Raw genomic sequence first — 72,089 nt, 5'->3', positions numbered from 1 at the left:
AAGAGAGTCAGGTGATCCAAACAACCTCTATACACACACACACACACACACACAGCTGCCTGCCCTATCTTCTGGCCTGCGGGGATCTGTTATCATGACATCAATCAAAGGTTTATTTACCGGCGCGATCACAAAGGTAACAAACGACTTAGTGGTTTATGTCTTTACTGAACCTAAACACCATAACAACACCATAATAAATATAAATAACCTACGTATTTAAATTGCCGTAATAACCGACACCACTACAATCCTCACTTAACTGTATATAATAATAATGATAATAATAATAATAATAATAATAATAATAATAATAATAATAATAATAATGATAATAATAATAATAATAATAATAATAATAATAATAATAATAGGCCGTGGCACTACTAAGACAGACGCATTACTCTCCGGCCCCTGTCACAAACATTCCAGGGTTGGCGGAAAATCACTCCACTGCCAAACTCCCCCAGTGGTTCCTCCGTCATATTGGGTCGTTTCTTCATTACCCTACACTAATATACTGTACACACCATTTAATAAAACACACACCACTTATCACAGTTCACCCCCAAGATGACGTTTGTTCATTAGAAGAAGAAAAAAATCGATATTGTATTTTATTACTCTAATATACATCAGCTAAGAATGATAAGAGGAGTAATTCGAGAGCAGAGCGGGAGGCTGGGAGGGAGGGGGAGGAGAGGGGCTGGGAGGGAGGATGGGGTTGGGGAGATGACTAAGGAGAATAAAACATGGGGGAGAATGGGGTGGGGGTCTGGCATCACTACTGTCCCACGTGCTACTGGCGCTCATCCAATACTTCCCCCAACCCCACCTCCTCCACCCCCATCCCTCCACCACCACCACTACTACTACCCCATCACACCACTACTACTACTACCCCATCACCTCCACCACCACCGCTACTACTACCCCATCACCACCACCACTACTACTACCCCCATCACCACCACCACTACTACTACTACCCCCATCACCACCCTACTACTACTACCCCATCACCAACACCATACTACTACATCACCACCCTACCCCCATCACCACCACCAATACTATCCCCATCACCCACTACTACCCCATCACCACCACCACCACTACCCCCCATCACCACCACTACTACCCCCCATCACCACCACCACCACTATTGCCTACCCCCCCATCACCACCACCACTACTACTACCCCCATCACCACCACTACTACCACCACCACACCACCACCACTACTACTACCCCATCACCACCACCATACACCCCCCATCACCACCACCACCACTACCTACCATCCCCATCACCTCCACTACACTACTACTACCCCATCACCACCACCATCACTACTACTTACCCCCATCACCACCACCACCACCACATTACCCCCATCACCACCCACACTACTACTACCCCCATCACCACCACTACTACACACCCCATCACCACCACCACCACCACTCACTACCACCCATCACCACCCACCACTACTACACCCCCATCACCACACCACCACACACTACCACCCCATCACCACCACCACCACCACTACCACCCCATCACCACCACCACACCACTACCCCATCACCACCACCACCCCATCACCACCTCCACTACTACTACCCACTCCACCACCACTACTACCCCATCACCACCACCAACACCACTACTACTCCCATCACCACCACCACTACTACCACCCCCATCACCACCACCACCACTACTACTACCCCCCATCACCACCACCACCACTACTACTACCCCCCATCATCACCACCACCCACTACTACTACCCCATCATCACCACCACCACTTCCCTCCTACTACCCCCATCACCACCACCTACTACTACCCCCATCACCACCACCACTACTACTACCCCCATCACCACTTCCACTACTACTCCATCACCACTACTATTCTCCACCAACATCAACACACACACAAGCTAGCAAAACTCACACTTACTTCACACACACACACACACACACACACACACACACACACACACACTAAAAATAAACACACTTGTACGGTACGTGAAACTTGCCAATAAAACACACAGGTTACAAAGAAGCTATTATCGTCTTCCTTAAGCTGCCATTGGATAAAATCTCCTTATTGTTTACACACACTGTTTGCTTACCTACACTGTCTTATGTGTACTGTACAAACTGAACTACTGTGAACGTATTGTCATGTTACGTTTAGGTTAGGTTAGGTTACATTTTAAACAAGTGTCCAGAGCCTTGTCTTCACCCTTAGTAAACAAGTGTCCAGAGCCTTGTCTTCACCCTTAGTAAACAAGTGTCCAGAGCCTTGTCTTCACCCTTAGTAAACAAGTGTCCAGAGCCTTGTCTTCACCCTTAGTAAACAGAGCCTTGTCTTCACCCTTAGTAAACAAGTGTCCAGAGCCTTGTCTTCACGTTATACCCTCCTTCCATTCCCTCTCTCTCTCTCTCTCTCTCAAGTTCTCAGATTCTCCAAATGTTGCTGCGTAAGATTTTCCACCTAAAGACAGGAAGGAGATGTAAGAGCAAACATTATTAACTCACACTATTTATGAGAAGAAGACAAATGTTGGTGAGAAATGGCAACGACGAATTTAGCCTTGAGACTCTCCCTTAACCACACACACACACACACACACACACAGTAAAAATCTCTAAGAAATCCTGACCTCGGGATTTTTCTCAGAGGTCGTAAATGGTGCAACCTCAAACCTAGACACAGGAAATCCCCAGAGAAGAAGGGTAGTGTTATCCAGTCGTAATTTACCATACGGGGGTAGTGTTATTATCAACGGTAGTGGTATTATCAGGGGGGGAGGAGGGTATTGTTATATCAGGGGTGGAGGAGGGTAGTTATTATCAGGGGTGGGGGTAGGTTATTATCAGGGTGGAGGAAGATAGTAATATCAGGGGTGAGGAGGTAGTGTTAATATCAGGGGTAGTGTTATTATCAAGGGGTGGGAGGGAGGTGTATTATTATCGGGGGTGGAGGAGGTAGTGTTATTGCTCGGGGGGGTGGGGGTAAATATGCCTGGCAGGGGGTGGATTTAAGGTATGGGAGGGTGCTTATAATACCATAATATGTTCATTTGGGGCTGGTATTATTATGATCTTGGGAGGGGTAAGGAGAGAGAGGGGGAAGGAGGGGAGGGTGGGGGGAGGAAAACATAGAGAAGGGGGTAAATCTGGAACGTGTGTATTTCATGGGGAAAATAACCAACTAGGGGGTAACATAGATGGGGGTAAATCTCTGCCATTATGATCAGTTATTAAGACACCTGGATCAATGAAGGGAAACGTTGGCTGGCGATCATCACCGGAAGTAAACAGTACCGTGCGAACAAAGGTGACAGGAAACAGGAGCTAGCGACTATATTGAAGTGCAAACAGTAAGGAGAGAACAACACTGGCAGCAAATAACACACGGGAGAAAGAATCACTTCAATAAAACAAATAAAACCTGAACATCGAAAAACACACTTTAAAACCTGAACACCGAAAAACACACTTTAAATCCTGAACGCCGAAAAACACACTTTAAAACCTGAACGCCGAAAAACACTTTAAAACCTGAACGTCGACGGAATGTTACCCTGTTTTCTTTTAACTTCGAGACAAGACAGACACACAGGAATATATAAATACATAATGAGCATAAGGTACTGTTACACCACTATATTTACATACTCAACCATGATGTGTGTCAAAAGAATCCTTCACTGGGTCGTGGGGAACGATTACGGAAAAAAAAGAAAAAAAAAAGGTTCTGGATTTCCGCCCGACTTTTTTTTTCAACTTCAATTTTTCAACTTTTGGGAGGGGGGGAAGGGGAAGAGGGGGTGAGGGGAGGAGGGAGGGGAGGGATAAAGTAAACACTGACTTATATGAATATGACAAAAGTTACTCACTGTAAAAATAAAATTATTAAAAACAACAACCTTTTACTCCAGTTTAAAAAGTAACACACTGAGTTAGGGGAAACTATGAAAATAATATATACTTTTTTTTGCACACTGATACAGGAAATACCTTTTTTTCTCCTCCTGTAATATATTCATCAACGTAGGTAAAAGACTAAACTGATGCTCAAACCTAAAGATGTCACTGTTGGGTAAACGCCTGGTGGTGTTGATTGCTAGTGCTGGCGATCGATGTTTTTTTTTTTTAATGGTAGTGACCTTTTCAGCGTTCAATACGATATAGAGAGGCAAGAAGGGAAGGTTGACCGTGGGGGTAATAGCCCATGCGACGCTCACACCACCGCACTGTATCTAGGACCTGACCCACCACCACTGTCACCTTTTCCTCCTGCTGCTGCTCCTCCTGTTTTCTCACTCCTCCTACCTGCTACTTCTCTCATGTTGTTCCCTCCTGCTGCTGCTGTTCCTCTTCCTCCTCCTGCTGCTCCTCCTCCTCCTGCTGTTCCTCCTCCTCTTCCTCCTGCTGCTGCTCACTCCTCCCTCCCCTCCTCCTGCTGTTCCTCCTCCTCCTGTTCCTCTTCCTGCCTGCCCTCCACCGCCCCACCTGCTTCTCCTCCTATTGCCCGCCATTCTGAACTACGATTCACAAGACTCACACGATCACCCCCGACTGATTTAACTGTTATAACTCTTCTTAAACCTCAAAACTATACTTAAAATACTACTTATCTCGATCCCTTCACTCAGCGACTGTCAGCAGGTCAAATTAAGTTAAAGAATATCCTAAGGCAGATTCACCTAACTTAATTTTGGCCCCTTAACTGGTGGTAAGGGAAGGGCGGACGTGTCTATACTTAACGAAGGACTCGATATAAAAAAAAAAGTGGTGTTTAAGTTTCTTTTCCTAACCTAACTTAACCTAACCTAACCTAACCTAACCTACCTAAACCTAACCTAACCAAACACTCACCACGTCACTGTTCTCTCACTACAAGTTCGACAACATCATAGCAGTATATAACTTACAAAGAACCAGTTACTTGGGTTCTCATATCTCCAGCTTGGGAGGGATGGGATGAGAGGGGAGGAGAACAGCAGAAGGAGTGTGGAGGCAGGGAGGAAGGGGTGAGAGGGAGTGAGAGAGGGGGTTGGGAGGGAGGCGAGGAAAGATTTAAACCTAAGAATCTCTGAGAAACCAATTTGCAGGTCACTATTAAGGTCGTATATATATTCAACACAAGGCAGTTCCCCCCTCCCCCCCCACCCCTCCCTGTGCTGCCGGGTGGGGTGGGGGGGTTACATTCTCTCGGCTCTTGTGTAAAATATATTAGTATAGCTGGGTATTGTATTCCTAGTCTGGGTATAAAATTTAGTTAGCGATATACCTGAGTTACTGTTGCTTAATGGAGCGAGAGAAGACTCACCTGATGATACCAGTTGAGTTCCCTTTAAACCCCAGTGTGTGTCGTAGCAAGGCGATAAGAGATGCGGAAAGAACCAAAGTTAAGGAATTATCATATACGTTCTCCCCTCAAATTGTATTCCATTGCACACACACACACACACACACACACACACACACACACACACACACACACACACACTGGCATCATCATCTCAGGGGTTATTTGATTCACTTAACATATTCCTCAGTCGTCTCCCAAGTTACTTCACAGTTTCACTCAAAAAGACATTTCCATTTCCTCTGGTGGAATTGCTCTCGCCTGCCTTACTCTCCAGCTCCGGCGGTGGTCGCTTGACTCGTGACAAACATGAAACTGAATGGATTAAAATGTCAAATTATCCGATCATTTTGTCGTGTGTTAACTACCGAGTCACATAGTTACTGACAGCCATTTTCACTACCATGTTCTTATTAATGTTCAGATATAATAAAAACAAATATTCTAATTGACATATATATTTACAGCTTCATGTAGTGATTTACATATTCATTTGCATATATCATTTATTTACTCGTATGTTAATGTTCAGATATATCCAGTATGTCATATTAGCATTATTGCAATTTACATATTTCACAGACGCAGCCATTCATTTACAGACATTATAGCATTTACACGAATAAAATCATTTTCGGACTTTAGGAATAAAACAATTTACAGACATTTATCTCCAATTATCATTCACTTACACACACACACACACACACACACACACACACACACACATCCCTTTACAATCAAAATCTTTCTTTTCAATACATGGTTTGTGTCACTACTTCATCCTCCCTCTCTTAACTACCACACTATCCTCTCTCTCCCCACTCACCCTCACCCCTCAACCCTCTCCCCCTCACCCTCCACCCCTTAACCCCTCAATACTCTCCATAGTGTCAGGGAAATACCCCCCACCCCCCTCCCCCACCCATCTTTCACCTTCTCAGTGACGAATGGCTTAAAGGTGTTCCCTGTTACTCGGCCTCGTGGTGTTCCCTGTTACTCGGCCTCGTGGTGTTCCCTGTTACTCGGCCTCGTGGTGTTCCCTGTTACTCGGCCTCGTGGTGTTCCCTGTTACTTGGCCTCGTGGTGTTTCCTGTTACTTGACCTCGCGATGTTCCCTGTTACTTAGCCTCGTGGTGTTCCCTGTTACTTAGCCTCGTGGTGTTCCCTACTACGCTTGAGTTCGTGATGTTCCTGTTACCTGCCCTCGTGGTGTTCCTGTTACTTGCCCTCGTGGTACTAACCTAACCTAACCCCTGTAATCTCGTGACAGTACCAATATATCTTTTACTTATATAATCTAATGACATTATACGGTATATTGCATTATATATTAGATTAAATGTATATATTAAAGGCTATAAGGGTTTACTGATCACTGAGGTATCATTAGTGGGTTAATAGCACGTGAAGACATCAATGAAAGCAAACGGTGCCTGGCGATCACTATCCTAGGCAGTTAACTGTGACTGGCGACCACTACTGACAGTAGAGTCTATAGATCATCCGTAAGTACAAACAGTTGACAGTCGCCATAAATATAAACAAATGACTGTCGGCCATTATGTAAACAAAGACCCACTGTGCTTGGAGAACATAAGAACAAACTATGGTGGTGATAATACCTGAAGGCAAACACAGGCTGGGAACCATTAGTGGCATTAATCACAAGAAAACGACCTGAAAGCAAACACAAACTGACAACCATCAGTGGCATTAATCACAAGAAAACGACCATTACTAAAGGCAAACTCAGTATAGCTAATGAGTGTCGACCATCTTAAGAACATACGTATTTATTACCTCAAACAAGACACACAACCTCGCCCCATATTTAACTCATCCATACCTTCATCGTCTCTCTTATGTACTCACCTCCCCTCCCCCCCCCTCTCCCACATACCTCGTACCTCCCTCTCTGCTTGTGTCAACTCTGGCTTCCTTCCATCTTTTTCCCTCCCACTTCCTCTTTCCAATCTACAGGCATCTCCTTCGTTACCTGCTCTTCACCATCCTCTCTTCTCTCTCCACCACCCCCCTTCCTCTCTCCACCACCCCTTCCTCTCTCCTGCACCCTCCTCTCCACCACCTCCCTTCCCTCTCTCCACCCACCCCCTTTCCTCTCTCCTATCCCCCTTCCCTCTCTACCACCCCCCTTCCCCTCTCTCCCTGTCCTTCTCTCTCCACCATCCCCCTTCCCTCTCTCCTGTCCTCCTTCTCTCTCTCCATGTCACCCTTCCCTCTCTCCTCCCCCTTCCCTCTCTCCACCATCCCCCCTTCCTCGCTCCACCATCCCCTTCCCTCTCTCCACCATCCTCCTTTCTCCCTCTCTCCTTCCACCCTTCCCTCTCTCCCACCCATCCCCCCTTCCCCTCTCTCCCACCATCCTCCTTCTCCCTCTCTCAACCATACCCCTTCCTCTCTCCACCATCCCCCCCCTTCCCTCTCTTTCCACCCATCCCCTTCCCTCTCTCCACCATCCTCCTACTCCCTCTCTCCACCATCCCCCTTCCCTCTCTCCACCATCCTCCTTCTCCCTCTCTCAACCATACCCCTTCCCTCTCTCCACCTTTCCACTGCATTTCTCACTGTCTTTCCTCATCTTCCTCCCTCTCTCCCTCCCTCACTATAACTCTCACTACTGACGTCTCCAACAGAGTTATTTACGAGTGTCTTTACCTCAAGACTTGTGGCCAAAAAATTGTGTTGGTCCACCACAGTGAAAATGACGACAAGGAAGTGTGTGTCTTGGTTCCTCTCTGTTTTGAGTTGTGGAGGGGCGAGAATCTGATAACTTGAGAGAGAGAGAGAGCCAACGCACGTAATTCAAGACACCTGTCAATCTGAAGGACGACTAAATTAATCTATAGATATATATTAACAGCCTCACATACCCCCAAGGTAACACACACACACACACACACACGAATCCTAAACTCAATCTCACTCAAAAAAAAAAGCGTTGGAAACCCATCTCGAACTCCTTAGTAGACCTCAAACCCACAACACTCACTCCTTTCAAACCTTTACACCACAAACACAGAATAAGTCACATTAGCCCCTATGTGTCATTTCCCTTCATTTTTTTTAAAGAAGTAAATGGATCTCTTCGACGTCGAGCTGGTAATTAGGTGAGGATGAGTGATTAGTGAGTTCCCTACAATAACAACACCAGCGACTACCGTACATTTCTCTACCTTCTCTTCTGGTTTGTATATACAGGAACATGAAAGATGGCGGAGGGTCGTTATTGTTACTCCACTGTGTACTATCTCGCCCGGGCCACATGTAATCACTGTCAATACAACTATCACTAATCCTTCGGTCACGTGATTCGGGCAGATCAATTTTATTGGCCAATCAGATGGACACAGGTGATTGGTTAGTCTTTTTTTTTATTTATCTTCACTCCATTTCTTTCTCTCTTCTTCTGTTTTAGTCTTCTAACCTCCCCTTCTCCTTTTATAGTCTCCGCTCCATTCTTAATTCTTATTTCTCTCCCTTCCTCAATCTTCCCTCTTCTACCTTTCTCTACTTTCTCAAACACCCTTTCCTCCTCCTCCTCCTCCTGCACCTCTCGCCTCTTCTCTACCTTCTCTATACCACCCTTACCTCTTCTTTCCTCTTCCTCCACCACTCACTTCTTCTACACTTTCAACCACCCTTTCCCTCTCTCCTATTCCTCCTACACCACCTCTCCCCTCTTCTCTACCTTCTCCAATCAGGAACAATTAGCAACACGGTAAAAAGTTTCTCCAGGTCGGTTACAATAGAAAGCCAAAGGAACTTCCTGAATTTACGACAAGAAACTTCACTCGTAGACCGAGGGTAGTCTTTTCTTACAGAATTCAACACTATATAACGTGGATCAACAATAAATACAGAAGGATCTCTATAGTACACTGGGATTGCGTAAAGATTAGTCCCTTTTGTTTATTTCACCTGAAGATTAGCCACCCCAACGTTAACTTAACCTAACGATAATAATCTAATTTAAGCTAACATAATCTAACCTAATGGTAACGTAATGAAATATAACACAATCTAATCTAATACTAACCTATTGTAACATAACCTAAGCAAAAGCTAACGTAACATAACTTTATCTAATCCCCCCCCCTCCCTCCCTCCCAGGTAGTGTTAAGGTGTTTAATCATCAGGTAAAATAAGCTAGAGAATTCTCATGTAATCCTTTACTATATATTTAAGAGTTGGGCTTCAACGTTATCCTTAATACCTTATGACAGTGGGTTTCTGAGGCTCATGTGGAGCTTCGTATACCAAATGACTCTAAGCCTCCGAAGCCGACCTTGAGGAACTCCCTAATGGTCTGTTGCGTTCAGTCACGTGTCTTATCATTAGCTGTAAATAATATGGTTTTAGCCAAGCTCCAAAGCAAACTACTATTTCCCTTTATTATTTTGGGGGTATGTATTTTTCCTGGAGATAAGGATGTTAGATCGTCAACATGTAGCATGACTGAATCTTTGAATCTTCGAGAAATTTATTCAAATTGCCTTTATAACCTCTTGAGATGCTTTCCTCGGTGGCTCAAGAGTATCAGAAGACCTCCTCAACATCTTGTCCTATAATTCCTTACGCTAATTTAGATGTTAAACCAGTAAATCTTCATCACCTGGTCGTAAATCCTTGACTCTGGGGGGGAATTTCCAACCACGTAACCTATTTAACATCTGATACTTTGAACCATGTCTCTGATCACCCTAGAGTCGATGCTTCGGATCCTAACCTTTCAGTTCCGGATCATCAAGCATCATAAAGAAGATGGAGTTGACGGAAAATTGTCCAAATGAAGTGTATTATGAGAGAGGAAAAACTTGGGTAATTGGTGGTAGTGAGCAGAGCAGATGAAGTTAGTGAGCCCAGTTAAAACGGTTATCTTTTCGTCTATTGAGAGTAGTCGTTCGGGGAGGAGACGAATGATACCGTTCCGCTTTAGATAGGAGACAGATTAGGTTTAGATACTGCTTAAAACTCTAATAAAAATGTCGTTAAGTCGCTTAATTCTGTCAGCGTTGGATATTAAGAGAGAGAGAGAGAGAGAGAGAGAGAGAGAGAGAGAGAGAGAGAGAGAGAGAGAGTGTGTGTTTGTGTTGATCTTTCCCCTTTAATTCACAAACTGTCCAATAATCAAGAGAAGTGTCTGTCACCTTTTCTCTGTCTTCCTCCATTAGTGCCGCGTCCACACCCTTTGAGAAGATCCCCTCACAGTACTCGACCCACTACACCCACACGTCAGAGCAACCAACCCATGACGTAACTCTAAAAACACACAAGTCAAAGCAACCAACCCATGACGTAGCTCTAAAAACACACAAGTCAAAGCGACACCAGAACGTGAACACAAACTGACCCTCGACAGATGACACCCTCAGCCTGTAGATCCAGATGCTCACAGATCCGTCTAAAGTTCTCCTGAAGCGGCAATACAAGAACAGCTCTACTTCAGGTAAGGTCTCACTGCCATACCAACGCTATTTTCACCTTCAGTCTTACGTCGTAACTCAATTAAGTCAAGCAGACCTGACCTAATAATGTCCAATCACGAGGAAAGTTTATATGAACCTTCAATAATCCAGGTATTGAAATATTTATAATTTATTAAAATCTTCTTTAATTATCCCATCTAACTCATTGCTCAAGGTCCCGCGGTATGTTGTGTGGGATAGACTACAGTAGTGAGCCCAAGATAACGTTATCGAAGTCATCTGAACCACTTGCCAGCTCGTGATAACTAAAGGCGCTTCAACCCGCCACTAGGAGCAAACGTCGATAACTGATGATATCACATTAGCGTATAAAAATATATTGCATTAGTCTCAAGGGGTTATCAAAGGAACTGTCATTACCAGTAAACACCATAACACTTGACTTCCCAGAGTTTGTTTTCAAAGATATATGTTCCCGTGTTCTTAAGTACATCACACAATTCTTGTTATAGTACAATATTTTCATAATATATCTTTTATATCATTACAGTATATCACGATTTTCATATAGTTATACGACTAATATTGTCAACACATACGACAAATTGTTACAACGGAAAGGGAATCCCAAGCAGATATGGGTACAAGTTAATTATAAAGAGTCAAGTACTATGTATATCACACACACACACACACACACACTCTCTCTCTCTCTCTCTCTCTGACTAAAATCATCCTCGACCGAAAATATCAACACCGGCAATATCTAGACAGTGAAGGCCTAGCACTGACACTAAGACAGCACAAGACAACCCTCCAGACACGCTCTAAATCCACATTTGTCTCGCTGCCTAATGCTACACGACCAAGACGCCACAATTAGGCAGGTGAACTAGGAGGAGAAACTATAGGAAGGTGAACTAGCAGGAGAAACTATAGGTAGGTCAAATAGGCAGGTGAACTAGCATTATAGAAGAGAAGAGAAGAGAAGAGAAGAGAAGAGAGAGAGAGAGAGAGAGAGAGAGAGAGAGAGAGAGAGAGAGAGAGAGAGAGAGAGAGAGAGAGTGTGTGTGTGTGTGTGCGCGCGCGCTTGTCTCTCTCCTCTCTCTTTAAGACCCGTCCAAGTGTACTCAGTCAAATATCTCAGGGTAGAGACACTGAAGTGTTTGGCTTATATTTGGCACCGCGGCGACTTGTCTACTTGATCATACGCAAGACAGACAGACAGACAGACAGAGACAGATAGACAGAGAAAGCGAGTTACGTATATATAAACAACAAATGAAGGAGTACTATTCAACCTCACAAATTTTCCACAACAGTTTCAGGTTATATCAAGAGATCCATACATACACTCTCCTTCCCTCCCATCTCCCCCCACTCCTCTACCTTCCCTCCCATCTCCCCACCTCTCACCTTCCTCCCACGCCTCCACCCTCCACCTCCTCCCATCGCCCTCCACCTCCCACCCTTCCCTCCCATCTCCCCACCTCTACCTTCCCTCCCACTCCACTCCCCCACTCTTCAATGTCCCTCCTGCTCCCTCCACCCTTTCACCTTCCCTCCCATCTCCCCACTCCTCTACCTTCCTCCCATCTCCCCACCTCTACCTTCCCTCCCCATCTCCTCCACCCTCCACCTTCCCTCCAGTACCACACACTCAAAGGGCCTCTCCGTGAGCAGCAGCAGGAAGAGGCGAGGCACTGTGTCGACCCTCCAGTGGAAAGTTCTCAAGAGAGGAAACATTTACATCCCGAAAGTGGAGGAAACATGGACCTGGCCAAGCGTGTGTGTGTGTGTGTGTGAATAAGAGGCAAAAAGGAGGTGGGGAGAGGTTGGGGAGAGGTGGTATAGGGGGAGAGGGAGGTAAGGGCATAGAGGAGGAGGTAGGAGCGAGGAGAAAGAGGACGAGAAGACGGTAGGAGCAAAGGGTGAGGTGTAAAGGAAGAGGAAGGGAAATGTAAAAGAAAGAGGAGGAAGAGGATGGGGAGAATGGGAAACAAGGCATGGAAGAAAAGAGGTCCACAGAGGAAATAAAGGAAGGAATAATATAGTAGGTAGTGGATCTCTCTCTCTCTCTCTCACACACACAAACTCATCATCAGCAGCACACTTCACGTCTCAGCTAGGGCTACAAAAATAGACAGTGGGAACGTACCGTGTTGGGTCTTCATACGTGTGTCGCCTACCACACCGTTACCTCGGCCTTAAACGACACCTAACTGTAGCTTAATTGGTAGTGGTAATTACAGCAGGTTAATTGGAAGTGGTAAGTACAGTAAGCTATGTTGACCTTTAATTGGCACAGGTAGTTACAGCAGCTTAATTAGTAGTGACAAATACAACAGGTAAATTGGTAGTGATAAAAACAGTAGGGTAATTGGTAGTGATAAGAAAGATAAGCTTTAGTCGAACTTTAAATGGGATCTTAATTACAGCAGCTTAATTAGCAGTAATTAGTAAAGTCCGAGTACAACAAGCTTACCTAACACGCATGGCAGGTATGACGAGTGAGACACTACAAGGTGGATAATTAGGGTAAGACCTGGGGGATGGGGGGTTGGGGTGGTGGGGGGCTGGGTGGGGAGGGGGTGGGGAGGGAGGGGGATGAGGGAGGGTGTCAGGTAGCAGGTCTATTAAGGGTGGATCTGCATTATGTACAGGAAGCACACACACACACACACACACACACACACACACACACACACACACACAGAAACGAGCCACAAGAGAGAAAGAAAAGAAAAAAAAGAGAAGAAAATGAAAGGAATGATAGTGAAGAGAGAAAAGAGATGATAAGAAAAAGAGATAAATGATAAGAGAAGAGAGAGAAGAAACACTCGACTAACACACTAAAAGAAGGTTGAGTAAAAGAACAGATGAATATAGCCAAGAGAAAACCAAGAGACAGACAGAAAGAAACTCAATATTTCTTCCCAGTACAACACGTCTTCATCTTGCCCTGGAGAGCACCAACTGAAGGTCGAATCTAAGACAACAACAGTCAAGGAAAAATGTAACCTAATCTAACCAAACCTAACTTAACCAAACCTAACTTAACCTAGCATAACCTAACCAAACCTAACTTAACTTAACCTAGCATAACCTAACCTAACCAAACCAACCTAACCAAACCAAACCTAACTTAACCTAGCCAAAATTGTGACTTTCTTTATGTGACCTTTTTCGTGTTCCCTTGAAGGTCTAGTAGCTACCAGACATGTGATATATACTGTACCTCTCTAAACCCATCGTAAATAAATAAACGAATGGTAAAAGGACATCTTCAAATCCGTTGTTTATCAAATGAATGGTACGAGATTCTATAAGTCCGTCCAGCCAACTATTTAATTTAGTTTAACAAATTTATTGGCAAAGCTTGTAGTACAGTTTGTCTATTCTGAGCAATTCAGTCAGGTCTTGACACTGAGGGTGATATCACTTCTCACTGCCACGCAGGACAGAGGTTCATACACAAAGAAATACATCATATTCATTAACAGCTATATATGTACAGAGGTCAGATTCATGTGGGTAATGTCACTGTTCACTGCCATGCAGGACAGAGGTTCGTACACAAAGAGAAGCATCATATTCATTGACAGTACATATACATATGTATACACACACACATATATATATATATATATATATATATATATATATATATATATATATATATATATATATATATATATATATATATATATATATATATATATATATATGTCAGATTCATGTGGGTAATGTCACTTTTCACTGCCATACAGGACAGAGGTTCGTACACAAAGAATGCATCATATTCATTGACACTATATATCGGTCAGATTCGTTGGGTAATGCCACTGTTCACTGCCAACTATTAAAATTTCAGTCATCCTCAAACACCACAGGGGAGGAGGAGGAGGAGGCACTTGAAGGTGTTACTCATGCGGCAAACTAATAACTACCCACTGGCTCCTGGTGTAACAAAACCTGGCTCCTGGTCGTGTGTTACTGCTGCTGCTGACATGCGAAAAACAAAAACTCATCCATTTTACTTTAGTTTTTTATTCACGCACAATCCATATCAATACAGTGGACAAATTACCCTCCACACGGGTTATCAATACGGATGATAAATCCCTCATGTTTTTAACCTGGAGGACTCTGTTCACCTTATCACTGCCTTATACACAACAGCACAAATCCCATGACCTGATCCCCTAAACCATCCTTATCTTCCATGAGTCACCGGCGGCTCTCTCCTCACAGTGGGATATCAACACCTTACTAATCTCCTCTGTGTAAGGTCTAAGTTTCCCCTCATATAAGCTGGTCATAAATTGAGTCTCTTACTTATCATAAAGAACTATGTATCGTTTATGGATAGCAAATAACCACTCAGTCTTTCAGGACACAATGGATGAAAACAAGACTGTGGTGATAATCGTCTTGTATCCTGTATCATTTCGCTTCACATCTCTGCTTCACATCGTCCAAATTACTTCCTGACGTTAAAGGCTATTCACACGACCATCCGAGTACTCAAACAATGGTTATATATACTGGTCCGCCCGCCGGGATAACAGCCATTCAGCACAGGATCATATACTCTGCAGGAGAGTGTGATAGTAATGCACTCAGCTAACAGATGGTACCACCACGAGTGTATACATCCGGGAATTCGGTGGGCGGGCAGGCTGGTGGGACTCAGTAATCACCGTGTTTTTCCCCTAGCCAAATGGACTAGTCTCCGGGCCTGCTGGTGGCGGGGGATTAAACCGCTGGTCCCTAGTAATACAAAACACATAGGGGAAAACTAAATAACCTCAGAGTCGATTTAAAAGTATATGTATGATGCTAAATCGTAAATACTTAGGAAAATGGTAATTATCTGCAAACAAAAAGATATATATACCTGTATATATAAAGATTCAAGGAACCTTACAACATTTTACTGCAGTTATAATGTGATAAGTTTTATTAACCTCTCGAAAGATTAAACGTAATTGTGATACGGTACGTCCATCTGGCATATAACCTTCACACAGTAAAAGTAAAAGAGTTACTGAAGATAACTATATTTAGAGGAAAGTTGTCCGAGAGTTTTAGCAATATTAAAAACTGAAAATGTGTACAGTCTTATGTGGCGTTGGCGCCGACCTTCACTCTTATGACCCGCCTGAGACAACCCAAGACCACCAGCCTCCCTCCCTCTTGCCGCATGCACTTGTGGATAGTTGAGTGTAAATCTATTCACAAGTTTAAACTTCCGTGTTGGGCGGTGTAGCGGAAATTAAGACGTCTGGCAACACACCTGGCAATGCATGTCATATATATATACTTTTTTTTTAAGTTGCCCACAAGAGACACGCCTTAATTCCTGTAATTTCTTGCGCCCGCCTGGACAAGTAACGTGTGTATGAGTGTGGGGAGCGGGGAGGCGAGGCACAATGTCTCTTCACAGTAGGTTGTGTGTGTACATATTCATCACACCAGAGGCTGTGTCCATACTGAGCCCGGGAATGTCTCTCTCACGTCTTATTTAATCTAACTTTACGTGTTTGACTCAGATAAAAAATTAAACACACGGTTTTTAAGACAATTTCTTTTCTCTATCTCTAAGTTTTCATCATTTTCTCTTCGCCGTTCCACTTTCTGGAGTATATTAATATAACCAAATATATTAGTGGCCGGGACTCGTGGGTGGGCGTCATGAGCAGACCAAAAGGGTGGGTGTGGCGTCGTGGGCGATAGGGAAAGCCAGGGGTTGGGGGCACAGTAATGGTTGGTTAAGGCATGGGTTGGGCGTGGGGTGGATTAGATGTGACGTAGGCATGGGTGAAGGGAAGGAGCAGACCCTACCCCAGGCCGCCCGCCCCAGCAGGAGTGTCCGGACGTGTACCCTCAGGTCAGCTTTAACCTGAAGCACCTCAGCCCCTCCCCACCCCACCTCCTCTCAACCCCTCCATCTACTTCCCCTTCTCCCCAGCCCTTCCTCCTCCTACCTCCCTCCCCCCTATTGACCTACAAGTACCCGAGGGCCGAAAATGGACACTGTAAGACTAAGTGTGTCTGCTGGAGAAGGGTAATTACCGTGGCTGTTAGGCAAATGCCACCAGACCCTAACCAGACCTGACGTTAACCCACCCTAACCCAACCTGACCTTAACCCACCCTGACCTTAAACTACCCTAACCAATCTTAACGAAAGAATTTAAATTACCCAATGAAATAAAAAAAATTATAAAACTAACGAATAGACAGCCAGGTCAACTGTTAAGTTGGCCCATACCAACTCCCTCCCCTGAACCCTCCTCCCCACCGGAATATCAACAAGTTCACGCCAGAAGTTACTATTTCATTTGGGAAAGGAATGGAACCAGTGTTAAACAGAGGTGAACAGTGTTGAACAGTGCTTAAGTCAGTGAGAACAACTCAACACTAACAGTGGTACCCAAGTTGACCTTCACACAGTGAGGTCCCAGGTACCCAGTGATAACGGCCCAACAACCAGCGAAGTGTTAATCCGTCTACGATAGGAAGGCCTGGGACCACACCTCACTCATAGAACACCCTCTGTGAGGGAACTACTACACCACGTGAGGCCCCTCATAACACCATCTGTGAGGGAATTACTACACCACGTGAGGCCCCTCATAACACCATCTGTGATTTTCCCGTGGCCTCATAACACCATCTGTGGGGAGTGCACCACACCACGTGAGGCCCCTCATAACACCATCTGTGAGGGAATTACTACACCACGTGAGGCCCCTCATAACACCATCTGTGAGGGAATTACTACACCACGTGAGGCCCCTCATAACACCATCTGTGAGGGAATCACTACACCACGTGAGGCCCCTCTTAACACCATCTGTGAGGAACTACTACACCACGTGAGGTCCTCCTAACACCATCTGGGAGAGGTTACTACACACTACGTGTTTGCTGTTCAACACCTACATTCATCCCTGTATATTTCACTGTGTGTTTCCTTCACGCTTTCTCCTAATGAAGGCTTTGTTGTTAAACCACCAATGTATGTAATAAGTCATTTATACTTAATGTATATTTTCCCAGCCTTCGGGCTGCAGAACTTTTTCAATAAACCGTTAATTATTATTATTATTATTGTACACACACACACACACACACACACTACCTGATGGACCCTAGATAAATGACCAATCAATTTGTACTCTAACTATCAGTCTAAATGAAGTAGGTCGATCAACAACAAAATATAATCAATGTGGAAATACTTGTGCAGGATAAACCGGGCTAAGCAGGACAGATGTTAGATTAGGTTGGGTTAAGTTGGATTGGTTTGGGTAGGGTAAGGTGGGGTTTGATTAGTGTTAGGTTAGGTTACAGTTATGTTAGGTCAGGTTAAGTTAGGCTAGGTTAGCGTTAAATTAGGTTAGGTTAAGTAAGATTAGGCGAGTTTTGATCCAGTGAGTTTTGACACATACACACACACACAGGACCACCTCAACTAATTTATTTCTGATTAGGAGAGATGAAACTGAGATCACACTATTACCCATTTACCTATTACACTTCCAATCATCACAGGTAACAGTGGAATTAAGAGGGAGGAGCGAACAGGTGATAGTAGAGTAGTCTTACAGGTAAATTAATTAGATAAGCGACGCTGGGACCCTGATAACTACTGATAAGGTTAAGGACTGATGACACTTCCTCCACCACATGATGTCTGGGTTGCCTCACACACACACACACACACACACATTATAATAACTCCTTGGATATGATGTCAACCCTTCTAGTGTGATGATTTAACCCCTTGAGTAAGATAACATCTCGAGTACAATAACTTAACCCCTCTAGTATGACAACAACCTCTCGAGTACGATAACTTAACCCCTTGAGTACAATGTCATCTACGAAAGGGAACAAGTCGCGGTATTTAAAGGGTTTGGGCATTGTACTCAAGGGGTTAAGACACCTTACTCAATGGGTCAAATTAGTAAACCTAGGGGGGAGGAGGAGGGAGGAGGAGGAGGAGAGGAAGGAGGAGGAGGAGGAGGAGGAGGACATCTACTTCGAAAGGTTAACGTTTGTTCTTTTAACATGAGATCAATCCTAACAGGTGTTTACAAAGTCCCTTGATGTATGTGTCTACAGATTGCCAAAGAAGTTATACGCACCTTCCATCCCTTCCTCCCCTTCTTTCCCCCTTACCTTCCCTCCGTATAGCTCCCTCCCTTCCCTACCCTCCGTATTGCTCCCTCCCTCCCTTCTCTCCAAATATAAGCTCCTCCCTTCACTTCCCTCGTATTGTTTCCCTCCCTCCCTTACCTACCGTCCGTATTTCCCCCACCCTCCGTGAGCTCCCTCCCTTCCCTACCCTCCGTATTGCTCCCTCCCTCCCTCCCTTCCCTACCCTCCGTATAGCTCCATCCCTCCCTACAGAGTTACCCTTCCTCCCTCCTTCCTCTACCCTCTGTGATAAAACCTGGACGACTTTACGTAAATATTGGTATTCTTCAGTGTAAATACTGTGGCTCTTCCCTCAGTTTTTCGAAGATAAATTGTAAATAAAAATATGAAGGACGGCTGTGAAGATTATTTTTGTATTTATAGTTCCACCTACGGGTCTTACGGCACAACATGCAAGACGTAGAATGTGTCAAACATACCGATGGTTACGTCATTTCCTCTCAGTTTGTGTAAGCACGAACTACCAAGGGACTTTGGAAACCCCGTGTACTGTATATAGTCCGTGTACGACCATTAACACAACTGTATCTCTCATAATTGTTGATGAACTTATGTAATTACTAATCTTGTTATGAGCTAAATGATCTTAGATGTTGTTGAAGCAGTCATAACATCATTATGTCAACGTAAAGGACTATCATCAGTGGAGAGAGAGTTTAGTAATAAGGCTTAAATGACTCTGAGCTTCGAAATGAGCGTCGTCAGAATATATATATATATATATATATATATATATATATATATATATATATATATATATATATATATATATATATATATATATATATATATATATATATATATCCAAAAACAATATTATCGAATCTAAACTGTAGCGAAAACACGAGGTAACTTTTTGGAGAGTTGAATGTCCTGATGTCAGATGACGTTGTATCCACGTGTCTGATATAATTAATATGTCACAGATAGATGTCGTCAACGAAGCCTGGACTTGTAAGATGAAATAATGAATAGAATAATGTAAGGTTTGGTTCTAAAGAGAGATAAGTCATTGTTGAGTGGAAGACGTAAATAGGTAGCGTTGTAATGTTTAGAGAGAGAGAGACCCCCCCACACTGACCCTCTTATGAGCTTTATTGACAAGATCTGAGTCAGGTCTTGGCATTGGGGATGTTGTCATTATTTACGGTCACAAAAATGGTCATACTCATTACCACAAATTAAAACAAATCAGGGAACAGGTAAATCTAAGGTAAATCGTCAAGATATATCCTAAGCCTTATTTAATGAAGCAGTAAGATAAATAATGATTCAGTAGGTAGTGTAGTCTGCTATGTTTTGTACACCATGTTGACTGGACACTATACTACACTACGCCACACTGAATTATATGATGGAAATAACTCACAATGTCTACTGAGGTCTTTTAAACGGAAAATCACTGTAACCGATGTTTTAATTTAACAACCTAAGTCACAACCGTAGTGTTCGGATGCGAGTGACACTGGTGGTTGTAAGTGATCGTGTGAGTGTGGTCGACAACAAGCCAATTTGTTAGTTGGTGGAATGGGATGACTTCATGATGATTTTTTTTTTTTTGTGGGAATATTACTTAGGCGGACCTTAAGCTAAAATGCTGGTCCACCCAATGCTGGGGTAAAACACCAGCGTCTTTTTGGTTAAATATACATCACCACTAGCGCGGGGGTGGATGTTCAGTAAGAAACTGTAGGGTTTCTTGAGAGTGGTTGGTGGTTATCATTCTGGTAACCTTCTCTGCTGTGATAGGGGGTTGTATGTTTCTCCTAGCTAATTGTGTTCCAGGGCACTCTATGAGGTAGTGCTGCAGTGTGTTTTCTGCTCCGCTGTCGCAGGTCTTGCATATGCGCTGCTCTGCTTGTGCCGATACAATTATTCCCCAAATGCATGGGTATCCCAGTCTCAGTCGGTGGAAGTTAACTTCTTCCCTTCTTGTTATATCCTTCATGAGTGTTGTAGTGTTCAATTCTACTCACAGGCGACTCCACCTTAACACACACACACACACACACACACACACACACACACACACACACACACACATAAATGGTCACCTACATCTTTATATAAGCTCTCTGGTCAGACTTCAACTGGAGTACCTAAAGTTTTTTGTTTTATCTTCGAGGCTTAAAACAATACAACCACGAGCTTCTGAGTATGTATCTGAGACTTCCAAGTGTAAAGACTCATAAACGAATAAAACCCGAACCTTTACCTCAGTTCTCAAAGGTTTGAAACAGGAGCCGCGACCTTTAAACTTCAAGCTTAAAAAAAAGGAGAAGAATCAAGTCATATTTCGAGGCTGTTGATCTGAAGCTTCGAGGTGAATAGCCTTTGTCTTGTCACGTGCTAAGAAAGAAGAGATATTCCCTCAGGGTGTTATCAGACAAGGAGTAATCGAGAGTGATAAAGACTTGGACTTGCAGACAGCGGTCAAGGGGAGAGAAAGAGTTCACTAACCTACGCTGGTGATGCAACAACCGCAACAAAATCAACCAAAACAACAACCATCTACTATTTTGGTCTGATACAACCAGCTGACAGAGGAGCATGGAAGGGGGTCAGAAGGATGCAAGATTAAAACAAAATGAGAGAGAGAGAGAGAGATATTCGAACACTCCCTCAGAGGCGTTGGCTGCCGTCTATACAAAATAACCCCCATCCCCCTCCCTCACCTCTTCATGTTATCATCTCTCCGGAAAAATAACAAGAGACCAGTAGAGTTATCCCCACCAAGAAGAAGTGAGCAAAGACACTAAGGGAGGTAAGTTATCAGCACAATCGGCAGCTCGGACTAGGAGTGGGAGATAGAGAAGTATATTTATCTCAAGGAGGTATTTTCGGAGGGAATGATAATGATGATTTAGCTGTTCATCTCTCACAGTATGATGATGATGATGATGATGATGGCTATAATGATAATGATACTGTTGTAAATGGTAATGATGATGATAATAATAATAATAATAATAATGATGATGACGTTCAAAAAAACAATGATTAGTGACAATAATGACGAAACTGCCTTATCATCCACAGAGGGCGCTGGAAGGTGATTGTGATAATGATGACAATGATACGGACTCATCCCCCCCCCCCCTGCCCAGAGTTCGATGCACGGAATAGATGATGAAAATGATAGTGAGATTTGATAGTGCTTGAGGGGGCTGAGTGAGAGGCGAGTTTATCTATCAAGAGGGAGGGAGAGGGAAGAGGGATAGGCTGGAAAGAAAGAAGGAGGGAGGGAAGAAAGGAAAAGAAAAGGAAGGGAAGAAAGAGAGGGGATGAGGGAGAGGGAGAGGGGGGAAGGGAGGGAAAGAAGATGAAATGGGAAGGGAGAAGAATGGAAGAGAAGGAGATAGGAGGGAAGGAAAGAAAGGAGGGAGGGAGAGAGGGAGGGGGTGTCAGGTTGACTTGATAGATGATGATGGTATTTGCATGTGAGGGATGCCAGTTTTGCGCTTGAGAGACAGTGAGTGAATAAGAGAACGAGAGATAAATTGAGACATATAAATAGAGAAACAATTAGATACGCAGATGGAGAGAGAGAGAGAGGTCGATCACCGCCATCAATCATCGTCACTCTCTCTCTCTCTGTCTCTCTCTCCCGTAGATAGGCAAGAGAGTCAGGTGTACCTAGCAAGAGTTAATTATAGCAAATATTCCACCTTACTGGCCTGATGGTGTTGCTGCCAGCTAGGGGAGGGAGGGAACCACGGAGGGTATGGGGAGGGAGGGAGGAAGTCACAGAGTAAGGGAGGGAAGAAGGAAGGAAGCTACGGGGAGTAAGGAAAGGAGGAAGGGTAAGGAAGAGGGGAACGGGAACTAAGAAGGGAAGTTAGGAGGAAGGATGGGGCGTCAGGAAGAGATGAAGGGAGGGTGGGGAGGGAGGGAGGGAGGGAGGGAGGGAGGGACGGAATGTACACGAAAGTAAAAGAAGCTTATGAGGCGCTGTGGTGTATGAGAGAGAGAGAAAGAGAGAGAGAGAGAAATCAACAGTGACAATAAGTTCTGGTGGATGACACGACCGTCCACTTTACAGTACACCTGTATTGCCATTAGCCAGCTGATCATCTCACCTCCCTCCACCTACACCACTGTATACTGCACCTCGCTCTCTCTCTCTCTCTCTCTCTCTCTCTCCATTACTATTGTCGTTATTATTATTATTATTATAACGTTCCTATTTGATCACCTGTACCATATAGCTGTACACGTCACTAAATCACCCATTGGTCAAGAAAATGCAATAACATCTCCGCTTTAGACTTCTATATCCTAGCAAATTCACTATAAATTGACCCTCTTAAATTAAACTAAGGTGGAGAACACTAAAACTAAGCTGGAAAACAATAAACTAAGCTTAAGGACATTCAACTGCGCCTGTACCTCTTCAAGTGATTATGTCTCACTCACTCACTCATTCACTGACGGAGATTTTAGTCTGCACAGTGGCCTAACGGGTACTACTAATGTTCCCTCATATTGGCTATTTTCACATTCACTCTTCACGCGCTTTTTATTTCATATTTATTTTGTATTTCATTCTTTTTTTATTTTCTCAAGTATTTCTCACATCAGTTTTTGTTGTAATTTAATAAAAAATTTCGTACTCTCATTTCATTTATTTTCTCGAGTATTTCTTACATTATAAGTTATTGTTCCAGTTTACTCGTGGTATTCTTATTTTGTGTATATTTACGTTTATATTTATTTTTCAAGGTATTACTCACATTAAAAGCTTATTACCACATTAAACAAAGTGCTTTTATCCACTATTTGCTTGACTCAGTGTACAGAAAACACACACACACACACACACACACACCAAATTAACATTCCACAATTACTTTTATTACATAAGATTCAACAAAAATATGGAATAAATACCAATATAAATAAACAATAAAAAATACAATAACTACATTAATTAAAAATTTATATATATATATATATTGCAAGTAAATCACTGTAGGTGCGCGTGATCTAGGTATATGCTGATAACCACAAGGAAGAAAGAAAACGAAGTTCCCAAGCGCTTTCGTGTAATTCATCTTCAGGGGTGAGTACAGACTAGTCTGTACTCACCCTGAAATGAGTGAATTACACGGCTTCTTCCTTGTGCTATATATATATATATATATATATATATATATATATATATATATATATATATATATATATATATATATATATATATATATATATTGACCTTAAGGCACATTTATATACCACTACAACACAAAATACCACAGAATAAGATAAACAAACATAAAACAACGACATAAATAACATAAAAGTACAATAAATGTAGACAAAAAAATGCATTGTCAACATTCTGGTAAATTCCACACAATACGTTCGCTCTGACATCTTCAGTTGGCGGGAAAGTTTAACACTGTTGTGGGTCCTCAAGTAAATACACCCCCCCCCCCACCGTGGCCACCTGTGTGAAATTCCACGTCTCCATAATTTAACAGTACAGGTGCAACTGCCATCTTAAATTTCAATTATTGTTCAGGAAGTATCCATTTTCACTATAATTCCGAATGCGTTTGTTCTAGAAATTTTCCAACACTTAAAATAGAAAGAAAACATAAATTGATTAAAGCAGTATATACCACATGACACGCTATGGTTCCTGTAGGATGATATCATTGTGAGTGTTGTGTTAGCATGATATACTGTACAGTACAGGGTGACGCATAAGACGCCTTACTAAGAACAAGTATCTCGGTAAAGCCACTTATGCGCCACCCTGTATCTGTGCCACCAATTCATAATTCATCTCAATCTATCATATGACCGAATCGAGGCTTAAAATATATGATTTCGATTTAGGGTTGTTTGACCTGACACTCCACCCCCCCTACCCCCCATAAAAAATCATCACAAACGCCAAAGTAAAAAGAAATGAAGATGAGGTTTAGAGGAAATTGGACCAAGTTTCAAATTAACGGACCCAGAATTGAAGGCTTGATTTACATAATTAAGTAAACATACAATGGCAACACAATTTGTAAATATTGCAAAAAAATAAATCTATGAATAAGTGAATAAAATATTATAATGATAACAATAATTCTTAAATTTATATAAAGTATTACAGTATAAATAAACTATAGTGGAACAATATATAAAAATAATACAAATTAATTAAAAAACAATATAATTAAGTTAGCAACACAATCTTATAAGAAAGTGTTCCGTAAAGACCAAGGCACCCTGGCCTGCCAAACATTTGTCATGACAAAATGCATTAGATCAAGAAGCTTGTAGCCACGCGCTGCCAGACGCTCTGGAGAAATGCGGACAATTATTGTCCGATTCAGTAGACAGTGACGCTGAGACAATGCGCCATGAGCATTCTGGGCTAGTTAATGTTTGTCCAGTATTGTATGAACAATGCTTTCACTAATTAAATACAATATACCAACAAACTATTCACCTTGTATGAAATTATACTAGTTATTGAAAAGATACATATACAGTGTATATATGTACACCATCACTACCATTTATTATATCTAACGTTTCAATAAATTTTCAATTATAATTTCCGTGGGAATAAAAAAGTCACTGATTATATACACAAGTCAGGCAGCCACTAATGCACGAAGCGAGCAGAAAATAAATTAAGTTAGATGGTATTTGAGTTTGTTTATGATTAAAGAAAGATTTATAACAGTATTACACAAACTTCCAAAGCTGGAAACAGTAAATATTTTATGGTGGTGGGAGTTATTTTAGTACTTTACAAAGCTGCACAGACATTTTCGTCACTACATAAGACGCCTGTGTTTTTAACCTAATAAACTGATATAAAACACTAAAACACACACTTCAACAAGTTATTTGAAGAAAAACCTTAGACACAATAGTTATGTCTACAGGGGATAAAGCCAACTTACCATTAACCCTGACTACAGTATACTGACCTCCCTGTACTTCTTTAAATCTGTTCCATCTTAGTAAATAAAAATATACTTGTCGATGATATACACAACCAGAGATATTTTACAAACAGTTCTGCCTCAGGTAAACAAACACACACAAAGAAAACAGTAAAAAAACACTATTTTTATAACAATAGCGTCAATGAAAACAACGGCGTGCGTGTGTGTGTGTGTGTGTGTGTGTGTATGGCGTGTGTGTAATTTTGTGTAAGTACGTAAAGGTTCAGTGGTGTGTAATCTTGCATATTCATGAACGGTAGCAATTATCTATAGTACGAACAAAAAACAGGCGAGTGTGAGAGAGGGCAAGCCTGGGAGCCGCCGCTTGAAAGCTTCTACCCCATAAACATTACTGAAATCAGGGGACCCAGCCGCGTCACACAGCGTTGCCAGCACCGCCCTGAGCTATTAATAGACTCGGGCGTTGGCGACACTGAAGAAGAGAAGGAAAACAGAGATAATAATGATGATGAAACAGAAGTGAGATAAAGATGCGATATAACAAGACTGGGAATACCTGGGATAGAGATGGTGGGAAGAAGAGAGAGAGAGAGAGAATAAAACTAACAGGGAGTAAAGAAAGTTGATAAGACAGGAAACAATGTAAAGACTAAATCGAGGAGACGCCCAAAAGGAAACAAATGTAGGAAAATAAATAAACAATAAGAGAACCACTGTAAACAACTGTAAACAAACCAAGTTAACAACACAAACCAACACACAAACACCGAGCACGAGTGACCACCATATGAAACAAAATACAAACAATTAAACAAATCACTTGCAAACACAGCTAATGACTCAACATAACAAACAAACAAACAATTAAACTTACGATAAACCACCAATTAGAACAATACGAACAAACACAATCCAAAAATAAAAGAAAGTCAAATTGGAAAAATACACAAAAACAAACAAACAAACAAACAAAAGCATCAAGGCTAGAGGACAACTCAATCAACAACTACAAACAGAACGCCGAAGGAGAGACAAACTGTAAACAAAGAGACAAGTTACAAACACTTTATACCACCACAACCAAAGTGGGGGTGGTGAGAGGGAGGGAGGGAAGGAAGGAAGGGGGTATATAGGGGGAGAGAGAGAGAGAGAGAGAGAGAGAGAGAGAGAGAGAGAGAGAGAGAGAGAGAGAGAGAGAGAGAGAGAGAGAGGGTAAACAAGGGAGAAGAGATAGGATGGAGAGAGGGAGAGGTAAAATGAGAGAGGGAGGTAGAATGAAGAGAAGAGAGGGAGAGGTGGGAGAGGAGAGGTAGGTTAAGGAGAGATGAAAGGTAAAACCAGGAGACAAAGACCTTCCTGAAGAATCAATGTATCGCTACCGCCTCCACCTCCCCACCATAAAGGTATCACTAATGACTCCCTCCTCACCAAACCTAAACTAACTCGGCATTATATAACCTAACCTCACAGAACATAACCTTCACACTACCTGCTCTATAACAAGACCTAACTGATCATGGTGTTATAACTTACAACAAACTTTAGCTATAGACCTTTGTGTTCACTCACTAGATCCAATAGGAGTTGTGATTTTGAGTGGGATTTTCTCAGTTGGGAATTGTGTGTACGACCATCTGTGAACCACCCAGCATGAGCGACCCCCCCAAAGCTTGGCCGTCAGTCAATTAGGGATGTGCGTAAGGAGACCTTGGTGGTGCGTAGCTAACTGCGTAACATACTAGACTGGGGGGGGGGGGCATAATTACGTCTATCCAGGGGGTAGTTTGACATACAAGGTCTCTCTCTCTCTCTCTCTCTCTAATGTAAGAGGTAATTCTATCCCTCATTTCTCTCCCCCTATTTACCTCACTTCTCCTGTTCTCCTCACTCCACCCTTCATCAGTCCCTGCACATCCCACCCCAGACAACCACACGAGCCCAGCGTGGTGTTAGTGACCCCGGGCGGGGTGTACGACACTGCTACACTGGGTCATTGGGTGTACGTACACTCCAACAGCTGAGTGTATGTATGTGTGTACGTGTGTGTACTCTCCCTCCCTTCCTCCCACACCCCCTGCCCCTCCTCCCTCCCATACTGCATTGATTTTGCCATCCTTCCGCCGCCCTTATTCAATCTCAACTGCTGCTCATTCTTGTCTTCTACCATTGGCTCTCACTCTTGTCTTCTACCATTGGCTCTCACTCTTGTCTTCTACCATTGGCTCTCACTCTTGTCTTCTACCATTGGCTCTCACTCTTGTCTTCTACCATTGGCTCTCACTCTTGTCTTCTACCATTGGCTCTCCTCTTGTCTTCTACCATTGGCTCTCACTCTTGTCTTCTACCATTGGCTCTCACTCTTGTCTTCTACCATTGGCTCTCACTCTTGTGTTCTACCATTGGCTCTCACTCTTGTCTTCTACCATTGGCTCTCACTCTTGTCTTCTACCATTGGCTCTCACTCTTGTCTTCTACCATTGGCTATTCACGCAATGCTTCACAGTTTTACACTACTGGATTCTAATCACATCCACTGTACTGTACTATCACATTATCGTCATGCCCCAACCCTGAGCTGTTGGGTTCACACATTAACACATTTTATCACGCCACAGTACAGTACATGATATCATGGTTGTTGGGTTCGGTGCACGTGACAACATCCCTCTCAATGCACAAGATCTCTATCATGTAATTCATATACTCAACCAGATATTTTTGTTGCATTACACAATACCGTACTGCACCCACCGCTGAGCTGACAAAACTAGTCAATTTGGCCATAATCCTGTCGCACCCCCCCCCCCCACACACACACTACTGCGCTTCATAGTCATATAATTCGTCTATATACATCACACTCTCACATTTTTATAATATCTATATGTATCACCATCGTGTTTAGTTACCCCTTTCTCCCTGTTCATATTTCAGGTTTGTTTATCTTCGGCTTCCTTCATTTTTTTAATTTTACCCTTTAACGTTGTACACCCATACGAATATATATATATATATATATATATATATATATATATATATATATATATATATATATATATATATATATATATATTTCGTCCATTCACTTTTTTTTCGTATTCTTACTTTTCCTTCGATTTTCACGTCTTTCACCCTATTCTCCATGATTATCAGCCTTGGATCTTTCCCCTTCATTAACTGTAGCCCCCTTCCTCTTTTATCACCTTCACTCTCCCTTCATTATCTTCAATCACTGCTTTTACCCTCTTTCATTTTCTTTCTCTTTACCGTCTCAAACGCTTTTTTTCCTCTCCATCATTCTCATCTTCCAGTTTCCCATCACCAATATCATCAGGTCTTTCCCATCACCATCAGGTCTTTCCCATCCCGATCATCACAGGTCTTTCCCATCACTATCATCATCACCACCATGTCCATGTCTTTCCCATCCCTATCATCATTATCAGGTCTTTCCCATCACTATCATCATCACCATGTCTTTCCCATCCCTATCATCACCATGTCTTTCCCATCCCTATCATCATTATCAGGTCTTTCCCATCACTATCATCTTCACCATGTCTTTCACATCACCATCATGTCTTTCCCATCACCACCACCCTCGTCAAGTTTTACCCATCTTTCTTTTTACTGATCTACTTTACACCTCACCATCTTTATCATCCCTGCTCCTCCCCCTCTCCCCCTATCACCCTTTCCTCCATCAACACTATCATCCCCCTCCCCCTTTTCCCATCATTAACAACATTCCTTCCATTCTCTCCCTTACCTTCACCTTTTCTCCCTCAATTCTCACTTATCTCCATCTCTCCCTTTCTCTTTGTCCCTCACCACCATCACCCTTCACCTCTCCCTCACTACCATCACCCACCCTTTCTCCCTCACCACATTCACCCTCCTTCCCTCCCTCACCATCATCACCCCCCTCTCTCCCTCCTCTTACCACGCTCTCTCCTCAACACTCTCCCTCCTTCCCCTCACCATCATCACCCTCCTCCCTCCCTCTCCTCACCATCATCACCGTCCCTCCCTTCCATCACCATCACACACAACCCTGGTAACTCCATCCGATAATGGCCATCAATTAATCCTCCAAAGTCACGCTAGGGTCCTCATTTAATGCGATTCCACCCGGTCGTATTTCTTTCCATCCGAAATTACCAACTTGACCCAACGAATGACAATCACAGATAGACTAATTGATAGTTGACTAAAAACGGGAAAAATATACAGTATCAATAATAAAACTACTAATACTACTACTACTAATAATAATAATAATAATAAAACAAATATCGGTACCAAATTTGTTACTTAAATAAATAACAATCACAAAAAATAAAAGCAATAACGGTAAACATTAAATTAAAAGAATAATTTCAAACATGAAAGAAAACGCGAACCAAAAAAACCATCCCATATTTTGTATGTTACATGAAAAACGAAATTAATAACAACAATAAAGGTATTAAGCCAAATTATACAACGATGTCGAAAATTAACAAAATATGGTTAGGTTAGGTTATTTCAACGAGAGGCACTGAGCTAACAATACACAAATGACATAGATGTAACGACACCTTTTCAGCTTATAGAAGACGTTCTCTCCTATTTTAATTCGCAACATGGACAAAATACTCAATGTAAACATTTATTTACGTTCATATTTATATATCTACAGGTATGTCGATGGTCATAACTAAAAAAATTATTACATATTTAAAGGTAATACCGCTATTAAGAGCTTGATGGAATTTCGATAGGCAGTTTACTCCCGAAGTAAATACTCCAATAGGCAAGCTGCAGTAAAAAAAAAAAAAAAAAAAAAAAAAAAAAAAAAAAAAAAAAAAAAAAAAAATAATAATTCTAAGACTTATAGATCAATCTTATGTAAACGTACTCAAGTTAAGAATTCAAGAACGACTGTAGAATCCGGCCCGGAAGATACCTAGTTGTGTAGTGCGTCTGCCATTTCTATATTTGCAGTTATAATACTCCGACTGTTGCAGTATCAAATCAACCAATCCATTCCCATGAACCAACCCCAAATAGCCGAACTGCAGCTAATTTGATCAAACTGCAGTTGAGGTTACTTATAACTTTCTAAAACCCAAGTCATTTAGTCTCGTTAACTATACTAATCATCTCCCATAACCCAACTCTAACTCAATATATAACCAACTGAACTAAAAAAATAATTAACCTGACCCAGATTGTATAGATTGAAGCCTCAATAGACAAGGCAGAGGAGTGAGCGTATTCTATTTCAAATCCTCCAGCATAAGACTTACTGAGAAACACAGGTCAGTTCGGCAGCCCCGCCCCAAGGCATGTCTCTCACCCTCCCAGATATATTTTTTTCCATAAACTGAAGCTATGGTGGAATCCCAGAGAGAAATTACAATGCTGATCCTGTATTCCAAAGCGAGAATCAGCTCAACGTTTCTATGGAGAGGAGGGGGGAGGGGGGTCAGCTACGACAAAGTACATAGTTGTAAGTCATGTTTGGCAAATTTTATTAACTTGAATTAAAACAGTACCAAGTTGGCTGTCTGTTATTTATTCATTAATTTGCTGGTCGAGTTCGGTACTACTGATTACGTAAATTTGACCATTTTCTCTGGATACGAGGGTGTGTCAGTTGTTAGGGTGGGTGGCAGAGGCAGGCGTCAAGCTGCCAAGCACACAGGCAGCTCGCGTGGTTGACCGTCGTCGCCAGACTTGGTGCTGGAGGATTGCGTCATCGGGCCAGTAGTATCGATCCAATGCCTACCTTGTATAACCTTATCTAAATTACTCTAGTATAAAAACAATGTCTCGTGTCTGTACTTACTTAGTGATAGCTGCCTCCATTGTACCTTCTTCTTACACTTTTTCCCCATTGATGGCTATTGTAAACAGATTTATAAAAGTAGTTAACAACAACTTCTAATCAATGGAGGACATAACACATGGCCACCCTCTTCCCGCAAAGTCCCACGTGAAACTACCGGAGGCTGATCACTGCCGCTACATACACACACCGGCCGCTCAAAATGCCACACTCCGCTAACCCACAACTTCCCACTCTATTTTTGCCCTTGCCCACGATTGACAGTACTTTTTTCGCGATTGAATGACAGCAACTATATATCGATACCCACTCTTTAAGTTTATGAACGAGAATCATCGCATACTTTCGTAGGAGTTCGTGTTAGAAGACAAATTAAATAAGGGGTGTGCTCTGCTGTAGCCAATAACAGCACTCCGTTCTAGTGACGTCAGCAGCATGTGACTGATACCCCGCTAACTTTAAATATATCACGTGAAACGGAAGCTCCTTGCTAGTTTTTACGTCAAATCGTTGTAGTGACTTATTATATATCGGTAAATATAAATGCAGATAATTAAGAAGTTTATAGATCATATAAGATACATGATAATGATCAAACTTTAAGAGCCCTTGAGTCTTTCGTCATATTTTGCTACTAAACATTAAATTGTTTCTATCACTAAGATTGTATTCTTATCTGGAAAATGTTTACGTTAATGAAGCTTTTGTCTAGTTCTGACACACAAAAGGTTACGACTTATTGAAATTATGAGAACTAAAAACATAACTCATTTGTATTTGATAATTTTGTTGTTATTGTTGGAGTTATTAGTAGTAGTAGTCATTACAATCATAAATTTCAACATTAAAATCTTATTATTTGTTTCATGAAGCTACACAAGAGGGAGTGGATGTGTACCCAACACCTACGTGACGCTACTTAAAATAAAACTCCGAGAAACTAGTCAATTACCCAGTACTACTTATCAAATATCTGTGCTCATCCGCTGCCAGATAAACCTACACAACCTAGCCCTGGGGTCATGATTCTCAATTATTCGCAGAGAGAAATCAACAAATTAATAGAATCTTATTACAATCTTGACGTCGTATTTACCGCTTAATTTGCTACCTATGAGAGCCAGACAGTTAAGGAAGGGAGGTTCTTGTGTAAAGTTGAAAGCTTACGCACCGAGCCAAGACTACACACGACGTCTGTAGTAAGTCTGTCATTGTCCCAAGGTCAAACACCACGTTGGTAATACTTCTCTCTCTCTCTCTCTCTCTCTCTCTCTCTAGCCCAGATTCTCATAAGTTCTTGACATGAATGACCCTCGTAACTTAAGATGTAATAAGTGTACCTAACATGCTGAATGAGGTTTAAATAAATATACACACAATAACAAAAGTATACTGAGACACTATCTTAACTTTACACGTTTACTTAATACTAGACTATATTAAGAATGAAAGTCTCTTAATTAATATTCAACATTAATCTTTTGTCCTAAGTGGTGTTAAGTGAATGTATTTACTTAAGGTTAGGTTAAGTTTAGTTAGGTTAGATTAAGTTAGGATATATTATACTATGTTAGGTTATGCCAGGTTATGTTAGGCTGGCTAGATTAGGTTAGGTTATGTTGGTGTTGGGTTGGGTTAGGTTGGGTTAGGTTAGGTTAGGTTTAGGGTGTATAATCATCAGGAGAAATAAATGGAGTTCCTAAAATTCACGACACCCAATTATTCTATGTATAAGTCTTGGTATATAATTGTTCTTAGATTATTCTGGTTTTATATATATATTTTTATTTTAATATAACTCGACCAATCAGATGCCTATTCACATCTTCACTTACGAGAAACATTGATCGTAGGAGTCTCGGTGAATCCAACTCCTTGATGTGCAATCTCACTCTGCAAACAGGCTGCAACCCGGATATAAATAAGAATGTCTGCTGCCTAGCTTCATCGTAATCTTACTATTGACTCAAACACGTGATCATACTGTCTTACTATTAGCTCAAGCACGTTATCTTACTATTGGTTCAAACACGCAATCTTAGTATTGGCTCAAACACGTTAACTTACTGTAGTGTACTGGATATAACACGTCATACTAAACAGTCCTTACTATTGGTTCAAACAGGTTTTCTTGGTCTGCGCTAGTTACCCCAGTCCTCACCTATCATGACCTGACTAACCAATGTTCTGCCGCGTGAAGGTTATCTCTAGTGAGGTGTAAACAAATCCTTCCTTTATTTATTTTTCGAGGGGGGAGAGGGTTAGGGGGAACTATTGGAGGAAGGGGGGCTGTTGGAGGAAGGGGGGCTGTTGGAGGAAGAGGGAGGATGCAAGAGTGGGACAGGAGAAGGAGGGAGAGCTGGAGAAGTTACGGGAACTAGAAGAGGAAGCGGGAGAGCTGCAGGAGGGAGGGGGAGTAGAAGGGGGGGGGATCTGGAAAGTTAAAGGGAACTTGAGTTTGAAACATGAATGCATCAGTGACTTTGAAACATTGATTACAAGATTTTAAACTTTGATTTAAAAACTTGAAACCTTGATCAAGATTTGAAACTTTGATTAAGACTTGAAATATTTACTCAATGAAGCACCTAGAATCATTCCATCATTAAATAACTGAAACATTTCCTCGCTGAAATAACGAAAAAGAATAATAAAAATACTTTATACAACTAATTAAAGAAAATTTAAACATTTATTCATAAAAAATAGACATATAACCATAGAAATACAAAACAACATTTATCTTGAAACAATCATTAACTAAAAGACAACTTGCAACGTGAGTCTACGCTTCTGCAACATCACAGTCAGGTCTGCCAAACTTCTGCATCACCCCTCACCCAACCCCCCTCCAGCACCTGTCCCACCCCTCTCGGTAAAATCCTTGTAAATTCTTATAATCCGGAGAGATCAATTGTACCTTTTATCGACTATCTCTTGATTTTTCCGATTTTTCTTCCTTCTCCGTCAACCCTCTAAGGCTCGGGTGTTTGATTGAGTAATTTTAACGTAATGTTATGGCAAAAGAAATATGGTAATCTCTCTCTTTGCGTACAGTACCGGGTTAAGAATTTACAAGATTCGGATGTTGATTTTATCACTCGTAACTAAGAAAAATTAAATACTTCAACTTAAAGGTACGTTTTCACGACCGCCTTGCCTTATAACACTTTTGCTTATTATGTCGTTGTTTATGCATCAGATACTTTCATTTAAAACCCATTTTATGCACCAAAGTATATAAAAAATCTGTGATTTTTTCTTTTGGCTACTAATTACGAAGAAAGTTACAAATATTTTTTATATAGCCCCCAATAAAAAAACACTCACTATAGACAATGCTTGAGATAATGAACATTGAGAAATTGCTACACATTATTGACTGTAAACTCATAACTGTTTGTTATAGACATCTTTAATTTTGCATGGAAACACAACTAACAATAAATAAACACTCGTATAAGTAGGCCATTTGCGGTACAGAATGCAAAAAAATCCTGCACGGCATCGTCAGACAAAATTATGGTCCCCCCAAACTCAGTTTATATCGTTTTCTCTTAATACACACATAATAGAAAATGGTTTATTGAAAACGAGCGACCAATATGAACCTCTATACTGTACTGTACTCGGCAAGCCCTTCTCAGTGGTAGAGCGTAACTAAAGTGAGGTTTTACCTAACTTAAAGGTCCTAAAAAATATTAAAAAGAGAAGAAAAGAGAATGGAGGTAGGATGTTAATAGAAAGCAAAAAGAGATACGGAAAGATAATAAGAGAGAAGCCGGGAAAAAATAAAATCAGTGCAAGAAAAAAAAACAAGGAAAATTGAAAGAGAGCTCTAAAGGAAGAAAATATTAAGTATCTGTTGTCCTCAATTTGATATCTGTATAATTACTTGACCAAATGACATAAAATTTCTAATTACTTTTCTAACGTTAATTACACGCCGCCTATGGATTTTTTTTTGTTTAAGCCATTGGTTTAAACCGGCCAACCCTGCATAAAACACATACAAAACACATGTTTGAAGACGTTGCTATCTAATTATTATAAGGGGTTTGTCACCAGACCTCATGCAGCACCCCCAAACACATTCAATTTGTGACGCCTTTTACCTTGTAGACATCAACGATCGACCAGTAAGATATATTTGTATTAATTTGCTATTAATTGTTGTACTACTACTAATAATAATAGATATTATTATTATTATTATTATTATTATTATATTTTCGCCCCCCAGGCCCTGATGTGGGTCAGTGACCTGTGCCCGGGTGGGCTAATCCCCGTAAAAAAAAGTACAAGCTGTAAACAAGTTATGTACAAAGTGAGGGAGGATGTGCAAAAACTGGCCGTTGTCGTATTTGTGGACAATATTATTATCGTCTATACACTGTATATGACAACAGGGGACCAGTTTAGGCGGTACAAGGACATCAGCCACCAGAACAATACTTGAAAACTTGTTTTTTTTCAAGGCGACATCGTTTAATAATAATAGTCCTGGTTATATGACTGAAAAAAACAAAGAATGTCTACTTCAAATGACATATATCAGAGAGATTTAAGACGACGCATCTGGCTAATATTTAAGAGGGAATAAAATAGATGGCAGGCGACTAAGTGTCATTTAAACGAAATCGATAAATGTGTTACTCTCGCCCATTAAAGTGTCAGATCTCGCGGCTGACACAGATAACGAAGGAACGCCGGAGAAAATATTGACATAAAAACACTGGACCATGGATTCTTTAAGGTTCTACCGATCAACACTCCCGTACGTGAGGGTGTGCAAGAATACTGTACATCAAACCTATAACCTAACTTAACTGGTTGACTTAAGTTATTATATAAGTATAACATACAAAACAACATCAATTTTAAAGAGAATTCATTCGCCCTAACTTGGAGTACTGCTCTTCTGTCCAACTGTTAGTGAGGGTGGAATCAAAGGCATTTCGTCTTATTAACTCTCCTTCTTTAGTTGATAATCTTTCTTCTCTTTCTCTTCGCCGTAATGTTGCTTCACTCTCTCTTTTAGAGGTACTTTAACGGGCAATGTTCGGTGGATTTGGCATCCTGTGTACCGCCGGCAAAGCCGTACGCTCGTAACACTCGTCTTGCTCGCGGTGCCCACTGTCACACTAGGTGACTAGAATAACCTTTCCTCACACAGTCAAACTGTGGAATGCTCTGCCTTCATCTGTGTTTCCATACTCATAAAATCTGTCTCACTTCAAGAAGCTGGTTTCTGGCTTCTTCGTGGTGTAGATAAATATAATCTTTTTCATTTCTATTTTTAATATATTTTTCCCCTTTTCCCCTTATTTTTTGCCCCCCCCCTCCGGCCCCATTGTGGGTCGATGACATGTGCCTGGGTGGGCTGTTCCCCATAAAAAAATCATAACAAAACATATCCCACATCGGTTTCAACGAGGAGTTGGGGGGGGGGGGAGGCATAGGGAACTCTTACACGATAAATTGCAGAGTATTGGTATGTTCTCTAACTAAACCTTAACACAGGTGAAATAAGGTGGGATCCCTGCATATATTTACATTCAGACAATCTGGGAAACCCCCCATTCCAGAATCCTAGGTACGCCCCTGTTTATAGTCATTATTTTGGAGGTAATGTCGAAAGTTGAATTATTTACCGTAAATACTCCTCCGAAAAACCTGCCAAGTCTCACTAAAACGTAAAATTACACCATGACGCTTCAACAAAGTCGCTTTTATTATTACCAGATATCAAAATATGGACTTTCTGTTTAATATGGCGGGGGGGGGGGTCCGAGGGGAGGAGCCCCCGACTAGGAAGTTAGGTAAGGTTAGATAAGTTTCTTTGGTTAGTTAGTTCTACCGTCTGGAGTACTCTGGTCCCCAAGATATGCTAGGGACTGTCACTTGATTGAAAATGTCCAAAGGAGGGCCACCAGGCTGGTGCCAGCACTTCGGCACCTCAGCTACCCTGAGAGATCAGAGCACCCTGCAATTGCCTAACTTATACTACAGACGGGCAAGGGGGGACCTAATTGAGGTGTATAAACATCTCAAAGGGCACTACTCAGTCGAATGTCCTTGCCCGGAGCTGGCGGACGCTCACCCCACAAGGGGTCACAGCTCAAGGTTGAAGAAGCCGCAAGTCCAGAAAACTGTGAGGGGTAATTTTTTCGGAGTGAGAGTTGTGAACTCTTGGAACAATCTGCCAGAGAGTGTTGTGACGGCACCGAGCGTGAGCTCTTTCAAGACCAGACTTGACAAGCATTGGAGCAGGTTTAGATACATTCAGGAGCCATAATTGGGAATTTTGTAAAAGAATTGAAGGTCAGATTTAAGCAAAGCACACCAAAATACGCCAGAAAAACACATTTCCCTGTAAAAAACGAAGGTGACGTTAAAACAAATCTTTACCTAATCTTACCTTAATTAACAGATGCTGGAGGATAAAGTGATGCTACTTGTTGAAAGAAGTGGCGAAGTATAGTTCTGTGATCGTTGTATTTGGTCTAGAACATGTACAGAGCGAAATATTGTCGGTGATGTTGTAGTGGATTTCTCCCCTGCAAACGCTGTTTGTCGCTGAGTAGCCGACCCCGCGAATTCCACAGTGTTTGCCTCGTGGTCTAGGTCAACCAGCGCCGCCCACGGAGCGGGGGTCAACTATCTACCCACGTCTACCTCCGCTATAAAAGACCTGACCTCGTGGTGACCTGTCTCTTTCTACCTACACCAACCAACACCTCCTCCTCCGCCTGCCTGTCGGTCCTCTCTCCCGCCGGCGAGCATGGCGACCCACAAGCTGTCCTCCTCTGAGCACCCTCACCAACCAGCTCTCTCTACATCACGCTTGTAACCATGCTGCCTTCCCAGCACCAAGCTGCATTGTACATCCAATACAACATGTATATAGAGAGCACATTGTGAGTTTCCTTTCTCCATCCCATCCTGAGTGAGAACCCCAAACAACCAGTGGCGGCTCGTGAAAAATAAAATGGAGGGACTGCAAGCCTCACACAACAGTAGGATACACAAATTTGACCTACCTCAGGTATGAGTTGTAGTTGATGTCCACGAATTCCCAGGGCATGGTAGTAGTGTTGGTGGTGATGGACCAGTATTAATTGAAAATATAGTCGGCGTGTCTGCTCTTCGATGTAGCAAAATTGTTTATTACAATTTCATTAAAATCCTTTATTTCTGTTATCATTTTATTTTCAATGGATATCACTGCTAAAGCAGACAGTCTGTCATTCACCATGAATAAAACTGGTGTAGGTCTTCCTCTTGCTTTGATTTCAGTCTTTTCATTTAATGTCAGCTGGGAAAAGTTGATGTTTTGCAAATACTTCACTCGATTTTCCATCGTCAAAGGGTAATTAAAGAAAGCACGATTTAACCACACCGTCCACACGTTGTACGAGACTGAGCTGCTTCAAGTGCGGCGGCGGCGGCGGCGCCAATTAATAACAGACATGAATCGTACAGCATTGACAGCAACTATGAAAGTAACTTAAATTTTGGTCTGATTTTAATGAAAATTCACTTAGCAACGTATTGAAAATAATTAAATAACATAAAATGATATATTTGTTGGTAGTGTATTATTCAGCTGTCTCTCTAAAGGAATCATACGCCTGGCAGTGAGTGTCTGGGGGGGACTGCAGCCCTATGCACGAGCCGCCACTGCAAACAACCCGTACCCCACAATGTTCCTTCTTATTGTCGTTACGAAGCACTCGACTCTTGATATCCTTCCACAATCCTTCTATAATTTACGTATGAACGGCTGTAGCACTTCACAGAGTTTGGTAGAATACCATGAGCCTTAAAAACGACAATGGCAGCGGCTTCGTTTTCAAATACACGATGAATGATTTGCTAAGCACAGAAAGAATACCCGTGCAGAGAACAGCTCAGGAGTATCACGAGGGATGGTCATGAGCAACAGTATCTCCCACCTTGTCCGAGCCTTAACCCCGTCTTTCTTTAGAATTTAAAGTTTTCAAACTTCCCTACTTTGTTTCAAGAGTACTTCGTGTATTCTCACATTTACAGCAGCAAAATGAAGTGTGTTTCCAATACACACTTCTGTTGTTTCTCTACGACAACAGGGGGGGGCGGGCCGCTGGGGGGGTTAACTACCTGTGCATTCGATATAACACGAAAACATATTTAAGTGTGATTACCAGTTATTACTAATTCTTTATACGTTATTTGGATAAAATTAAATAACTGAAGTACCCTTAAATTATTGTCAGTTATTTGAAAATATAAATATTCTCTACCTTGAAGACGTTGTTTACATTCCTATAGTGTCAGGCCATGTTGTCCTCTGCGTCTCGTGATCCACCACCGTCCCTTTTACTGTCTTGTAAGCCTGCTGTGAGCTTCATTCTTGGGGCTATATTACTCTGCTACCTTGTACAGTCACATTACCAGCATGACGTTTGCCTCCATGCTCTAAGAGTGTATAGTTTTGCAGTAATCGGGTTAGAGATTTGCTTCAGGATCCTGGGCGTGTGTGTGTTGACAGGCTCATGGGACAGCTACCTCGGTGGACCGTCTAAAGGAAAGACCAAAAAGTCGTCAAAAGTGAGATTTTCTCGTTTGTTGGAGTAGCACAAGTAATTTTTTATGAAAATAATGTTTTCTTCACCAGTAATGATATTTGGATTGAGTGTATGTATCGGTTACTGTTATGGAATGTTTGGTAAATTTTTACGTTAGGTCATGAGTCCTTAGGGGTTCACCAATATATTTTTCCAGTGTATTTTGGTTTGTTTTAAACGAATCTGACCAATTTGGGTGGAAATTGCTCGTTCCCCCCCCCCCCGACCCCCCCAAAAATGATAAGGAATAGCCTGGGAAATCACGGTTTTGGGGTGGGGGAGAAAACGAGAATCACCTGAAGAATTATCGCCCCAGCTTATTTCACCTAACGATTAAACCACCTTAAAACTATTTTGGGAGGATGAGGTTAGGTTAGGATATGTTAGGTTAGATTTAGGTTAGGATAGAATAGGTTTAGGTTAGGTTAAGTTAGTATTAAGGTAATTAATCTTCAGGTGAAATAAGCTGGGGCGACAATTCTTCAGGTGATCCGAAAACGAGTCATCTAACCTAACTAACCTAACCTAACCCCTAGCCGCCAGTAGGCCGAGCTTAAGCCAACTTAAATGTTTCAGTAGTTAAAAACTTTGGTGTGTGCCATGTCCCAAAGTACAATACCTTAGTTAGAGGTGGAAGGACCAGGGATACGTAAGAATTAGATAGAATGATCGTCTTTCTCGTAAAACTCAGCAATAACCTTAAAATAATCATAGGAGCACAAATGACAACCAACCTCCACCGTGGCCATTGTGAGACTGGTCAATGAAAATTACCCAGGCTGCTTCCTTTGAAAAAATCAAATGTGATTGGTCGAAAAAACTCACGTGATGATATCGATACATCATTGGTCACGACTGGATGGCGTCAGTCAATGTTGTGCATGTGTTATGTGCTGATAACATCTCACGAGACGAAAACTGAAAAACGTAAAATCAATTAAATTCAATTGTGTCACTATTATTTATTTCCGCCATGTTTATATGAGGTTCAACATGCTCAGAATAGCAAGATCTAAATGTTTCAGTAGTTTATAACTTTCAGGCGTGCTATGTCCTAAAGTAAAATAATACCCATGTGGCAGTAGAGTTTGTAGTTCCCTGTATAAGGTCGGATCCAGGGGGGTCCGGACCACCCCTTTTTACCAGAAAATTCATAATACTCTTTCGGTAATATTGTAGTAAACAGTAACCACAGAATTCCAGAAATTCACTACACTCAATCGATAATTTTCTTATATTACACTTCCATCACAAATTGGCTAGGGCCACTGGTGGTATGGGGGCAGAACCCCCGGCTAGGGGATTAGGTAAGGTTTATTTTTTTGGTTGCTGTTATCCACAATTTTACCAGTTTTTCTTTAATGTAGTATTGTACTCAGGCATTTTTGTATAGTAAAAAGTATTTACTATTGACTTCAGAGTATCTCCTAATATCAAGTGTGCCTAACTTCAAAATGGCCTCAAATTGCCCATGATATTGTTAGATTTAAAAAAAAATCTCATGGGGGGAGGGCATACAGCTCCGCACCCCCCCCCCCAAACACCCCCCAGCTGGGTGGGCTCGCCATGTTCCCCCACCCGCAAATTATTGGACCCCTCCTTTTTATATTCCTGGATCTGCCCCTGCAGTACTGTACTATGTTTAGTAGAATTGGGGAATCCTGGAGGAGATGGGTAACACCAGAAGGCATTGTTTAATTTTGTTAATTTTTTCCACAGATGATCATATCATTATACTACTCAGTATTTTGAAAGAGGCAACATTTACTAAAACCTAATAGAACCTGACCTAACCAACCAAAGAAACATACCTGGATTCCCTGACATTTTAAACAGAAAGTACTTATTTTGATATCTGGTACCAATGAAAGCAGCTATGCTGAATCTTCATGGTGTAATTGTACGTTTTTTGTAGAAATGAGAATACTGTACCATACACTCGGACCGAGTTGCTCGGCTGTAAACAAACCGAGCACGTGACAACATGCGCTGATTTGGCAGATTTTTCAGTGGAGTATTTCTGGTAAATAATTAATTTCTTCGCATACAAAGCACATGCGAATATCATTTTAGTGTCATATAATCAGTTTTTCATTGTGTTCTACCTTGCAATTTCCCTTGTCCTTCCTGTCCAGCCCACTACAGATATTTTATGATCATAGGTAGAGAAAAGCTAAAAAAAATACTTATAATCAAAATAAAAAGTTGTCGTCTTTTAAAGTACTTACTATAATGGTATGAACATCTGTGGAAAAAATTTTAAAAATTTAACAACTCCTTTCTGGTTTTACCGTTTTAGCCATCTACATCAGTATTGCGTAGATTTGGTTTTGTTATGTAAATCTGAATCTGGGTTGAAATTGCAGATGAACCATAACATTCTTTAAATGAAACCAGACATTATAAAATTTATCAGTCATAAAATAAACCAGGCAAACTACCTAACCTAACATAAAGTGAAATAATACAATTATCTTCTGTTACTGTATCATAAAAAAAAATGCTGCAGTACAGTACTGTAATACAATACAGTCGACCCTCGTTAAAACGGACTAATAGGGGGGAAGGGTGTCCGTTTTAGCCGATTGTCCGAATTAACCGATTTAGGGGTTAATATTGCATAATACAGCTACGGTATTGCATTATACAGTCATGTGCCGGCTAATGTTCTAGATACGTGCTTGTGTTTATACAACCGCTTTCATCCAGACCCACTAAAGATATAATGTTATGGTAATTATCAGAAACACTTATAGGCATGACTAGTTTTATTACAAAGTGATGAAAAGGATACTGTACAGTGGTAGTCCACAAAACATGTAGCTATGTGTATGTTTATTTGAGTGCCCCGTCATAGGAGTCCGTTTTCTCTCGCTTTAGGACGCCTGAGTCCTCCGTTTTCTCTTAATCTTAGAGTGCAGTGCACCAGAGACTTCGTTATTCCTTAGTAATAACACAGAATTTGAAATTGCAACCCCAATTGCAACTGGGACAATCCCAGAACCAGAAATTTGATACAGACAGTCCCTCGCTTAGTTCAGATTTCGTCCGATTTATTCGAAATCCAGATTAAAGGGGTCCGAATTATCGAGGGTCGACTGTATACTTGAAGAGTGGTCAGGCCTCAACACAAACTTGAGTAAATTTCTCCTCATAGAAAATGAAAACTTTCTTATGCAGAAGGAATGGTTCTTACATAATTTCTTTTAAGATTTTTTTTTACTTTTTCCTTCTTGGGAGGAACTGTCTCTGTTTTCTATTTTTACTTTCTGTGATCAAACATTGGTTCATTTCATAGATTTATGAAATATTACAGATGATGTTTTCTATTTTATTATTGTAAAATACATATTTTTTTATATATATAGATACTGTACAGTGCTGCTAAGTTCTTTACTTTATCTTTAATAAAATGAAGCAACCTATCCTACCAAACCTAAAATACAGTACTACGGATATTTACTACAGGTATTTAATTTTTCTTAAATAAAATGAAATTTCTTTCTGCAAAAGGAGCTAACCCTACAGTCTAAACATGGTACACATTGCAAGGCCATGTTTTTCTGTCTTCCTCCGCTGATTTTGGACGTAAAATGTGATAGGGGCTATTGCACAAAATTCATTCCTCACATTTTTTTTTTTTTTTTTTTGAGGGAAGAAAGCTTTTATCTTATATGGAGAAATGTCCTCAAGTTGCAGGTTCAGAGATATAAACACCATACCAAATTTTATTTTTCAGAGAAATTGTATTCGAGAAAAAATGAATACTACACTGTATTGACGTAGAGAAGTAGCATCAGTAATACTTTATCATTCTTGTGCTCCTAAACTATATAGATGTTTAGAGAATTTAAAACAAAAAACGTTTCTTGCTTAAAAATTTATTCATATCCACTCCCGTAATGACAACCTATATGATTTTATTTTATTTTTTCCCCATGGGGAATCGTACATTGGGTCTAGGTTAACCAGCTACCTAACAAAAATATTCTGTGGAAGAAATCACATTTTTTTTCCTCAAGAATATGCTAAATTGCATGGAGGAATTGCACTTTTCATTTCTTTTTATCATTTTGCAGGAAGTACAGCATTCAATAACTTAAGAGTTTAATATGTAAAATATTACAGGTTGTGGATGTATTTCTGATTGCTGTGTGGAGTGTCCTCAGCATAATCCTTACACACATTGTCACTGTCCTATATGGTGCATATCTGATTGAGTGAGTACAATTTATCTTGTATTTTCTTGCTAGTTCCCACTGCTGGGAAGTTTTATCTGCTGTACAGTATACAGTGGTCCCTCGGTTAACGAGCACAATCCGTTCCAGCAGGTTGTTCGTTAACCGAAACCATTGTTTCAATGGGTTTTTGGGTAATGGGTTCCAGCTCACCGAAAATTGTCTAAATTCAACAAAAAAGGTAGAAAAGTACACTTACTTTGAGGTGTGTATGTAGAAGGCTCCTGGATAATGATGATGATGGGAATTAGAATGGGGGTGGAAGATAAGTCACCCCATGGCGCCATTTCACCCATAAAATTTTAGCTCTCTTGGTGTAATTCAAGATTATTTTCTTTAAATCAACACTGCACTGCATTATATATTGCCAATATGTAAAATGAATTTCAAAATGACCAATAATTTGCTTGCAAACACAGAAAAAGCATTTAGTTGAAGAGAGTCTCAAGCAAGATGTTACCTCCACTGAAAAGACAAAGAGACTGGCGCCTGTTTGGTGTGTTGGCAGGCTGGATGGCGCGTATGAAACTAGTTTCCTTACCTTCAATTATGTTCAATAATTGTTAAAATGACTAAAAAATTTAATATTAAACTTTTAAAATTATTGAATAGTATAAACTTCTTGATATTTACTAAAATAGTAAGGAATTTAAGCCCTAAAACCAATTACTGTATTGGCGGACTAATACTACAGCTGGTGGACCGCCAAATGCAAGCGAAAACATGTTGAGGTCGGCTCGTAAAAAAACTCATTAATCGAGGGATTGCTCGTTAACCAAAGTTAAGAATCTTATGGAAGGTAAATCGTTAACCGAAATCTCGTTAACCGAGGCGCTCGTTAACCGAGGGATCACTGTATCATATGTCCAGAATGGGGTTTGATTCATCATGCCTTACCCTAAAGGCTGCTAGGGACTTGATTTTATGATCTCCAAATCTTCTCCATCACATCCATTGGCCTCAAATAGGGGGAGATTAGATGCAAAGGTTACCCTCTAGGGAGTTCTAGAAGAATTCTTGTCCACCTAGTCAGTATACATCTGTTGCTGGCAATGAACCTCTTCATCAAATTCTAGCACCATTCCCCAGTTGACCACTACACTAACAAGACATCTGCCAGGGAGAAGGATGTAAACAACTGATTCAAATTAGCTGTTGTAAAACATTTTTTCTCTTTTTTTCTGTATATAAGTGCTCCTCTACTTACAAATAAGTTACGTTCCTGGGGCTTGTTCATAAGTCCAACTTTATTCTTGTAGATACTGAACATGTAAGAAACAAAAAAAAACAAAAAAAACAAAGAATTTGATCACAGATGTAAAGTAACAGCCTACACGGTAAGACTAAAGGCTAAATAAGCTCATAACTCCTTGTACTGTACTGTATCTCTTGTCCCAGCTTTCATAAACCATACTATCTACCTTTCTTTTGTATTTAAGAATTGTGGTACTTCAAGCTAAAAGAATGCAACTAAAACCATTATGGAAAAGTTTAGCACAACCACCATATGCATAGACTCTAGCTTCATGGCCTCAAAACTCACCATAGCAACACAGCCCAGCTGGGATGCTCCCTCTGGCGACCCCGAGTAACGGGGCTCCCACACTCCACTCCCTGCTCAGCCTGCTAAATCTCACACAGAGAGATGATTATTCCCTTTTTATTTTTGACCTTATAAAAATTATTTCTGTCCTGTTTTGCACATTTGTATGAAGGATTGTGTTCATGTAACTGAGTGAAATGAATTGAAGAAAGTTCAATACGGGGGATCCCCAGGTTCTGAACGGGTTCCGTTCCTGAGGACGTTCGTAAGTCAGAACACATGCTATATGCATATCGTACTTACAAAACAATGTTTAAAATCCCACTATATCATAGCTTAAGTCCTTATAAACATCTAAAATCACTTAATTTAAGACAAAAGAAGAAATAGAATGACAAAATACATTAAATGAAAGTAAAAAATAAGTCATCAGGTAAATAAAATATATTCAGTAAGTTTTCTAACATTTATAATAACCCAAACCTTAGAGAATCATACCAGCTTAGTTTGTACAATATTTCTTTTTCTGATTTCACTTAAAAAAAAATTTTGCATTGCTGATTTATTTTATTTTATTTTATTTTTTCAGATACGTTGAAGAGACCTTCACCTTCAGTATACTAGTAGCAGCTTTATCCTTCATCAGACCACTTATTGCCCTGGGACCTTCTGCAATTGTCATTATTCTTGAAAGGTGAGAAGTAAAATAAATTGACCTCATTTTTTTATCTGATATAAGGTAAAGTATACAATTAATTTCAATTTATGCTTCCTCATAAGTATGACACACTTAAATTTAAAAACAATACCTGATCCCCCTTTAATCATTAATTTTGTTTTCACCCCCTCTCATTCCCTTCTAGTCCATTTGATTTTCCATTTCTTAAATTTCTTCACTTCCTCTTCAAAATTAAGTCACAACGTACAACTCCCAGGGCAGACCAGTTCTAAAGTCCCATGATAATGCCTATAGCACCATGATACTGTAAACAGAAGTGGGCTCAAGATAGACCCTTGGTGGACCCTTACTTTCACTTAAAATTCCTTACTTTTCTCACCATTTACTTTCATAGTGGTTCTTGGGCCCTCATACAATGCCACGAATATAAAAGTATGTTCATTGGTTCTTACAAAGCCGGCATAAATGAGGGCTGTCTATAATTGTTCTTCATTCAGGCTACCTTGCATCATGGCCAAAAATCTTGCCTGACTAGAAGATGGAACACATTTTTTTGTAGCCCAACTAGATTTTTCAATCAATGTTGGGTTTTAAGAAGATACTAAGTAGGAATTCTTCATTTATACTTATTCAGATTAAACTGGGAGAAAGAATCTGAAGTCCATTGCTTTGCTGTATTACTTGGGGCGTGGTTAGGGGCCATACCCATACCTCTGGACTGGGACACTCCTTGGCAGGTGAGTCTTGTTTATATCCTAAGATCATAAAAATCTTGAATGTTGTGTATTACCGATGTCATGTATCTTTGAAATGTGTACTATGGGGAAAATAATAGATGTAATTCCCCAACATGAATGCTTTGCAAGTAAAATATATACAGTAACTACATGTGTATGAATGTGTACATGATTGTATTGAAATTTAGTGGTTTTCATCATCTTGGCAGCCTTACCTCCAGCTGATGATTTGATTCTTTATCTAATCTTTACTCCTGAATACTTTATGGTTTTAATAGTGCTCTCATTGATGCCATGCTTGCCACACTAAGAGAGCGAGTGATAGTAATGCTGGTTCAAAAGCTAAAAGAAAGTGTTTAAGCTAGCCAAGAAACTAAATGTGTTAAAACGATATGAAAAAGTTGAGAGGTCTGTGGATATTATATGGCGCAAGCAATGAACATATTTTCTGTAGTGGATCCATTAACAGAACGAAGCATTGAAATTACCAGGGATGTGAGAAATGCGTATGACCTCTACATAAATATGTATCATGAGTGGCTGTGAAAGATCCTTTCGACAGCTTTATTATTCAAAGGCCTAAACCATAAAAAATCAGCATCATAAGCAGCTTTTGCAACAACTTCAGGTTCAGTAACAGTTTCAGCAACAGCTATGATATCTTTATGGAAAGCTTCAGCTTCAGTCAGTGTTGAACCTGATGACTTCGTCACTGAGTAAAAACTCGCACAATATTCATTGGCTGTCCTTATGTTTTAGACTTTCCCACCATTTGTGAGTAAAAAATTTTTTTTACATTAATAAGTATAATTTAAAATATATATGAACAGAATTAAGTGTTGCTTTCATATTCTTATGTAGAGAAATGATGATGTTTTCACATGTACGCACTTACATACGATGGCGTTCCCAATCTATTTCATTTTTATTTACCATTAATGGTTAGCTACTGCTATTGTTCCATTTATTAACATTAAAACGTACTTATTCCTTTTTTTTCATTAATTTTACTACAGCTACAACCAGGGTCTTTTTTTCTTCACTTTCTTATGTAGAACCATCGTCATTCGTCACGGGTGTTGTAAACATGAACGAAAACAATGCCATCTCCTCTCCTATTGTGTGTTTTAATATTCTATGTATTATTAATGAATTGCATTGTTCATTTTGCATATATAAACATTAATTCAATCAAATACATATTCATTAGTAAACAATAATGAATATTTTGTACATATTCTTAATAAGATAAATGACGTGGTTTCCTTGAGGGCGCAAGTTAACATTGGCGTTCCACTATCACTCTTTTTTCTTTAACATCAGCAGTTACTTTTACTATACATTAAATAACATTCATTAAAACATACATATTTTTTACATTAATTTTACTACAGCAACAAACAGTTTCAGATATATAACTGACATTATGGGTGTAAACACTGACAACAATGGCATCCCATCTCCTCTTGTGTGATATTATTATTATTGATTTATTTGTATAAGGTGCATTCATGAACATTATTTAAAGAATATAGGTTGCATGTTTCATTAATTGTATTGTTTTTGGGGAAAAAGGGTAAAAAGCCACACAAAAGTTCTGAAAATGTCACACTTGGGAACGGATCTCATTATTATTGCTTTATTTTAATGGTAATTAATGATTCATGATACGATGATTCACCTTACACTGCAATATTGGAAGACACATTACCATTGTCTTATTCGAGGCTTTACTGTACTCTATTAATCAATCTTATTTCATCTGCAGTTTGTGTCTTTATGTTTTGCACACCTTATCATTTTTGTAGATTTTACTTTGTCTTTTTCTCAGTTTTCTTGCTTAATGCCTTCCATGAGGAAGAATGAAACTGTAGTGTACATGAATGTTTTTATTTTTAAAAAAGTGTGAAAGCATTTATTTTTGTGATAAACATTGTTTTTAGAGGAATTTGTACATATTTTTAAGTTTAGTGAACCCAATCCTCTGTTTCCTACTGGAAGTGAACTTCACTTATTCATGGGACTACTGTACTGTATTGTGTAAATTGAAACAATAGTCAATCTTGTTCTCATAATAGTTCATTCACTGAAATCAAATTTATTTGTGTGCTCAGGTAACCCGTACAAGAATGGAAAATGGCTGTAAAACGTTGATGATGATACTGATGACAATTGTAGACACTAAACAACTGTTTGGAGAGAGATGAAAAGTTTTAGGTAGTCATATTGGAAAGTAGTGTAATAGGATGGATTGGTTCAAATAGCATTAGTGGGCATGAATATCAATGTATTTGCAGGTGGTAAAAAGCATGATAAAGGTGTTGATGTTTTTGTAAAGCAGATTTGGGTAGTTGTGTAAAGGGATATTAGGCAGTGTCAGTTATTCAAGTTTAATGCTAAACCTTTTTGCTTCCATACACAGTACTGCTTTGTATGGGATGCATATGTGCAAAAATAATGTTTTCAATATTTTCTTTGAAAAGGTCCAAAACCACCCAGGTATTAATGAAGTCCATTGATGTTTGGGAATCCTGGTTGTATCTGGTTGGAGTTTTGCCATTGCATAATTGTCTACATAATTTTAACTGCCTGTCAAACTGGTAAGGTTAGGCATTTCACTTAGTTAGCACTACAGTTGTAATCATCAGTTTTCAGCTCACACTTTTTCGTTTTTATGTGATGGGTTAGGGGAGGTATATGACAGTGTGCTCCTCAGAGGGCAATGCTGCTAACAAAGATCTACATTCAAGCTTGGCTTACATAACACACCATGGATAAGAAAGATGGACATCTATCCTTCATTTTGTATTGTAAAAAGCGATGGTTACGCACTCTATTTAAAGATAGTATGTTAATGGAGAGTATGAAAGGAAAGGGACTTTCATAGCAGAAAGAAGTTGAATAATGAATAGTTTTGACGAAAGGAAACAGAGTAGGGGTGGCATGATAGGGAATAATTCATTTTACAACAGGGGTTGAAAAGAGATAGGCACAATTGATTGAATTTCTTTGGCACGTTGGCCAAGGAAATAGTTTCTTACACCCAAGTTTGTCTTTTTACTCTCACTAATGTTCTTTACCTCTTCCTCAGGTTTGGCCTTTAACCTGTAGTATTGGGGCAGTGCTTGGAGAACTAGGAGCTTGTATGTACCTGCTGGTCAAACTGTGGAAGGAAGGAGACATAAGCAGGAAGAAGAACAAGGCTACGTAGAAGCCACACCTTACTCACGTCTAACATTTCTTTTTTCTGAAGTTTTCATCTTACTCTAGTTTAATTAACACTTAGGTAGGGTAAAACTAATATAAGATTATTTTAATAAAGTTTGTGTTTGGACTTTTTGAGTCTAGTTATTAGTTATTATTTCATTATTTTTGTAATTGTCATAGTTCTCCAAACTTAACTTCATGAATAGCGTGAGCAAAGAGTGTCAAGAACTTAAGTCCCTCTATGACTCATGCTTCAATCAGTGGTACAGTGAGAAATTCTTAAATGGGCAAACAGATGACACAAGTTGTGAACCCGTATACAAGCAGTACCAGCAGTGTGTGAAAGAAGCTCTAAAGAAACTAAAAATTGAGATTCCTAAAATTGAAGAAACTCCCTCAGGTGACAAACCCAAGGTATAAAGAGTGAGATTGATTATAGAGATACACGTAATGTGTCCATTCTTTACTGGATAGCCAACAAGTCGGTGTGACCAGGTTGAAAATATTCCTCTCAGTGGCAATACATTATATAAAGTGTACACTGAAACTAATAGTACAGTACTGTATTAGTAATATTTTGTAGAATTGGTAGTTTTTCTCAAATGGTCAAAATGTTTAATGCAATCCGCAAGTCTGTGTCACATTATTACCGCCAGTATGAACTGAACACGGCAATTTATATGCTAGAGCCTAAAGAGAAGCTGGCCATGAATTTATTCTTCTTTTCCATATTTGGTCTTATCACTTACTCCTCATATGTGTACTTGCCTCATTACACCTCCACTATGCTGGCATTCTTTGGAATTATTGACCTTGAACATTAGAATTTTATCTGTTAGTTTTAGAATTTATGGATTGAACCATCTTTTTTCTATTGATAATTGATTATAATTAACTTCTCAAATTATGTATACAGTATTGTATATACAGTACAGTATATTGTTTGGATAGAATGTAAAACATTTGTAAGAATTGCCTTAATTTTTTTTATTCGACTCTTTCTGTATATTTACCTATCAGGTGCCATTGAATCAGTATTTCTTATTTTTACATCATGACAACTCAATCTAGCACAGCAAAAACACTGTCTAAAATTCAACAGCAGAAGACAATTAAGGGAGTTCAGAAACCTCGGAAAAATGTTGTGAAAAATACACTGGAAAGCCCATTTGCTCTTGACTGGCCAGTTGTTAGTGCTGAGAATATAGGAGAAATTATCTCTCTCCTGGAAAAGAGTTGCAGTGGACTGAAGAAAGTCACCTGTAAACCACCATGGAAGGAAGTGGCTAAATATAAAGGTGCTGGGAGGAAAGCTTTTCTAGAAAAGTATCGACAGAATTTTCAAGAAAACTTGGATCCTGAGGTTCTTAACCAAAATAGAGAGAGAGAAAAATCAGTGTCTCACTTGATATTTGGTTATAATGCTGTTATGAGAGCTCTAGAAAAAGATAATGTAGTTGGGATTTTGGTGAAAAAGAATGTAGAGCCTTTGTTTTTAGTGAAGACATTCCTCCCCGGTTGTGCCAATAAAAGTATTCCTCTAATTCCATTAGACGACCTTGACAGTATTTTGAAAAATGAAAAAACCTTGGCACTATCACATGCATGTATGGTACTTGGGCTGAAACCTTCTGTCAAGGATAAGAGTAATAGATTTCATTCATTGTTTGCCAAGATGTGTGAAGCTGTTCAGGTAGACACAAAAAATGATTCAGATGAAGATCTTGAAGAAAATATGGACTGCAGCATGAAGGATCCCATTATTGACGATAAAGAGAAGAATAATACCTGCACATCCAGTTGTTACCTAACTCAAGAACAAATCAAGTCTTATCACTTGAAACGAGCTGATAATAGCAAACGAGCATTTGTTCCTGGAGGAAGTCAAGAACAGATCATTGATGCTTTGGGCTTTGGATCAGATTTTATAGAATTCAGATCTACTGATATGGATGTCCCTTTCAACACAAACAAATTACAGCTGTTTGATAGAAAAACCACCAAAAGATCTAAAGTGGAAAATAAAAAATCTGCCAAAGCACCAAAAATAGAACCAAAAGATGCTGAGCAACAAGAGGTGTGTTGTAGTGACCCAGAGGCCATGGACATCAACAGTATGTTTTTCATTGATGACACGGGACATGAAGAAGAACCACATGTGAAAGAAGAGACTATGAAGAAGGAAGATAACACTGTAGACTTAGTAAATACTGACAATATGAAAAACAATGTGGAAAAAAAGAAGTCAAGTGGCCTTCCATATATGTCAGCTAAAACCAAGAGGGTGAAAAACAACCCCAATAGAAAGAGAAAAGATTAGAAATTTTATATAAAAGAAACTCATTTTAATTTTACCTAAAGTTGAAGAGTGCAGCAGCAATTGGGTTAGTAATTTGATGTTTTAATTATTTAAACTTAAATATTTAAGTTGTACAGTACTGAATTTATGAGAATTATTGTTCTTGCTTAAAAGATGGCCATATGTAGTCTATTCTCTCATAAGTCCAGTCACTAACAATGTCCGTATGTCAAGTAGTAGAGGCTGCATTTGCACATGGAACAACTCGTAAAGAATTATATATGCTGTGGCTTGGTTATCATATAGCTGAAACATTGTTACTTGCTTGCACTGGAGAACTGTGAAAAAGATGAGGGTTGCTTTAACAAATGCTGTATGCATATAGTATAGTATAATGTGAGGGAGAGACCATGTGAAGCTTCAGATAGTGTGAATGTGGCTAACAAAAAAGTCCAAGGGCTTTTTATCCATCTTTTTACACCTTTGATACTAAATGTCCTCTGGGAATATTGCTTGAGAAAATGGCCATCATTCAAGAACCTCAAACCTTCTTGGGACTTTTATTTCATGTGTGGATTTATGAAGAGAATAGAAGAAACGAGGATGGTGGAGAATTGATCATAGGCTACTTTAGTGTATGTTGGTCAAAATTTTCACTGTCATTTATGATGAATTGTTAAGTCATCTGAATGGTCTGATACAACAATACATTGTGGTCAATAAACTATTGTATAAGCTGTCAGGTTTAAACATTGCCTAAGAAAATAGTCGTCAGTGGGACAAGGTGCGTTCAATTTAGTTTTCCCATTTCGTTTTATAATGGATGCCTTTGTGGAATTAGGGGAAGGTTAGAATGAATTTTGCTGAAAACTAACATTGGAAAAATAGTAGAAATTAGTTATCACACTGGCAATTTTATTAATAATTTATCTTCACAGTATTTATGAATGATAGCACCGACACTTGTTATTTTCTTCAAATGTTCCAGTTAGTAGTTAGGTCACACAATGCCTTTCATTTAAAATTCTAAAGTAATAGTTATTAAGCTAATGCAATATTGAATTTCTTTGATATTTTGTAGCTTTAACAAATAAATTTATCATGATTCTTGAAGCACAGTACTGTATTATGATTTCCTACCCCCAATGTGGCTCAAAATATAAGGCAAAGATAAAGAAAAGTTAAAACCCAGGAAAACATTTAACACTTAGAGAAATTAAAAACTAGCAGTCATTACAAGTGCAATGTGAAAATGAACTTGTGACAGATCACCAAACATAACATAGCCCACTTCTGTGTAGACTAATCATCTCATCATTGTAACAACCCAGTTCAACCTAACATGACATAATGTAACTCAACCTAACATACATTACTGAACTCATACTAATCTATCATAACTTACTGTAACATAAAACCTAACATGACCCAACTCAACCTATTCTAACCTAACCTAGCATAACAAACAACTAAATCCAACTTAACCTAACATACCACAACCCTAACTTAACCCAACTCAACTAAAACTAACCTAAGCACAGTCAGTCAAGATGTCCTCATTTTTAAGGGCTGGTGTACTGTTATTTTTTTCAGGCTGTGTTTACTAATCCTCCCATTAATATTTACCATTGTCTCTTCACCTGTAACTTTAAAGCCGAAATATTAGATTTTCCTCTTTCTATAAATTCCCTTTACTTCTCTTGGTGCACCAGCCAGTCCTAGTACAGAAGTTCTTCATTTGTTTTTGTCAGTATAACTATTCTTTAATATTTTCCCATAGTACAACATTTTGAAAGCCTCTAGAATCATTTTGTTTTCTGAAAGTGCCTTTACTTCTGACCCATGCAATAGTACTGAAAATATGTAGCATTTCAGCAGTGTTTTTCTTCAACAGAAATAGATACCCCTTTGACAAAATACAATGATTATTAAATACTGTTTTTACTTAACCCAGTCTGCTTTAATTTATATTTTGTTGTTGCTTACTGTAATTACTACCAGGTACTGTGTTTAAATTTGAAATCAAGTAATATATCCATCCTCACAGCACTAATTTTGAGACCATTATATTAAGGCCTCATCACAGTCATCCACAATAAGAACTGTCATCTGATACTGAATATTTTTTTTTTCGTTGGTAATTACGGTACATCTCCCATAAAATATATTGCATAATAGTGTCTGAAGTACAGTAAAGTAGTACCATATAGCCTTGTCCTCCCAGTCTAGTCCTAAACAAACTGATGCTGTTAGAGATTTTGTATAATTCTCTCCTCTAAATCCATTATCATGAATACAAATGAGTTAAAAGTATTAAGCCAAAGTACTTGGTCATTATTGTGTTCAAATTTCAGCTTTCTACCTCAAAAAGTACAAGGTTGAGTGATAGTGTGGGGTACGTGATATTTGGGTTCACACTCATGATAATATTATCATGATAATATTAACAGTAGTAAAAATCAAGTCAATACATTTTTACTTTTACTTTTAGCCTCTTTGCTACTGACAGGCTCCTTAGCCGCTTGGGCGGTCGGTCACTTCTCTGATACGCACTGTTGGCAAGTATTGGGCATATAGTGCTCATAATTAAAATGTTAACAACGGTAAAGATCAAGTTTACAGTATTCACGATGCTGTTAACAGTAGTAAAAATCAAGTCAACAGTAGTAAAGATCAAGTTAACAGTAGTAAAGATCACGTGAACAGTAGTAAAGATCAAGTGAACAGTAGTTGTGATACAACTAACAGACGTAAAGATCTTGTGAGTAGTACTTACTGTGTATCATAGAACATATATGAAATCACTAATAAATAGGATAAATATACTATAATAAATGAGCATATATTACTGAAAATAAACGTACAGAGAAATAAAAAATTTTAAACTTTGGTCATATACTTAATTGGGAATCCGGGAATAATAACAGAAACATTAATGAACAAAGTTGGGGAAGGAGGGCCAGGGGCAGGCAGAGACTGGGGTAGATAATTGAAAGTAAAAACTGGGTCCCCAAAGAGATACAAAACCTCAGAGGATTGGTAAAAACAGCCCGAGAACGTTTAGAGTGGAGTGGATGCCTGTGGTCGCGAACCCTCAAGTATGACAACGGTACTTTGATGAGATCCGATCTATCGTGTCTTGTCTGAAATAGTCGTCAGTCCTAACTCACTGTACTTGGATAATCAAGGCGATGTAGTTCAGGAATAATCTTAGTCGCTGTGTTGCACCTTTTCTATGGTTATTAGGTGTTGAGGTCTCCTAATAGTGTATGAGGAGAAATTTACTCCAAACCTTGTAAAGTTGATCAAGAAACCATAATCGCAAATACAGAAGACAACCGAAAAGGGAACTAAGCCATTGTAGATGATTTCCAATTTTTATTATATGATATACATATAATGAAATTGAAATTTTTTTATATAACTCGGTTACTGTTAGTGGTCATGACTCATGAGGAAGGTTGCCGGCTATCAAGCTTGTGCCAGTATTTATTATTCAGTTTATTTGTTGTAAATTATCTGATTTCAACACCCCGAATTCCATATGGGGAAGTAAATACAATATTATAAGGATGTGAAAATAATTCAAGTTGTATTGGTGTAACACAAGTGCCAAAGATGGGAAGATGTCTCCCATCTCAAGGTTGGTGTAGAGTCTGCCCCTCACCGAGCATACTGGACCCCTGACTGAGCGTACTGCGAGGCGGTTTCATTGGACTCGAGTCACAGGCAGCAACAGCAACACTACAGCCAGTTTAAGACAAACACTGGTGCTGTAAACATGCGTGTCATCCACGAACCCCTCAAACACGGACCTAAATGCCGGGTAAGTTGAAAGATCCTCTGTAATACTGTTACAGCTGTGTTAAATTACTTTGATTATTTTTGTGGTGAAAACGGTGAATATTGTCCACAGTGAGTATGAGGATAAGTGCGCGGGCAGTCAGAAATATTACAGCTCTTGTGGGATATTTTACTAAAAAAAAAAATTACACGTGATTGTCAGATAAACTAACCTTGGCACGAGCAGGTATATCAGCATTTAACAAATGACATAAAACATCCAATGTAATAGCTTATACAGTGGAGTGTGGTAGTGGTTGTGAGAATGGTTGTGTGGTAGGATGCGGGCAGGCAGGCCAGGCAAGATTGTCGAGCGTGTGGAGTGGAAAATCCAGCAGGAGGGGCGCGGCCTGGGTACCACACACAGGAGACCTTTCCCACCCAGGCCATCCGGGGAAGTCCTGTGAGCGGAGGACCCAGGTGAGGTAGTTGTGGGAGTACTGTTAGAAGAGGAAAGTAGAAGGGTAGGTTGTGGAAGTTCCGATTGTAGAGGAATTCAGTGAGGGAGGTTTGTGACTGGGGAAGATGGGAATGTTAGTGTGTGTGTGTGTGGTTGGTCAGGGAGTGGAGAATGTTAGGGTGTGTGTGTGGTAGTGGAGAATGTTAGGGTGTGTGCGCGTGTGGTTGGTTGGTTGGTTGGTTAGGGAGTGGAGAATGTTAGGGTGTGTGTGTGTGGTTGGTCAGGGAGTGGAGAATGTTAGGGTGTGTGTGGTAGTGGAGAATGTTAGGGTGTGTGCGCGTGTGGTTGGTTGGTTGGTTAGGGAGTGGAGAATGTTAGGGTGTGTTCGTGTGGTTGGTTGGTTAGGGAGTGGAGAATGGCAGTGTTTGTGTGTGTGTGGCCAGGGAGTGGAGAATGGCAGGGTGGGTGTGTGTGTGTGTTTTCCGATGTTTTGAGAATTAAAACCTTTTAATACAACATTGTAAGTGCCTGAAAATGCGAGGTGAAATGTGTTCTCACTAACGGGAACACAAAATACAGTATATAATTATTATACTGGTAGTCAAATTAAAGGCAGTTCAACACTTATTAAATAACCACAATTATAAATTCAATATACAGTCCACCCCAAAAAATGCCTAAATGGAGACCAAACGTCGTCTGAATGTTATAATTACGGTACCGGATAACTAACTTGGGCACTGACTGTCCCCTATAGATCACAAGGTCTTGAGCATAAAGGTTAGGTGACGTGTGTGGAGGTTATTAAGACAGTCATACAATAGCACTAGCTTACTGAATTATACTATTGATCTTGGTGAAGAAAATTGACTGGAAATGTGATATATACTGCATTTTGCAGCTTTATAGGGATGTTGCTATGAAACACACTCACAGTCAATATTTAATTGTAATTTTCTCCTACTTAATAAGACGCGCCCTCCGAGCTCTATAACCTGTCTGGTAGTGATTCCAGGAAAGCATTTCTTGGGTTTTTCCCTACAGGTGGGCAGCTGTGGTGGCGGCGGGCCTCCCGGGATGTTTCATAGTTCATCCCTTACTTTGGTTCTCATATTTTTTCTTGTAGTGGTCTTGTGGGGTTCATTACATTACACCAGTGTTTTATCTCGGGTGCAGATTATTAGGTTCCTCCGTGGAATTGTGCTCAAAACCTCAAATGTCAAAACGTATCTAAAGGGTTCAACTTACACGACAACTCTAGAGAAAAACGACATTTTAAAGTTATTCTATATATTAATTACGTATTTTTACTGACCTCCAAAAATGACTACTTAAAAAAAATTTATGGATAAAAAGAACAAATTAATAATTTTTCTGTCAATGTTCAGTGGTTGACGTCTAGTGTATCAACTAACTCTCACTATATATTTAAACACATACACGTTGAAATACTTTATGGCCTCAAATTTGCTGCTTAGTCATTCTTCAGCTGTCGGCATGGATGTTAGGTTTGGGTTAAGACCATATTAGTTCTTTTAATGTTGTCAAGTTGTATCATAATATTTAATTCTCGTATAAATTTGTGTCGTATAAAACTGTTAAAATAAAGTCACGATGTGGTGCTATATAAATAACTTGTTGTTTAAGTCAATGATTGACGAGTAACGTATCTTCTGGTGACGTCATGCTCTAGAACAGCGGTTCTTAACCGGGGGGGGGGGAACCCAGAACAAAAATAAGGAATAGCTTTAACTGGTGTGTGTATGTCGTTTTGGATTTTCGCTCCCCACAGATACTTCAAAAAGTCGCAAATGGTAATTACGTCAATCAAAATGTAAAATTCCACTAAAAGTGACTGAATTAAGGTAGTAATAATGTAGGGGACTGGACGTCAAGTTGTTCGGATTCCGACGATGTTTGAATCTACGTAACTTTGTGAGGCCGCATTTTCTGCACTGGTTTGCTGTCAAGACCAAATACAGAAACAAGCTGAACGTTGAAGGGGACTTGTGCTGTGATCTCTCTTGCACGCGGCACGTATTCAGTATCTGGAAGCTCAGAAGCAGTGTCAAAAATCTCACTAAATGTGTTGCGTATTAACGAGTTGCTTATACAAACTTTTGAATAATTAAAGTTAATACAGTAGCGAATGAAAAACTAGTTTCTCAATTTTCCTATTTAATTCAAGAGGAAATTGTTTTAGAATTTTTAGATTTATAATTTTATCTGAAGGAAGGAGGGGAGCGTGGAGATGAGGACCAACTGCTATAGGGGGCGCGAACCGAAAAAAAGGCTAAGAACCACTGCTCTAGAAGTTAAGGGTGTTCCATTAAGGTTGCTTTTTGGTGTGTTTTATATTTCTAATTTATTTAAAGACCTTATCAGTTTTAGTAAAGTGACAATAATAAGACTTAGACATCAAGACTGAAGTTGATCTTTAACTTACACCAGAAAAAAATATAGTAAAATGGGGCGCAACATTATAGAGACGAGTAATTGTCACTCAACAGAATCTCCACCCCCCCTCAAAAAAAAAAAAAATAAATAAATAATTAAATAAATAAAAATATCGGAGCTGCCTTAATTTTATCCCCTGACTGGTGGTAAGTAAGGTAGTCACACTGGGACTAAGTTAAGGTATCTAGTTATATTCTCACTGCAATGTTGATAATATTTCTAGATATTGCTTTTGTGCAATATTCATCGTATGGATATTAGTGAGTCCAGACCCAAATTGGAGACTGAAATGGCAACATACTTTATTTTAGCTGCATATTCATCCCTATGAATACTAATTCTGACTGGGTGAGAGAACCAACCACGGTGGAGCAGTTATGCCCAGTTCGTCTGCCTCCTGTCAGACAGCAGATGATAAAGACTTTATGGTTTAGTTGCAGCTCTATATTGAGGTCGTTCAAAAATTATATTTGTTTTGTTACGGACTTGAGTTTTCCTGTACGTTAGCACAGGAAATATTGCATTTTGAATATCTGATAATTCTCCGAGATAAGAACCGCAGTGCTGGCCAATATATAATTACTACAATAATATAATTACTTAATACAGTAATATTGATAACTGACGTAAACCATAACAAACTAGTATTGAAAGTTTATGTACTGGATTCAATGTTTATTTCTATTTGTATTTTTGATGAAGTAATGATAGCCAGGACATAACTCGTTCCTTCCTTGCCTAGATACAGCCGAGCACAGACAGACACACCAAAGTAATGATAGCCAGGAGATAACTCGTTCCTTCCTTGTCTAGATACAGCCGAGCACAGACACACACACCAAAGTAATGATAGCCAGGAGATAACTCGTTCCTTCCTTGTCTAGATACAGCCGAGCACAGACACACACACCAAAGTAATGATAGCCAGGAGATAACTCGTCTCAGCTTAATGATAGCCAGGAGATAACTGTTCCTTCCTTGTCTAGATACAGCCGAGCACAGACACACACCACCAGGAGAGTAGATACAGATAATGATAGCCAGGAGATAACTCGTTCCTTCCTTGTCTAGATACAGCCGAGCACAGACACACACACCAAAGTAATGATAGCCAGGAGATAACTCGTTCCTTCCTTGTCTAGATACAGCCGAGCACAGACACACACTCACCAAAGTAATGATAGCCAGGAGATAACTCGTTCCTTCCTTGCCTAGATACAGCCCAGCACAGACACACACACACTCACACCACCACAGACACGCACACACTCACACCACCACAGACACACACACACTCACACCACCACAATAGCGACGATTACACAGGAGAAGGCTGTCTGCCGACCCGATTGTTATTACGTTTCCGCTTTTCACTTTGACTGGTTTTTGAGTTGGCATGATACTATATTTGGAGCTTTTGTAATGTATATTTGAGCCTTAAAACTAGTACTGCTGACCTTGAACCCCAAAGATGACTCCTACTAAACATACCAACACCAACTGTCATGTCTAACTCCTAAACTATGGAGTATTAACACTTTGGTCATGGAGTCATTTACCAGTACCGTATGTGTGTCAGGAATACACCCCCGGGATATGAAACGTATTTCCGTAACGCTCCACACTGGCCACACCTCCCATGTCTGACCGGTGGACGGAAAAAAGTCACATGACTTGTACACATTGACAACACTATATATATATATATATATATATATATATATATATATGACATTGCATGTAGGTTAGCTTAGTTTAGCTTCGGTTTTTCCTTGCCTTTTTATCTGACCTTTTTTTCCTGGATTCGTCTGACCACCTGTTAGTTACAGACCTTCCTCGATAGCAACATAACCGGTATGATAAATCGAATTTTCGCAGGATTATTGTACTTAATTAAGACCCGCCAGTGTTATCCTACATACTGTCTCCTGTGTACTTACCCACCTACTGCTTCGTGCGTACTTACCTACTTACTGTCTCTTGTGTACTTATTGCACATGGGTGATTATAATAACAGGGATGCACCCAAGAGGCAGGCGGAGGAGGGGGAGGCACCGGCCTGTACCTAATAGGTGAAAACAAAATTAAAGTCCAGTTGAATAATAATAACCTTTTAGAAATCTCAGGTAGAGCAAAGCATAAGCTGAATATTATTGTGAGGGAGGCGAGGATGGCGAATATTATTGTGAGGGAGGCGAGGATGGCGAATATTGTAAGGGAGGCGAGGATGGCGAATATTATGAGGGAGGCGAGGATGGCTAATATTATTGTAAGGGGTGTAACCGCCAATCAGACGATTAGAGGATTTATTGAAACTTGTAACGTTGGACTCAAACATTATAATTTGGTCAAACCTGTTGGATACAATTCCTTTTAGTATTTCACATAAAACATACATAGGCAATCACATAAATGTCTAATCCAATATATATTTACATAACAATCATAGCTCTGTAATCAGTCTAATCTTAACACTTATAATGAGTACTTAAGTTTCCATATTATTATGTCGTCACAATGATAAACGAAGCAAAGGACACAGTCTACCTGTGTACACAATAAGTACCAGTTAAACTTATGTGTTGAAAGTCTCAAGAGAAACCATGTTAGGTGTTGCCTCTGTGGTCTGAATAGCTACAGTGATACACACTGCCTCCTCACCAACCCTCTCTCGATGGGTGAGGGCTCCTGAGTCAGGCGATTATACACAAACAAGCTCCCTTACTACCACCCAACACCTCACCTCCTCTAGGTCTCTCATCTCAACCATCTCAACACTCTACACACTGTATACGGGCAGGCACACCCAATAAACATGACGTGAGTTACAGCCTAACATAACATTTGTTTATATGTCATCATAATTATGTACCGCTTGCGGTAACAAGGGAGGTGTAATGAGACGTTTTATTAATACAAGAGAGTAAAAGAGAGAAAGAATCTGGTAGCATGGCCGTGTTAGTTATTTACTGTCAATACACTTATCTTATCTTATACGTCTTCACACAGCTATTACGTTCTTAAGGACGACTTCTCAAACACCGCTTCGTTACAACTGTTTATTAATTACGACAATGACATGACACATTGATAACACCTTCTATCGAAGTAACTAGGACATTATATTTACGTTACTAGGACATCATATTACGTTACTAGACACTGATTCTCGGACACGAACATGAAATGAATACACTTCTCACGTAAGTAACTCATCCCATGGAAAACTGACAAAAACTCACGTGACCTGGGGGAGGCCTAGCAGGTGGTCCTGGGTTGTCTCTATGGGAGACTGCTTAGCTGGGCACCGGGAGGGAAGTCGGGGAAGGCAGTCTTGTGTGACTCTCCTCCTGTGAGTGGGACTGGGCTGTGGTGGACCTCCTCCTGTGATCCCTCTGTGTGTCTGTCTCTCCCCGACTCTGTCTCTGACTCCCTGAGAGAGGGCTACGAGTGGGACTGGGGACGTTGTTGCTGGCCCTTCTTGGTTACAAGACACTCTCGTGAGGGAGGGGTACGACGTCATTTATATTGGGAGACGAGCCGGCAGGTTGAGCTGATCGGGGGGGGGGGTCGGCGACGAAGTGTCTCCTTACATATGACCTCGCTAATGTAGGGTCAGGTCTGGACTTTTTCTGAGACTAAAGTTGTTGTATATATTGGAGGAATCTTCTGATGATTGCTTGCCTTTTAACATCGTTGGTGGGGCCGTGTGACATGAGAGGCTCTGGTTGATTTGTGGCCCCTTGACTTGGGCTGCGAGGGGTCCCTTTACATTAGACCTGGCTAATGTGAGGTCAGGTCTGGACCTTGTCTGAGATGTACTGTAGGTTATTATGTAAATTGGGGAAGGGTCGGCAGGTGGCTCCTTCTGACTGTGTGTCTCTTGCATATTTGTTGGGGCCGTGTGACATGGAAGGGATGCTGGTTGATTTGTGGGTCCTTGAGCGGCTGCGAGGGTTACCCTTACATTTGACCCTCCTAATGTCGGGTCAGGTCTGGACTGTTTCTGAGATGTAAGCTGTGGTCTGACAACCCATCACTACAGAGGCGAGGATGGCGAATATTATTAGAAGGGATGAAGTACTTGAAGGGGAAGAGAAGATGACAAAACGACCCGGCACAACCATCAAGATGTCACTTGAGGCGATGGTGGAGGAAGGCCGTGTTGACCTTGGATACTCGAGTCCTAATGATGCCGCCGCCACAACACAGTTTTTGCCCTCCACTATAACACTTCCTCCCCCTTGTAAAGCCCAGGAAATCGCTGTTTGTTTATAAATCAGTTAAGTCTCTTGGCTGAGAATAACCATTTCCAGTTTCGGACAAACCAGAGATACGACTCAAAGCACCCAGACCTACTTAAATACCTCCCGTTATACGCTCCTCCCATTCCTAGACCTCCATAAGATATCATGGTGTGAATGTGTGGAACAACATACCCCCACACATCCCTCCCTTCCTTTAAATCATCTCCTAAAATACATCTATTGTCTAAGTATTAAAACGTTTGTAACAATTAATTTTCTGCTTTTTTACTGTCAATAAAAACTATTATAACATAACGTGGATAGAAATGACTACCGCCAATGTACAGTAGTATTCAGGTGGCCACTATGAGTGCCTCCGCTCCCACTTGGCTCAGGCTTGTCAATATTGCTGTTGCTCACTTTGCAGTTGGATTTTTCTGGATGAGCAAACCGTTTCAATATTGATATGTGAAGCAAACGATAGTTTACGGTTCACACTTGGTAAAACCACAATACTGTGTTAAGCGGTTACTTCACAGTGGGACAGTTGTACTAAGCTCAAGCATAACTACTGTACTTCAGCCCCCGGCACCCATCAAACAACTGCCCCACTCTTCCCTAACTTTATATCGACAATAAAGTCAACTACAGTATGGTAAACTTAGTTTCTCAGGCCCTTCAGCTTTCAGTGCTCTGAGACAACAGAACCTCTTAGTCAGACTCCTCTAGGCTTGGGTCCAGCTCTTTTCTGCTTACGCTTGCGAACGGAAGAGCAAACGAATACAAACCTTGCAGGCTGGTCATTCGAGCTGCTTGACTGAACTGCTCAACTTCCTCGTATTCGACTCCCTCTTCTGTCACTAATCTCGACGCTTACCAATGAACCAGTGTCATAATTTCGAGCTGTTTAGATTTCGCTAGTTTAGTTGATATATGCAGTTTATGTTTCTTCATGTAGACTATGGACACTGTAAAGCAACAATTTCAAGACCAGTTTCGTAGTCTTTTGCAGACATAATGACAGCAAGTATAAAATTAATCTTTAACCATCCCCTGTCGTATTCAACGTCGATCTTCGTTAAGTTATTCACGCATCCAAACTATACATGTCGTAGACGTTGGTAACTGAAGCCCCACGAATATAACACCAACGGGCTGCTTCATCATGTCGTCTCGTAGGTGGACAGTATAGTGTTGTGCAGGTGACATAAACGGCCCCGTCATCATGTCGTCTCGTAGGTGGACAGTATAGTGTTGTGCAGGTGACATAAACGGCCCCGTCATCATGATCAAGTATACCACACGCCTCTTCCCTCCCTCCTACCCTCACACAAAACACTTGCACATTAACACCCCCGTTACCATTGGCTCTTCCATGGACATCCACCCCACCACCAACACTACTCTACTCTAGTAACACAATGTAAACCCTCTACAGCGCTCACTAACTTTTATCCCCCATCACTTGCACTCCCTTACCCTACAACCACCAAGAAACATGACCACCACCACCCCGTCACCTCACCTTCCCACCCACTCACACACAGCCGGGGGCGGGGTCTGACCATCGTAGAGATGAGTCAAGGGTAATGGCATTTGTACTATCGTGGGCGTCGGGGGCCGCCTCGCCCCTAGCACCTTAACCCCACTACTTTATCCACCACTTCCACCATTACCACCCTCTCTACCACCACCACCACTATTACACCGCTAAAACTATTACCACCACCAGCACCATACTATTAACACCACCTCCACACCACTAACACTATTACCTGCCTCCACGTCACACGCTCTAACACCACTACACACGTGTATTCCTTTCTCTACTACCAACTGTTAATGTTTGGTACAAGTTATGTTGAGTCTGTCTCATCAACAAACACACACACACACAGGAAACGAATCATCTCAGAGCTTATGGACTTGGTGCGTTTAAATTTAAGAACATGTAATGTAAAAAAACCCATCCTACTTCCTTGACTCGCTTCCCCCGCTTGGTCTTTTTCTCGTTATAGACAGGTTGCCAGATACCGAAAAGCCCCCGTCTATTTAACTGCTGCCATGATTTTTAGTTAGTTGGCATCTATATCTTTCAAAACCATCTGATACACGCAATATCTGGTTCCCTCGTCCACTACCCCACATAAAGAACAACTGTCACCTCCATTATCACGCTACACACCACCACCACTATTATAAACTTCCCACCACCACATATGAAACAAACCACTATCACCACCCTTATGACGCTACCCACCACCACCTACACCACATAAACAATCACTATCACCACCATTATCACGCTACCCACCACCACCTGTACCACATAAACAATCACCTATCACCACCATTATCACGCTACCCACCACCACCACCTGTACCACATAAACAATCACTTATCACCACCATTATCACGCTAACCACCACCACCACCTGTACCACATAAACAATCACTTATCACCACCATTATCACGCTACCCACCACCACCACCTTAAACAATCACTTATCACCACCATTATCACGCTACCCACCACCACCACCACCACCTGTACCACATAAACAATCACTTATCACCACCATTATCACGCTAACCACCACCACCACCTGTACCACATAAACAATCACTTATCACCACCATTATCACGCTACCCACCACCACCACTACCTGTACCACATAAACAATCACTTATCACCACCATTATCACGCTACCCACCACCACCACTACCTGTACCACATAAACAATCACTTATCACCACCATTATCACGCTACCCACCACCACCTGTACCACATAAACAATCACTATCACCACCCTTATGACGCTACCCACCACCACCTACACCACATTAACAATCACTGTCACCACCCTTATGACGCTACCCACCACCACCTACACCACATAAATAATCAGTCACCACCATTATCACGCTACCCACCATGACACATCCAGTAATCACATCTCTGTCCTGCGTGGCAGTGAGAAGTGATACCACCCTCAGTGTCAAGACCTGACTGAATTACTCAGAATAGGCAAACTGTACTACAAGCTCTGCCAATAAATTTGTTAAACTAAAAATCACCAACAGATACAAAAATAAATAAAAAAACGTAAAGTGGGTTAATCTCCTTATCTTACTGCCCAGTACTCGCCAACAGTGCGTAACGAGACGGGACTGATCGCCCAAGCGATGAAAATTATAAAAGTAAAGTACAGTGTAGGTAAAATTTTTGTAGATTACAGTGGTTCGCCTGACTTGGGAGGGGGGAGGGTGCTTAGGAAGGGTACATTAGGTTAGGTAAGACTCGGTTAGGTTAGGAAAGACTCGGTTAGGTTAGGCAAGACTCGGTTAGGTTAGGTAAGACTTGGTAAGTTTAGTCTAGATACTATTAGGTTATTGTAGGTTAGTGCAAGATTGTTAGGTTAGGTTAAGCTAGGTTAGGTTACATTACGTTGTCAACTGAGGGGGCGATTTTTCCTTGATCCTTTACTGTAAAGTTATAAACGTCTGTGATACTTATTGTGTGGGCGGTGTGAGAGACGAAAGTCACTGAGTTGGATGTGTTGTTCTTGCTTAATTAAAGGCTGGAGGTGTTCTATGTTTGTGGGCCTTACACACCATGAGCCAAAACTTTGCACGGTTGTCGGGAAGAAGTTGTTTGAGCGTCTCTCTTTCTCTCTCTCTCTTTCTCTCTCTTTCTCTTTCCGGAGGAGGAGTAGGTGGTGAGTTAAACGGTGGTATTTCCTGATGATTTAGATGCAACATTCTTTAGTCAGGGTGATTGTGTTGCCGAGTTGGTGACATTCGCCCTCAGTGTTGTAAGACCTTACTTAAACAACTATTGTCATTTAGGCTAAATTTGGGTTCAATCTTGTGGGTGAGGTTCATGAACTAAAGGCCGTGCGCTCTCTCACTCTCTCATTTTGTCTGTCTCAATTTCCGTTACTCAGTCCTATTCTGCTTCCCTGTCGATCTATCAAAGTATGTCTCATTTTCTTTTTCTGTTTATCATAATTATCTCCCTTTCATTTTTTCCGTCAGTATTCATCTAAATCTTGCTTATCATCATCTCATTCATTCTCCTCTTATTTATTTATTTCTCTATCGGCATACCCCATTTTCTCTCTCCATTTTAGTCTATCTCACTTATCACTATTCTTTTTATCCTTGTCTCCGTGTGGCGGTAACCTTCAATTAATTATTTTTTTAGATTTCTCTGCCTCGAGTGTGTAGTCATGGTTCTGTATGTTTATATTTTTATACCAATTTATGTCTTCGTATGTCTCATTCGTCTCATCATGCGTAGACTTCACACCCCCTGAGACATACAACCGAGATCCATCAATTTGTGTATGAACGTTATGATACATGTAAGTAAAATGTCTGGTTTCCTTCACGTCACGTTTCCCTAATACACAAGCCTCAGGTGTGTGTATCATTATGCTCTCCAAAAAATGCGAATGCAACTTTCCCCAGGATGAAAGCTGGTGCTGGTGAAAGTACACGCATTGTATGACATCATATGTTTATGGTGTTTGGGTGTGAATGTCTGCGTCACGTGATAATCATTCTATTATTCTCGAGGCGGTTTTTTCCATGTGTTGTGCTGGAGCTAATGAAGAATTGAATCCCATCCCCTGGGTGTTATACAAGTACCATACTTCTCGAATAACCCGACACTTTTTTATACTTTGAAGATTTGCATTAATTGTCAAGGTTAAATAAATATATAATAAATACTTTCTCACGGTATATTTGAACTTGAGAATCACCCAGGTAAGGTTTTGTTGTGATGTGATGTGATGTGATGTGATTTCCTGTCTGGTTGTGTAATTTTTGTAAGTGTTTGACAATGGACTTTGAAGTGTTCGGTTAGTGCGGCTTCTCTCTTAGCCTCATATGTCTGTCTCTATACGTGCATTTGTCGTAATGACATTTCTTGCTTTTGCTTAATGACGGTGGTGGTGAAAGCTGGTAGGTGGAACACGTGTGTATGAGTGTGTCTACGTGTGTGTGAGCTTTCTATATTGAACTCTACTTGGGACTTTTTCTCTTAGCTTACAGACTGTTGTTCGCAGGTTTCAAAGATTGATACTCGAATATTTTCTCCTTTGAGGATAGGAGTCTCGTTGAAATTCTATGGTAGTGTTGGAGCTCACCTTCGTCACATCTCTAGTTTGGAAAATAAAAATCCTTGTGTGCCCATAATTTCTGGTTCCCAAAAATCTGTGACATAAACCACACTCACCCTCTGTGGTTCTCATAATCTGCTGTACACTTTCTCTTGTTCACACACATTTTGTTGGCGTTCACACAATCTCTCCATTGCCTTCACGTCTAAACACCATATGTTATAATTATGTTCAGTCAGTGGCTCTGCCTCTATTTTATCTGTCACTACCACCTTGGCCGAGACCACCTGGGGCGCCTGTGTGTGTGTGGTGATAATAGTGAAAACACCAATGAGACACTCCAGTAAAAGTCGTGTATAACTTGGTACCGTCACACTACACTACTACAAGACGAGTAATGTTGTTAATAATAATGGTGGTGAAGACAACAATGAGACACGTCAGTAAACTCGTGTATAACTTGGCACCGTCTCACTACAGGACGGGTTTACTAGAGGGCGAGGAGACGAGACAAACATCAAGACAACGACAAGAATGTGTGCGTAAGAGCTCGCATGAGACTCAGAGGAGTTTGATCACTAGGATTTTCTGTTGGTACTATTCATCCACAAGTACAGTATGTCCCCTTGAACTTTTCCGGTGTGCAGTAGCCCCCCCTCCCTCAGTGAGAGCCACTAAGTTGATCCTTTCGCCGTTATTTGTCTACGCCCTACCTTGGCGTTATATTTCCCTCACCCTTACCACAGGGAGGATCTAAATTGCTTATTACTATGCATAGAATGCAGAGAAAAATAAAGTTCTGAATTGGAAACAAAAGAGCCAACTATAAGCTGAATAACGTAGAGATAGAAAAATCCGATTGAGAAAGATTTATGTGGTGATGATAAGTAAGGACCTGAAACTTCGAGCAATGTGTTTTGTGTACTGTACGTGACAAGACCAAGTAGTATTATGGTTCATATCTACGTCGTTTGATGGTGTTAGTAGCACATTTGCATTATACGAATAATTTTTGGTTCTTCGTATAGCATTCAGAGTTGTATGACAAAATTACAGTAATCCCCGGCATTAATAACTTTCCGTATTGAGGCAGATTGAGAAACCGTATTATAATCTTTTTGAGATGTAGAGTGAGGGGCGATATGATTGTAGTGTACTATACATGTGGAAGATAGGGCTAAATATAGGTGACGTGATAAGGTACAGTCTCACCCAAAAGTTCGTTAACTCTCCCAGCCAGCTATTGCTGCACTGCCTGCTTCAGATGTTTGAAACTGTCTCAGTACCAACCAGAACATGAAACCGATACTAATGAATCTAAAGGTTCGAAGTAACAGACTCAAGTTCATACATCTGAAGTGGGCAGTGCAGCAATAGCTGGCTGGGAGAGTTAGCGAACTTTTGGGCGAGACTGTATCTTACTTAAAACTATCAAATCAGGAACGAACACGTTGCAATGGTTATACATTAGAAGAATAAAGATTTATGGAGGAAAGGGGGTAAACATTGGTTCGGAAATAGTTTTGGATGAGTGGAACATGTTACCAAACACCATCAGTACTAGAACTTGGGAAATTTTAAATACGTATACGTTGTACGGATACAGCACAGTAGTATAGGAGTGATAAAGGTTAGGTGTTAACAGGAGCTGCCTTGCAATAGCCAATAGGAGGCCTATAGTAGTTTTCTTAATTTATATGATTGTTTTATGTTCGAATGATAAAATCTGAAGTGTCAGTCTTGGCTTGAAGTGTTCCGCGAACACACACACACGCGTTGGTTATTTTATGTAATGATAAGTGTAGGCTGGTGTTATGAAAAAGGCAGTTTAGGATGCTTTTGTATACCTTTCAGAGGATCGTGTTTGCAGGTTTTCTTCGTCACAATAACCAAGAAACTGTCTTCTTATCGTGCTGGACGTCCTCTGAGGCGATCCTATATGCATCTGCCAGGACGTTCTGTGTTTATCATATGTGTTTTCGTTCCGCAGGTGCAGCTCCATGTTCACCTGGACGGCTGTATCCGCCATGAGACCATCTGGGAAGTCATGAGGTAAGGCTGAAGACTCGCTGAGCGGCTGAGGAAAATGCTGAGGGTCATAATTGTAGGACAAGGCTGAAAGGCGGCAGAAGAGTATTGTTATTTTTTGTGTGAGTTATATCTAGTGAAGACTACTTTCAGAAAGATAATTAGTCAGGGAAGGGAAATTATTAATCAGAGAAAAAAGTTTTGGAAAGCAGAAACAATCAGTTCTACAGTATGCGAATTGCGCCTGTCTGTGATGTGTTTGTGTCGACTTGATTTTGTTTGTTGCCATTTGGGATTTGATTTAGATTGGTTCGTTCACATGCATGCTGTGCTTGCATGAGAGAACTTACTGATTGAACGTTATTGTTTGCACGCACAAGGGATGAAAATACTTACGTCAACACATTATGTACCTGAAGATAAATGATGCCAAAATAGGCGAGGTTCCCCGCTTGCCAGGCAGACATAAGCATCCTGCTCCTGCCAAGTGGACCTGTTACTTATGAAGCGGTGACAGATGGGTCTATACTGGCAGGCTGGGCAGTCACCTGATGGCGGTAGGAACTGGCTGACAGTGAGGCAAGTAGACAGGGAGGGAGGGAGACAAGCAACCAGACGGGCTAACAGGAAGGCAGACAGACTAACAGAAATACAAGTGATCAAGCTGGCTTACGGAGGCAAGCAGTCAGGCTAGCTGGCAGGTAGAATCATACTGGCTTACAGGGAGATGGACAGTTGGACTGGCTGACAGGAAAATGGACAATCGGACTGGCTGACAGGGAGATGGACACTCAGACTAGCTGACAGGGAGGTGGACAGTCAGACAAGCTGACAGG

The 72,089-nt window shown here is 40.5% G+C and overlaps 3 protein-coding genes across 5 annotated transcripts in view; all 3 read left to right on the top strand.

Annotated features, from left to right (window-relative positions):
• The first annotated feature begins 40,136 nt into the window (after nucleotides 1-40,136).
• LOC121871059 (phosphatidylinositol-glycan biosynthesis class F protein-like) lies at nucleotides 40,137-51,030 on the top strand. The gene is made up of 5 exons (XM_042373159.1): nucleotides 40,137-40,424; nucleotides 44,570-44,661; nucleotides 46,812-46,916; nucleotides 47,536-47,638; nucleotides 50,730-51,030. Exons 1-5 carry the CDS (start codon nucleotides 40,155-40,157, stop codon nucleotides 50,847-50,849), a joined length of 690 nt encoding a protein of 229 aa, XP_042229093.1. The 5' UTR covers nucleotides 40,137-40,154; the 3' UTR covers nucleotides 50,850-51,030.
• Nucleotides 51,031-51,681: 651 nt separating this feature from the next.
• LOC121871058 lies at nucleotides 51,682-54,262 on the top strand. Its single transcript, XM_042373158.1, has one exon. The coding sequence runs from the start codon at nucleotides 51,900-51,902 to the stop codon at nucleotides 53,163-53,165; it is 1,266 nt and encodes a 421-aa protein (XP_042229092.1). The 5' UTR covers nucleotides 51,682-51,899; the 3' UTR covers nucleotides 53,166-54,262.
• A 2,561-nt stretch (nucleotides 54,263-56,823) lies between these two features.
• LOC121871056 (adenosine deaminase-like) overlaps nucleotides 56,824-72,089 on the top strand; it is a 40,389-nt gene continuing 25,123 nt past the window's right edge. For all 3 annotated transcript variants that reach the window (XR_006089822.1, XM_042373156.1, XM_042373157.1), the window contains exons 1-2: nucleotides 56,824-56,970; nucleotides 71,216-71,277. Coding sequence is in view for 2 of the 3 variants with exons in the window: in XM_042373156.1 (XP_042229090.1) it covers nucleotides 56,926-56,970; nucleotides 71,216-71,277 (107 nt within the window). In the remaining variant the exon portion in view is untranslated. The remainder of the gene's footprint in view (nucleotides 56,971-71,215; nucleotides 71,278-72,089) is intronic.

The sequence above is a fragment of the Homarus americanus genome, unplaced genomic scaffold (assembly GCF_018991925.1).
Source record: "Homarus americanus isolate GMGI-L3 unplaced genomic scaffold, GMGI_Hamer_2.0 scaffold52512, whole genome shotgun sequence".
Taxonomy (NCBI): domain Eukaryota; kingdom Metazoa; phylum Arthropoda; class Malacostraca; order Decapoda; family Nephropidae; genus Homarus; species Homarus americanus.
The sequence above is the reverse complement of the archived record's forward strand: the minus strand, read 5'-3'. Positions and strand labels throughout refer to the sequence as shown.

Coding starts and splice junctions, on each gene's coding strand:
- LOC121871059 (XM_042373159.1), top strand. CDS start 40,155: ATGTTGTCCTCTGCGTCTCGTGATCCACCACCGTCCCTTTTACTGTCT. Junction 40,425..44,569: donor AGACCAAAAAGTCGTCAAAA/GTGAGATTTTCT, acceptor AAAATATTACAG/GTTGTGGATGTATTTCTGAT. Junction 47,639..50,729: donor ACTGGGACACTCCTTGGCAG/GTGAGTCTTGTT, acceptor CCTCTTCCTCAG/GTTTGGCCTTTAACCTGTAG.
- LOC121871058 (XM_042373158.1), top strand. CDS start 51,900: ATGACAACTCAATCTAGCACAGCAAAAACACTGTCTAAAATTCAACAG.